The 72,089-nt window shown below is 42.3% G+C and overlaps 2 protein-coding genes across 2 annotated transcripts; both read left to right on the forward strand.

The window, feature by feature from the left end:
* Positions 1–7,194: 7,194 nt before the first annotated feature.
* On the forward strand, positions 7,195–16,390 carry CCNB1 (cyclin B1). The gene is made up of 9 exons (XM_089653445.1): positions 7,195–7,215; positions 9,388–9,525; positions 9,843–9,911; positions 10,417–10,596; positions 11,148–11,306; positions 12,464–12,700; positions 13,018–13,158; positions 14,127–14,237; positions 16,205–16,390. Exons 1-9 carry the CDS (start codon positions 7,195–7,197, stop codon positions 16,301–16,303), a joined length of 1,155 nt encoding a protein of 384 aa, XP_089509571.1. The 3' UTR covers positions 16,304–16,390.
* Positions 16,391–20,147: 3,757 nt separating this feature from the next.
* LOC149445744 (uncharacterized) lies at positions 20,148–38,640 on the forward strand. The gene is made up of 5 exons (XM_089653446.1): positions 20,148–20,333; positions 30,874–31,022; positions 32,247–32,415; positions 34,160–34,295; positions 38,159–38,640. Exons 1-5 carry the CDS (start codon positions 20,285–20,287, stop codon positions 38,439–38,441), a joined length of 786 nt encoding a protein of 261 aa, XP_089509572.1. The 5' UTR covers positions 20,148–20,284; the 3' UTR covers positions 38,442–38,640.
* The last annotated feature ends 33,449 nt before the right edge of the window (positions 38,641–72,089 follow it).

Here is a 72,089-nt window from a genome sequence, read left to right on the forward strand (position 1 = left end):
TCCCAACTGCTGAAATTTAGGCATCAAGGGATTGGGAGAAGGGAGAGAATGATTAAGGGGGGCCAACCACTCTTTTGAAAGGTATATATCTTTCAGTTGGAACTCACAATGGTGGATTGTGCCACCTCTGGGGTATAACACCCCTAGAAGGTAAGTTCCCTGATCTCCCGGACTCTCTATGGTCAGAGTAAGGGGGGTGGCTACAGTGAATTGCTTGTTCATTTTTGTAGATCACCTATCTACCTTAGGGGTGGTAAGTGAGTGTCATTCGGGAAATTAGAGATTTTCCATACCGGTCTTTCCGCTCTACTGCACTTTGTGGCTTATACCCCCAAACCGGTCTGGTGTTCCATCCCACTGATTCCCAGTAGCCACAATCTGCTCCCCAATAATTATCTGTAACACATATATATATTGTGGAGGCAATGGGGACAGGTGTGTTCTTGCATAGGCTATGATTGAAGAAAAATGTTGCTACTTGTGTGTTGGATGAATTATACCAAAACTGGGTGGAGTCACCCTTGTGAGTGATGGCCACCTGTTGGCCCCCTCCCATTTCCACCAAAAAAGGATATGCAACACAATCATTGTGGTGTGGGTGACACGGACAGGGCCTCGTCCTCTGGAGCTGGAACCTTCTTGCAATGTGAGGCGTGTATCCAGGTGGACTTTCCCTCCAACTTCACTGAAGTGGCAGTCACCAGGAGCACCTGGAAAGGACCGTCATATCTGGGTTCCAATGTATGTTTTCGCAGAAACTTTTTGACCAAGACCCAGTCTCCAGGTTGTAAACTATGTGTTCCTATGTCCGCTTCAGGATCTGGAATGGAGGAGAATACTTGCACATGGATATTAATCAACACACGTGTCAAAGATATCACATACTTTGTCAATGAGTCAGACTGCAATTGTAACTGTTGAGGATAGTAGGTACCCAGTCTAGGGGCGGACCCAAACAAAATCTCATAGGGAGACAACCCATGACTTCCCCTTGGTGTGTATCTAATGCTGAAAAGAGCAATAGGCAAGCTGTCCGGCCATCTCATGCCTACCTCTTGGGCCATTTTTAACATTCTTGACTTCAGGACCCCATTTAGGCGCTCTACCTTCCCACTACTCTGTGGATGATAGGGTGTGTGAAACGCAAGTGTGACCCCCAGAGCCCCCCAGATCTCTTTTGTGACATTGGCAGTAAAAGCCGGTCCTTGATCGCTTTCAACCACCTCGGGCACTCCATATCTGCAGACTATCTTCGTGAGCAGCTTCTTGGCAGTGGTTCTTGCCGTCTGGTTGGTTACTGCAAACGCCTCTGGCCATCCTGAGAACATATCCACCACCACTAGGGCATATTCAAATCGTCCACTTTTTGGCATCTGGATATGATCTATCTGGATCCTCTGAAATGGATATAGTGCCCTGGCCAGATGTTTGCTTGGAGGCTTCTCAGGTCTTCCAGGATTGCACTTGGCACATACAACACAAGACTTACAGAATCTGTCTGTGTAAGCTGTAATTCCGGGTACCACATAGTATTTACTGATCAAAGAGTTCATTAGCATCTTGGACAGGTGTGACGCTCCATGTGCCCACTGCACTGTTGCCGGATATAAGGATCTGGGAAGCAAAACCTTCTTCCCCACCACCCACAATCCTTTGTCCTCAACTGCTCCTTTCTGTATCCATTCCTTCCTTTCTTCTTCTGAAGCGTTATCCTGGGCTTCCTGGAGTTGGTTGTGCTTGGGCTGATGAATTAACACAGGTATCACCTCACTGCATATCTCTTCATCCTCTTCCTGCTCCCTGACCTCAGCTTGCTTAGCAGCCATGTCTGCCAGATGATTTCCTTTTGCTTCCATAGTGGTAAATTTACCGTGGGCCTTCACCTTCAGTATGGCCACTTGGGCTGGTAGTAAGAGTGCTTCCATAAGGTGGTTGATCGCCTTTCCATGCTTTACAGGAGTCCCAGCTGCCGTGAGAAAGCCCCTCATTTTCCAGATTAGGCCAAAATCAAATGCAACTCCCAGTGCATATCTGGAGTCCGTGTAAATGTTAGCTGTCTTTCCTTTTGTTAATTCACAGGCTTTGGTGAGAGCCCTTAGTTCAGCCTCTTGTGCAGACATAAAAGGTGGAAGAGGTCTAGCTTGCAGTACCATTGTGTCGGTAGTCAAAGCATATCCAGGTTTTTTTTTTTGTTGTTCTTGGGAGAGTGCATGTGATCAGCACAGTGCCAATCTGCACTGTCCAGACAGACGGTCAGGATTCCTGCATCCTCCTAGAGCAGAAAGAAAACTTCTCCTACAAGCTTCAACCAGTGCTCTGCTGAAGTCACAAGACTACTGAAACTGCTAATGAGAAAAGGTATTTAGCAGCTTATATTTACTAAAATAATTTCCCTTCCATGTTCTGTGTACTGTGGGAGACCAGATATAGTGAATGCAGGGTCCTGGGTTTAGTAACACTGTAAACTTGGTGCAATATAAAATACAGCAAAATGAAGGGTAATCGGTCCAAGGCAGTAAGAGCGGAACTGACCCACCCAGCCCAAACCTTTTGAATCTTTTAGGGTACAACTCTGTTGCACCCTATTCACCAATGCCTTCCAGGCTGCTACAGTGAGTGCCAAAGCTTTTTTTCAGGTTTTCTAGCATTGCAGAACAATAGCGTAGGCAAAATGCGGATGGCACGTGTAGATGCTATAGCATCAACCAGGTTGAACAGACAATTTTCAAGTTGCGTGTGGCCAGTTTAAATAGCTATCATGTTGAGAGGGGCCCATGCTTTCTGATGACATTTTTTGTGTTTTTCTTTGGCCCATCCTAGTTGGTCATTGCTAGTTACATTTCATAAGTGTGTTGACATGAGGTGAGTGAGGAATACAGATAATTGTTTTAAAATGCTTACCAAAATTTTCCTTTCCTGGCTCTCCCCTTGTCAGAATGCTGGCAGGGGCCTACAAATATGCTGCTGTTAGAGAGATTCTGGGCTGCCAGGGTGGGCAAGCGTTAACATTAAGTTTATGCCTTTTCTGGGTACTGCCCTCTACCCTGTGATATAAATAGGGGGGAAGGTACTGCTCATGGGGGACCGCATGGGAAAAGGATCAATAGTCTACCAAAAGATGCAACTACAAGCAACCTGCTAGCACCCCACATTGGGAAACAGGACTTCCTTCCTTACTACCTGCGAAGGTATACTCGGGCAGCCTAGAACTAGTTAGTCAGAGTTGGGACTGATGTGCACTGTGGACTGTACTGTTGCAGCGTTGCAAGTAAAGTTTTTAAATAGTCAAGGCCCAGTCTAAAGTTACTGTGAAGCAGGTGCATGTTGATACATGGCATATTGGAGAACAGGGCCTGTAAGCATATACGGGATGAAGAGGAAGGTACAGAAGGCCATCAAAAAAGGGTTAACTCAGCAACGGAATTGGTAAAAGGAATGTAGTTCCTATGGGTAACCATAAACTGGTGGGAATGTAATAGCAGCCAGAGAGCGAAGAACAGTGCCAGGTATGGGTGATGAGTCCTCCGGTAGCAAGGGGGTTAGTACTCTGACTTCCTCCCTAGTGGTTGGTTACCCAAAAGCAATCGGGACTGAAGTCAGGGTACAGAGACCTCATGAACCTATCCACTGCTATGGGTGAACAAGGAGTTAATCAAGTACATGCATGAGGTCCGTGCTTAGTGCACAGCGGGACCCCATTCTGTCACTGGGAGTTACAGGTGGCTGTACAGCTGCACATGCTGAGCAGCTCACCTCTAAGCTGGGGTCCTGCCTTAGTGCTGACTTTCACATGAACATGGCCCCGCCTGGTCCTGGGCATTGGTGAATTCGATCACGAAAAGAGGTACCCACACATGCAGGGTGAGTAAGCCCTGTCCACAAGTATGGATACTTTCCCTGGTGTTTTGTCACCTATTTCATGGAATACTTGGGTATATCAAATTAAAAATCTCTCAAGAGAGACATATGGAGGCGCCCACTAACATCCATCAAAGAAATACTGGCTGTAAATACGCATATACGCATGTAAAATGTAAGTTTGAAAAAGTTAAAATTCCATTCTGAAAGCTAGAAGTTTGATTACTTGCATATGTGCAAATACACGCAAAATAAATGCAAGACATTTTGACCAGGAATACTGATCTTCAAACATCAGTACCGCGTGCAAGTACTCTAAAGATACTTTCTTTTTTAAACTCAAATCCAATGAGAAAATATGAAGGCTGCTTATATACTGGTATAACATGTTGCAAAAGGTGGAGTTAGCCTATAAGACTTTCTTTGCACTGATGTATTGTGGTAACTTGCACTAATGCATTTTATATACACTGCTCAAAAAAATCAAGGAACACTTTGAAAACACATCAGATCTCAACGGGGAAAAATATCATGCTTGATATCTATACTGATGTGGACTGGGTAATGTGTTAGGAACGTAAGGATGCCCCATCATTTGATGGAAATGAAAATTATCAACCTACAGAGGACTGATTTCCAAGACACCTCAAAAATCAAAGTGAAAAAATGATGCAGGAGGCTAGTCCATTTTGCTGAAATTTCATTGCAGCAACTCAAAATGGTATTCAGTAGTTTGTATGGCCCCCACGTGCTTGTATGCATGCCTGACGACATAGGGGCATGCTCCCAATGAGACGACGTTACCACTGGTCACCAGATGTGGCCCTTTGCTTTCTTTTATCTGGCCCTTGGGGCACTATTCCACCAACTGACACCAATGATGGATCACCATTCCCCCTACTGATAACATCAATGGGGCACTATTTTTCTCATTGATATTAACAATGGGGCACTATTCTTCCCAGTACAACCAATGATGGGGCACTGATTTCAGGGCATTTTCTACCCCCACAGGCCACAGTGCAGCCCTCCAAAAGCCTAAAGGACAGTAAACTGGCCCTTTGCTTGGAAACTTTGGAGACCCCTGGTCTATACTGTTTAAAATACAGTAACACACTGTGTCACCCTGCTCTCCAATTGCTCAGTTGCTCTCTGTTTTTCAGTACTGTGACAAAAAGATAGAGGCTGATCTGATGACAGCCTAAAGATTTACTGCTGCTGGGGGTTCTGGGCTTCAGCAAAATGGCAGCCTCCAGCAAGAAGAAACAGGAACAATGCTGGAGGCAACTTACAGCACACACCAATTTTGATAGCAGAATTATTAATGTGAAATGTATGTTCCTTGCTAAAGAACATTATTTTTTAGCAAGTTATTATGGGTAAAATTCCAAATTCCAGACTCCATGGACTGATTTAAAAAAACACTGCTCCTAGAGGAGTTTCGTGTTTTTTGCCTGTAGAAGCAACTAATGTTATCGTATGTGTCCATACACAATAGGTAGTCTAGAGATGTTTTTTAAGCTCAGCGTTTAGCCTTGGTTCACATATATGCAGTATATCGCATATGATTCGCACAGGAACTGCACCACATTTCTGTGCAAATCACATGCGATTTGTATGCGGTGCGACTGGAGCCATATATTTTGTATGGCTCTAATCGCATCGCACCTGCACCAAAAACGTGCAGGACCCTTTTTTTGGTCCGCACTAGAATAAGATCGCATGGGTATTCACACCTATGCGATCTGATTTTGCACATCCCACCGCATTTTGCGGACCGCTTTCGGGGTGTTGTTAACATACACACCCGCAGTGGTTTGCATGAACGGGGGTGAGATTCTGATGTGGTGCAGAATTCAGACAGAAAACTGCAAATTCTGCACCGTATCAGTGTGAACCAGGGCTTAGAGGCAGAAAAAAACCCTTCTGTTTTGCATTTTTTAGATCATTTTTCTGGCAGAAAAAAACTATAAATGCTCCTAAACACTAGTTAAAAAAAACCGCTCAAAATTAGCATTTTGTTTCCTGCCCTTTTTTTTGGAGCCAATAAGGAACGCATTACTGTACCCCTGGATTAAATGAGCATTTAACGCTTGCAGTGCAGGTAGGCCCTGCTGCAAGGGCAGATTTTGTGTATTTCAGCTTCAATGTGCATGGCCAGCCTTAGTGTGAATGGGTCCGTACAGTTTGTATAAACCCAGTCCTATCTTAAAGGAAAAGTTCACCTTTGACACATTACACCTGTATTTAGGGTGGAACATGTAATATGTTCCAACTCCTGTCCCTTCTACCCCTCAGTTCTCCCTCCCCTATAACAAATGGTAGGGGTTCGTATCCCTGCAGCTCTTGTCAATGCTTTCCAGATTCCTGCAGGAAAAATTAATAAAAGCACATTTTATCTACAAAATATATATATTCATTCATAAAGATGAACATGGCCTTTAAAGTCATTCTAAAACTAATTTTCAATATTTTTATGTCTGCTGCTATTAAAATACTTGGAAATGTTGCCATAAAGGACAAAGCTTTTTCATTTTGCACTTTTTGTTATAGAGTCACAAATCAGTCTCCTTGTCTTTGAATGGTTCTTCTATGTTGTCACCCTGTCACAAACTCTCCCAATGGGGACAAACAGACATGTCAATGCTCATTACATGGGCATGTTCTGCTGTTGCCATCATCAGGAAACCCACCCTGAGAAAACCCTCAGCAGTCACTGGAGTGCATAAAAACAGGAAGATCCACAGTGATGATATGCAATGGTTACAAATATTTTATTAAAACAAAAGGCAATTGTTTATAATACACTGTGCTATAGCACACTCATTGTGATTCAGGTTCACATCCTTATACACTTGCAAGACATGGGGGTTGATTTACTAAAACTGGAGCTTGTGAAATCTGGTGAGCTGTGCATGGTAGCCAATCAGCTTCTAACTTCAGCTTTTTCAATTAAGCTTTGACAAAAAACTGGATGCTGAATTCAACTGAATGCATTGTCATTTAGGAGTTTGTTTATCCACTAAAATAATCTCCAGTTGCTGACACTGCAGCCAGAAAGACAGACAGAAGACAACCATGCAACAGCCTATTACTTTGCACAGATTTATAACTTATTAATAAACCTGATTCAGCACTAAATGTACAATGTGAAGACTGGGGAGCCTCAGATCTGTAATCAGCTGATCAATAAGCAGAGCTTAGCACACTCAGCTGTTTGACATCAGTGCTCCATCTCCAGCCAATTAGCAGGCAGTCTTGGAGGATTTAACCTTGACAGATGCTAGCACAGCTCAGATTTTCGGAGGCTTTTGGACTGTGAATCTTGGAGGAAGCATGGCAGCTGTGGTGACAAGGGTAGTACTGGAGCCATGTGGAGGGATGTTTGTGAAGTAGCTGGCATATTTAAACCTTAGTGTTTGGCTCATCCACATGTGTAGTATCAGCTGGTGTTGGGACATGGCCCTTAATTTTCTATTTATTAAAATTTTAAGAAATGTAGTTACTTGCTGCACATAATGCGATCTGTACATGGGTCATCAGTTCTCTAACTCATAAAGCTCATTTAAGAAATGCAGAAAGCTAGTATAGTTGCTTGTTATGTGTCAACCTGCCTCCATTTATATAGGTTTACCAAGAACTATGTGATATCATGGCTTGTCTGGCTATAAACTAAATTGGCTCTTTAGAAATACTACTTGCATTTGACTTAAAACTGTGAGTGTTCCATCCTAAATGAAATATATGCTTTTATATACTGTCCAGCATGAGTACCTCCAGCTGACGGGAAAATCAGAATGGTTGGCCACACAAACAGCAATGTAGTAGATGAAATCCTTTTACATGCAATATAGCAACAGGACAGAGGAGCAGTAGATGTGTTTCACATGAACATGTGCCTAGTCATATGGCATGTAAAGGATTTCATCCACCACATTGCTGTTTGTGTGGCCAACCAATGTGGTGGATGAAATCCTTTATTGGAATCCTTAACATGCAATATGACTAGCCACGTGTTCATATGACGCTCATGCTCCTCTGTCTGTCTTGGAGCTGTCATGTTCTTATCATATTGCATGTAAAGGATTTCATCCACCACACTGCTGTTTGTAGTCAACTATTCTGGTTTTTCCATTGCATCTGTAATCCTGTATTGGGCCAGCACCTGTGTCTGTGAAGGGGTTATGCAGATTTGGCACTCACCTGGAGCGGCTCTTTTGCTCCTTGAGTTGGTCTTTCCTCCAGCTGGTAGACCAGCACTTATTTCTTCCCTGTCATCTATATCTATATCTCTCTTACCTGGGGTAGATTAGAGGCCAGTGAATAATGGCAACCTGTTTTCTGGAGTTGATCATGAGAATCTAATAGTTTGATAACCTACTGGCATCTAGTCCTCTTTTCTGGCACTTTTTTTTTTTTTTTTTTTTCTTTTGGAATTCTGCATCAACTGTCTTTAAAATGGGCTAGTCTTATTTATTACAGGTACTTGTATAGTGCTGTCATTATGCAGTGATCTAGAGTACCTTCATGTCAGTCCCTGCCCTCAAGGTGCTTATAATATTAGGTCCTTAACCCTTTGAGGACCAAGTGATGTATTTGTTCCATATTTTTAATTGCCTGTATCATCTGTGTGGGGTGTTTTTTTTTTTTTTTTTTTTTTTTTATCAACAAATGGATCTAGCTTTTTGCCAATTTCATGAAATGGCTTAGTTACAGCAACTGAAGTGTACAAACTTTAAAAACTGATTCTTTTGGCATTCTGTAAACTTATGGTCTTCAAAGGGTTAACACATTCATACATACTAGGTCCAATTTAGACAGGAGCCAATTAACCTACCAGCATGTCTTTTGTAGTGTTGGAGGAAACCCACACGGGGACAGGGAGAACATGCAAACTCCAGGCAGGTAGTGCCATGGTTGGGATTCAAAATGGTGATCCTAGTGCTACTAGGGAAGCTATTTCTGCTTTCAGACTACCAAAAAGTACTAGAAGCTACTGCTGGGCTTCTGAATATTTGTTTCCTGGTTTACCTCTGATTCACTGTAGGTGTTCAGAAAATGAAAACTCTACATCTGCATATCTGTTCTAGGTCAATTCGACATGCAAAAGAACTGATATTCCCTAGAATATTAAACTATCAAATGGGTTCTCTAAATGGTTAAAATGTATTAATAGCAAAGCTTTCATTTTGGCTAGCATTAGGCTGCATTCACACTTGCATTTTGTAGCTCGAAGCTCTAAAAACAAAATTCACACCTGATCATGCAAACGGGCAGCTTTTCTGAACAGAAAGTGAATCTCTACAATGGGCAGACAGCAAAAACTGACATGTTCTAATATTCATTCTAGCTAAAAGGCTTTGGTTTTAGTTGCACTTAATAGCCAATTGCATGCCTTTGTATGGTGGGGCAGATGAAAATGAATTTGGAGGTAGGGGATCTGGGGCAGATGAAAATTTAGATTTGGGGGGGTGGGGAGTCTGGCTTTGTCAATCTTTCATCTGATCCCTGAAATATTGCTATTTTCAGAGTATGCGACTCAATGGAGAGAATAAAATGGAGACCACAGCAGCTGCAAAGAAGGTTGTACTGTTGAAGCCACGGCAAAGAAATGCCCTGGGGGATATCGGGAACTGCCTTAACAGAGCCAAACCAGCCTTAAAAAAGGTAAGACCTTGCCTCCATATACCTTCAACCTAATTGCTCTTGGCATTTAGTTTCCTGTTCATGTTTGTATTCCAACCCTGATGGAAATAAATGTTGAGGGAATCTTTATACAATAGAAGGCTGGATACACCCTTGCATTACCATCAATGACATTAAGCCTGTGTCACTGCATCAAACACTGACCTGTATGTCTGTTTAAAACCTCACTGGTGTGAATGGGTCCCTAAACATGTTTCTTTTGACACAAATGTTCCTAATTGCATTCATCTATACAGTCATGGTTTTGAAATCTTGGCATAATTGTATGTCTATTGCAGGAAAGCAAAGCTATAAGAACTGATGTGGTGGAAAAGGTTGCCAAGCCAGTTCCTGCAGAGGAGGAAAAGGTGATCTACAGAATCATGTAGCTACAACTGTTAAAGCCAGACTGCCCAAAACTGATGCTGCCCTAGCATTTTAACAGACATTTGACATTACTAGGAATATTTAATTCAATACACCTCCTGTGGCTGTTGGTTTCCCACTGTTGGTGTTTGTTAAGAAGGTAGCAAATGCCCAGACATCACAAGGATGTAGCAGTGTCCAATGCTAGAGGGCTTGGTTTATCTAAACCAAGTCCTTTGGGTTACCTATTGGTACATTCTGAAACTAGAAGCTGGGCATATTATCTAGACTGCTTGCAGTAAAAGCAAAGCCTGCCACTTCCAATCCCTATTGGTCATTGCAGCTCTTCACATTAACGAAATGTCAATAGGAAAGGTAACATTTTGCACGTATCTATATAATTTTGGCAGGCTTTGCAGGAACAATCATCACCAATCAGTCATTGGTTTCAGTCTGTTAAAATGAAATGGCATCTCTAATGTATTCTAAAGTAGCTTGTCTTCTTAGCCTGTTCCAGTGCCTGTGAGCCCAATGAGCACATCCTGTCTTTCTCCAATGGAAGAGCAGAGTGAGGCCTTCTCAGATGCTCTGCTGCAGATTAAGGATGTGGATGAAGATGATGCTGACAATCCCATGCTGTGTAGCGATTATGTGAAGGATATCTACTGTTACCTGAGAGACCTGGAGGTGAGCACATCTGCTGCAGCAAATGGGCAGCATATTTACATGCAGTTCTTCTGGCATTGAAGTCTTTTGAGCTAGTATTTTCCAGGAAATGTAGGCTCTGACTAGCTGCAGTCTCTAATGCACATACGGTGTGCGGAGCAAGCAACTTCATTGTCCTGTAAAACAAAGGCTGCAGAGTTCAGTGCATGTACATGCAGTCAGAACCTTTCAAGCTTTAAGGTTCTATCTGTCACCCTTTTTGCTGGGGATTCCATTGTTTGTCCTTGTGACTTGTCAGTGATGGCAAATGCAAAACTGTAGCTTTTGCAGCACAGAATAGGTGTGGGATGGTAGTCTAAAATGGAACCTTTCTACAAGTTGCAATAATGGCTCCAATGTAATGTACCCCCCCCCCCCTCTTGATTTATCCAATTGCACCTATTTAGACAGCGCAACATTTCTACTTGTTATGAAGCTATGTCTTGCCAAATGGCTATTAAATACTTAATACTCAGAGTTAGATTGCATCAACTTTTTACACCAGTTAATTTAATCTAAAACTTGTTTTGTAGGCTGAACGTGCAGTCAGGCCAGACTACCTCAAAGGTCAAGAGATAACTGGGAATATGAGGGCAATTCTTGTTGACTGGCTGGTGCAAGTTCACATGCGGTTCAAACTGCTTCAGGAGACTATGTTCATGACAGTCTCCATTTTGGACAGATTTTTACAGGTGAGCTTTTAACGCTTGTCACCAAAGCAACTACTGGGGCCTTCAGCGTATGCATTCTTCTAGAGAAGGGGTTTTCAAACTATGGTCTTCCAGCTGTTGAACTCCCATGTCGCTGTACCTGTCAGGTTTGCAGTGGCTCAGGACTTCCAGCTCCCAACAGCTGGAGGGCTGTGGTTTGGGGAAACAGAGCCACAAGTCTCTATAGATGCAAATCACTCAACTTCTGGGCAGTGGGAGTAAACACAGGCTTGGCAGGAGCTCCTACCATGTGGGGTGTTTTGTTTTTTTGTTTTTTTTTTTGTTTTTTTTTTTCTCTCCAGTCTCTACCCCTGTTGGAAGATCCCTCCTATTGTGCTTTCTATTTATCACTGAAGTTAAAAAAAAAAAAAAAAAAAAAAAAATTGGTATGTCCCCAGAACAGTAATGGCAGATTCACAATGTCCTGATATGCTTTGGGTGTAGTATAACCAGTTTTAGTGCAGGAATAGACTTCTATTTCACTGTTTGAGCATTTCAGAAAATGCACCAAAACAAATTGCCATAATGGCTTATGGTAAAGCACTGCTAACCCACAAAGGCCAAAGCGCAGCAGTTTAGTATAAAGCCACTATTACAGCATTTATTCACACAAATGTGACAACTTCTTGTATTGGCTAGAGGGCTGCTTTAGTAGCTTTCATAAACTAATTCAGTACTGATGGCTGGGTCCCAGGAATACACAAGACGGGCATGGCTTCAGTGCATGCATTTGTCATTCTTGACTAGAGGCGGATCTCCCGGTATAGGCCAGGGTTTGTCAGCTGTCATGCACAATGCAGGAGATCACCTGATGTGGAGGCAGAATAGGTTTCTGAAAGGGGGTCAAGATGACAGGTCAGCTGCGAATAACCTACAATAGCTGCTCATCTGTGTGCCTGAACTACTAACCCCAGTTGGAATGGGGGGGTTAGCTCTTGGGCATTCACAAGTGTAGTCTGCTTGCGCTGGGGGTCTGGGTGGGCACAAGTAAACTGAATTGTTGGCTTGTATCTGCTTGGAAGGCAAGACTACCTGCAAACTGTACCCCCAATTTCATTACAGCAACTTGGTGGAAATTTTATGAATTTGCAAAATGAACTTTTTTCATGATATGCTAAATTGACCTTTGTTCAATATAGGTAAACCCTGTGCCAAAGAAGCTACTGCAGCTTGCTGGTGTGACTGCTATGTTCATTGCATCTAAATATGAAGAGATCTATTGTCCCACAATTGGAGATTTCTCATTTGTTACTGATCACACCTATACAAAATCGCAGATCAGAAACATGGAAATGCAGATTCTAAGTGTTCTGAATTTTGATATTGGAAAGCCTTTACCACTTCACTTTCTAAGGAGGGCATCAAAGATTGGAGAGGTGAGGCTTTAGTCTTTTATTTTGGGGGTTTAATGTCTGTCTTGCTACCCTAGACTAATGTAGGTCTCCACCCATATAGGTTTAGGACACTGGACAAACTTGCCCTACAGTGTCAGTGGAATATCCACTTCTGTCTTGCACCCTAGCTGTATGGCCATTAATTGATCAGTGTTTTGTATAACTACTTTAAGAGCTATAGGTTTTGTTAAACTTGGGACACTAATTTATTACAAGCATGTGTATTATGCACAGATGGGAAATGCCATCCTAAGGACAATCTGGGTTGCTGAATCTTTAAAAAAAATTTTTTCTCATAGGTAGAAGCTGCTTTGCATACCCTGGCAAAGTATCTAATAGAACTGGCTATGTTGGACTATGACATGGTGCATTTCCCACCTTCACAAGTAGCAGCTGCAGCCTTTTGCTTGTCCCAGAAGGCTTTAGATGGAGGAGAATGGGTAAGTTCATGCTGTACAGTTTGTGAAACTAGTTCAGTAATTTGGGAGACGTTTGTGCCCCTAGTCCAGTGATGGTGAACCTTTTTGAGCCCAAGTGCCCAAACTGCAACCCAAAACCAACTTATTTCTTTCAAAGTGCCAACACTGCAATGAAACCTGAATATCGAGCTTTTGGTTTAGAAAAAACAACTCGTACAGTAGTGCAAACTAATTAACAGCACAGGGATGACCAGAGACTGCGGACACAGCACAGGGATGACCAGAGACTGCGGACACAGCACAGGGATGACCAGAGACTGCGGACACAGCACAGGGATGACTGCTGACCTTTGGGGAGGGGGAGCGGGTACCTGAATTTGACAGGTACCCGCTCTTGCTTCCGCAGAGTTTTTTTTTTTTTTTTTTTTTTTCTTACCTGTTCCTTTATCCAGCCGCACGCTGTCTTCCCGGCTTCTGTAGTGTGGGCGCTCGTCGGACAGCCGGATGCCCAGTGCGCATGTGCGAGAAGCGCTGCGCTTTGTGATTGGTCCGGCGGCTTCTGGGATCTGGCATGTGTCCCAGGTACCGCCTTACCATTCACAAAGAGCACTGCTTCTTGTGCATGCGCACTTGGGACCCGGCTGTCACGCACACTACAGCCGGGAAGACAGCGCGCCGCTGGATTCTCCTGGCGTGCCCACAGATAAGGCTCGGCGTGCCGGCTGTGGCACGCGTGCCACAGGTTCGCCATCACTGCCCTAGTCTATATAAACTCCTTAACGACATCCTATAGTCTCCTTATCTTCCCTCATGGCATATAGTGGACAGCATTATATCTGATCAGGAAAACCTTACTAATGTTCTAAACCAGGGGGCTTCAGTGGGGTTCTCTATAGTATAGGAGGGGCATGACAAGTGCTCGCCCCAAGCATGATACCGGTCTTTCAAAAACTGCAATGTATGTCAATGGTTTTTTTTTTTTTTTTCAGACTCCAACTCTACAGCACTATATGACCTACAGTGAGGGCAGTCTCATCCCAGCCATGCAGCACTTGGCAAAGAATGTCCTGAAGGTCAACAAAGGGCTCACAAAGTTTATGGTAAACATGTACTCCACACAGTAGATTTGGTAGGTGATGGAAGCTGGCTTCAGGGTAATACTGGCCAACCTGCAGACTGTTGGCAAGAAATTTATAGTGTTTCTGAATTGGCACTCATATCTGGCTGACACTATTGATGGCTGTAAAGCATTGTGAGATGGCCAGTAGAGAAATGCATATAGTAAGATACATGGTCTAGAGAGGGACTGCTTGTTTGGTACAATCACTGATGAAGGGTGTTGGGGTCCCACAGGGCAGGAGTGGTAAGGCTCTTCAACGATCTGTCCTTTCTACTGTTCCTGTAATTCAGAGCAAGATTTCAGCTGTGCTGACACAATGAATCCCATTGCTTATAGTTGACATGTCAAAGGAACCATTCCATATCTATACTGACAGGAAAGGATGGCTAGGAAATATGCCATCAGCAAAAGGCTGCTACTAGAAGTTCACACAATAAAAGGGTGAATATTCAGCTTAAATATCTTGCTGATGCCCAATTTTTAAAGGCTTACAATTTGTGCATGCATAAAGGGCCAACTAACTTGGCTTCCTGTCTTGTCATGCTGCATTCCTACTTCAAAGCATTTGTCTCATGTAGGCTGAGCCTGCTTGTCCTACAGTAGGATAAAAAGTTGCAGGAGTTGTGGTGGTCAGAATTTTACTGCTGACTTGCCCCCTTTACACCTCAGTAACCCATATGTGCAGTGGCAAAAGGCTGGACTTTAATGCCTACAGGCCCAACACTTGCATTGTTGGGTGGACTGAGTTTGTGCTGGAAGCACACTCCCAGTACAAAAACCAAGCTGCCAAAAATGGATCTCGCGTAAACACTGGTAGCCAGTGGGACTGACTTCATTTTGTGACCACTGACAGCAAGTCGGTCTCATGATCTCTAATCCTTCCCACCATCAAGCATTAATAACGTTAACCTCCTTGGCGGTATTCCCGAGTGTAGCTCGGGGTAACATTTCAGTACCAAGAGCGGTAACCCTGACCTACACTCGGGAATACCATGCGGCACTGCTCTGGCATTTGTTCACTTACCTTACCCTGCGCTCCCATGATGTGTCCCCTGCAGCGTCCCCGGCCATCTCCTTCGGCCGATGCCGGCTTCTGTGTCCTGTCCCTGTGACGTCAACGTACGGGCGGCGGGAAATTTAAAAATTTTAAATGGTTGGTTTTTTGTTTGTTTCATAGTAAAACATTGCTTTCTCAACCAATTTCACATACATTTTGTCCCTAGTGCTTTGTCCTGCGCCCCGCCTGAATTTTGTCTTCTTTCTGCCTGGAAACTGAGAAACCTCCATGGCGTCCAAAAAGTGTCCCTTTAGGTCAAAAGTGGGTTTAGATCAGCTAGAGAACAGCGATAGTAAATCGGAACCACTTGCAGAATTGAGTGATAATGATTCGTGGGCAAATTCGTCAGACACGGAAAACAATTCTGTGACTTTGCTCAGCAATGTGTGAACTTGGCGCTCTATTTCAAATTTCAGTGTTTTCGGTTTGATTATATTGAATTAAATGTAGTAGTTTATTTTTTTTATGATTTATTAAATTATAATTTATGATTGTTTCAAATTTGATCATACCCGGGATGTTTAATAGACTCTTGTTCGGACAGATTTCAGTGAGTTATTCCTAAAAATTACAGCCTACAAAAAAACTACATATTTCCATGCAAAATAATGGTACCGCTTTCAGCACCAAAAATATGAAATAAGACCGCTAGGGAGGTTAAGGATGTCCAGGTGGGAAGGGGTTGTAGCTTGTCAGTTGGCACAGACTACCATTAAGTGGGTGCACTGTCTGTAGCTGAAACCTCCCACTTTGAGCTGTAGTGTCTGGGATAGAAGATGCAACACGCATGACTAAGCCAAATTCCTTCATCTTAACTGGATTTGGTTCTTTGACAGGTTTGAACTGACTATGCTACAGAACTTGTGGTGGTAACCTTTTGTTTCTTGCAGGCGGTCAGAGACAAATATGCCAGGAGCCAGCAAATGAGGATCAGCTGTCTACCCCAACTCAATTCAGAATTTATGGTGAAACTTGCCAAAAATGTATGAAATAGTGACTGAATTGTACTCCTATAAACATGATGCACTTAACTTTTTAACCTTTTTTAAATTTTTAATAAACACTCTAGATCTAAACATGTGGCTACAGCTTTTTATAGTATTTATTATATTTCAGGTATTTACATAACACTGTCAATTTACACAGCACTTTACATATATAGTACATTCACATCAGTCCCATACACTCCTTGGCTTGGATCATACAATCTAAGGTCCCTAAACTCACATTCATACATACACATACTAGGGACAATTTAGACAGGAGCCAATTAACCTACCAGCATGTCTTGTGAGTGTGAGAGGAAACCCAGTCACATGGAGAACATGCAAACTCCAGGCAGGTGGAGCCATGGCTGGGATTTGAACCAATGACCCGAGTACTGCCAGGCAGAAGTGCTAACCATTTGGCCACTGTGAGATCAAACTATAGACTATCAATACATGACAGCTCCCGCCAATGCAGCAAGTGCTCAATTTCTCCATGGCGGAAAAGAAAATCCCAAAGTGCAAATTGACTTTTGTGACGTCATAGCATTTACAAAGGGCATCATAGAGTGAGTGTCAACTTACAGCAGGACTGCAGCAGGCATTCTGACACGGGGGGGGGGGGGGGGGGACGACGCTGATTTGGTGTTACTGACATCTCCAGTGACGGTGATTAGAGCTACTAAGCAGGAAGGGGTCAACATGTGGGGCAGTCAAAGGGTTAACTGTAAGCACTGCTTTGTATTTCTATGCAGAGGCATATAAACCAGTGTTCAGGAGCTGACAGGGGTGGTGTCAGTGTCACTGCCATTCACAGCTATCAATCACTGGGTCCTGGCCAGTAATCGCCAAGCATCTCCAGGAGAACTATTTGCATGAGCTGCAGGAAGAACTGGTTTACACACTGATTTGGATGGCTGTGCACAGCCATACAAAGCAGTGTGATAACTGTGCTGGGTGTGTTTTTTTAGCTTCACTGTAAACTGCCCTTCAGTTTAACCCATTCCTGTCCAGTGCATTTGGGGTTTTTCCCATAGTGCAAAAAATGCACAGGTGATGAAATGCCACCAAAAGCTAAATTTATGGGGAAAACTCCATAAATTTAGGTACAGCATTGCATGATCATGCAATTTGTCAAAGTAACAGTGCCACAATGCAAAAGTGGCCTGGTCAGGAGGGAGGGGGGGGATCCTCAGGAGGGCAAGTGGTTTACACGCATGACATGCATTTTGCCAAACTATCTTGGGTGTGTGGGTTTTTGGCACATTAGTAGCATAATTAACAAATGATAACCTTAGCAAAAGGTGCACTGCTGATGTGAATGGATCCTTAAAGAGAACACCAACAATACTGTGTATACAGTTAGTTATTTATATTCTAATCTAACTTTAATTTAACATCAATATGACCCCCCCCCCCTTCCCATAAAGTAGTCATCTCTGTAAAGTGACAGCAGGGTGTATCATGTGAAGAACATGTTCTCCACATCTCAGCTTCATAAACTGGCACACCTGAGATCATCTAGGATCTCAACTTTTCTTTCTCAAACACCCACCATAGTGGATTGAAAGGGCAGGCATAGCTAGTGCTATGTTCAAACTTCAGGCTGAACTCAGTGGAACAGTGTGGCTGGCTGTAGTTCTAGAAGCACAGCAGGCTTAGTCATACTAAACCCAAAGCAAACACTTATTATTTAGCTTGCCATTTCTTAGACATAATGGCTGGCGTGTGTGGTTTTATTGTGAACCAGTCTCATTCAAAAGAACAAGGGTGCTTGCAAATGTATCAGGTCCTGAGACATACTAACAAAGTATTTAGCTGGAGTGGGCTTGAATTTGCACGTACATCTAACAGCTGTGACCTTTCACCCCCCCCCCCTTCCCTTCTGCTTTGTGACCAGAAACTGCAATCCACCAGCCCTACATACATAATTTGTCATATTTAAACAATTTGCTGTGTGGGGGGGGGGGGGGGGGGTTTCCCTACATCAGTCATGCTAGTTTTGGGTAACTGCTAGCAAGGTACTTACTCAAATTTCATTTCCTAGTGATGAATCTCTACCATATATCACTCTGTTCATCTTGGTCAGCAGGATGTCACATCTTTACACTGTAACTCGGTATGTCTAACTGGATGATTAAGTCATCACCAGATGCATGAGACCAGAATCCCCACCCAGATCTACTCCTTGCCCCATCAACATGCACCTACTGCATGGGTTTTCATGAGTGGGGTCTCCTAGCACCATACTTTCCTTTCATACTACAAAATGAAAGTTAGTAGGCCATTTTTCCCTCCAGGTTAAATACCATGCAAAATCATGAAAATACCACATTATGACCTCCTAGATGGAGCTATCATGGTAAATATTTCCTATGGTCATTGGTTCCATCTATATTGTGGTATCCTCCACCTTATCGCATGGTAAAAATCTAGTGATTCTTATAAAGGCACTTCTTAAATATGGGTGAGGTTTGTGTTTTGGCACGAACATGGCTTAGTGGGAAAGCCCTGGGGTTTGTAAAGCACAAAGTAGTGGCTGAAAATTTTGAAGATTGACTGCATGAAATAAGAAATGGCCATTTCCCTGGGGGGAAAAAAAGAAGCCAATAATTTGAAGTACAGTCTAGCTTGGCCTTAAAAAAAAAGTGTGCTCACAGTAGCCACATTGTCAACATATGTTTGAAGTTGGTAGGAACAGTCCTTTAGCTTCTGTGGGGGGGAATGTAGGTTTGCATTGCACTTAATGTCTTTCTCCCCCCCCCCCCCCATATGGCAGTGTCTGGCTTCCCATGCCTTTTGTGTAATCATTTCTTAGCTCTGCAAATTGACCACCAAAATTCTCCCCATAGACCTCAATAGGTTTCTTTCCAAATTTGGCATACAATTTGTAGATTGACGTGTTTAAAGTTGTCCTAAAGCTGATCATAGATGTGTTGTATGGGGGTTTTTGTTTTTCTTTCAGCCAGCAGGCTCAATGGTAAAACTAACAGATACACTCCAATCGCATTTGTGAAGTAGATGGAGGGATTCCCCACTCAGGACACTGTATTTAGACAGCAGGATCCACTGCCAACAGAATACACTGATCAGAAATTTGTCATCAAACTATCAACTTCTGTTAGAGGAAAGCCACACCCTTATTGAAATCCTGCTGAACACCCACTTCCACCTAGCAGCACTAGAGTCATTGGTTCAAATCCAAACCACAGCACTACCTGCCTGAAGTCTGCATGTTCTCAATGTTGGTAGTTTAATTGGCCCTACTAGGTGTAGGTATCAATGTTGAGGACCTTAGAATGTAAGCTCCTTGTGGGTTAGGGTCTGATGTGAATGTACAATATATCTATAATGTAAAAGTTGCATAAATTGACAGTGCTATATGCATACCCTTCATAATCTATAGCCAGCTTAGCTGAGGAAGGATGTTCATCTTCACTGCTCTAAAAGAATCCCTTACACAGTTTAAAATTGAACAGATTATCCAACTACACTGTAGCTATATGTATTCATCAGAGACCTTAGATTAAACTGGTTTTCCTGATAATACAGTCACTTTTGATTGATTTGTGATTCAGGGACCTTTTTGTTTCCAACTACTTTCCCCCTTTATAAAGTCTCCTTGCTGCTCTTATGAAATACATGCTAATGATACCGCTTACCAGGAAGAAAGATCAAACAAAGGGAGGATTAAACAGTTTGTACAGTTTAAGATAAAACTGCTAGGCAACTTTGTGAAGGCTCTTTACAAGGTGGAGGAGGTACTTACTCCCTCCCTCATAGCAACCAATTCTACTGAAATACAAGACCTCAAACATTGAGCAATGTAGACATCCACTATACATAACATGTATCCACACACTACTGGTTTTGTATCTTACAAAAGAACATTTTAGATAATCAATATCATCTGAAGGTTCTAGCAAGAAATCATGCTCTTCAAACAACCACTGACTATGATCTGCTAATGGACATTTGAACACCATGGGCACCCGGAGGAAGAAAGTCAGCTTTAATGAGAAGCCTGTGTTTTGTAAGTACAATTTACAATGAATGGAACATTATCATTGTTTGTTCTCAAAATAAAATTGAACAAGGTACCTTTTTAATGGCAGCAATGCAATAGGATATTATTTGGACAATGTGCCCTTGTAATCAAGAATGACTGCAAGAAATGGTCTTCCTTTATTTTTTCAGCTTGTGTACATCTTCATAAATATCTACATAGCCTGTCCCTTTCCTGGTCAAACAAATTCCATAGACTCTTTCTGCAGGTCTGTTCATGCACATAAAAAGCTGGCCATACACTATGAAAAATGGTTTGTCAGAGTATTCAACCTTACCTTCATTAAGTTAACTAACTTGAAGGCCCCTACAGATTTTTGCAGATCTGCTACTTGAATAGAATCCCAGATGTATTAAACAGGTTTCTTTTGTTCCTAGAACATATGCATTGCAATATGTACCATTTTTTCCCTAAACAAAATCCCCATTCACAGTTACAGCAAGTTCATCTGTGATGGGCATTACCAGAGAAATCTATAACAAATTATAAGCAGTGACTACTAAATATATATAACATTTCTAAACTAGATACCCCAATTTGAACAGTAATTCATAAACAAACTACATATAACATCAATATTACTGCATAACTAAAGGCAAAACTTTTTTAAGTTTTGGATAGAGTGGAGTGGGATTAGAATACCTGTCAGTTTTTATTGCTGTCTGTGTCCTCATTAAGAAGATTCATCTCTATTTATACTGTTTACCGTTATCATTGAAAGTAAAGAAAATCCCAAATTTTGGGTTGTCCCCAGAAAAGTAATAGCAGGGAAATCTTCCATTAAGGACACTAGTTCTGGTGACCTAGGGGGTCCCCAAGGAATTCCCTTAATTTGCAGAGATTTCCTGTTTTGGCTATGGGTCAGGAAGTAATGGTAAATCTTCCCAATGGGGCACAGATGGCAAAAAAAAAAAAAAAAATCTGACAGGTTATAACCCTCCCTTTCTCTATCCAAAGTGAAAAAGCTTTGGCTATAGTTCTATTTTAACAAAAACAAAGAAAATACACAATTGAAATCTATTACAAATATAGAGTATCATTTTTTTTTAATATGAAAATTACTATAAAAAATTATATTCATAATTCTAAAACTGTAATGCATAATTTATATCCAACTCTACTTCAAGCCCCCATTGTGTATAACTCTTCTTGCGTTTTTGGATCCAAGATTTGGATGTCACATTGTTTTTTTACATTTTATATATTTGTGGGTGATTTGTTGCACCTTAACCCCTTTATGCCCTAGTAACGTGTGGCGGCACTACACCTAAAACACTCAGGTGTGAACTGGGCCTTAGAATTTTGTTTGTTTGAGAAAAGGTTTACATTTTGCATCTTCGAATTTTCTTGGCACTATGATCTAAAATGATAGTAGACTTGACCCCATTAATCATTTGAAAATTTAAAGACTGTTTCAAAAATGTAAAAAGAAATTCCACTGATGTATGGTCCACTTAAAGTGAACCTTCACCCAAATCCGGCAGTTCTGCTTGGCTGCCTCCTTCTCCCCCCCCCCATTTGATGTTTTAGCACTTTAAATTTTTTTGGGGGGAAGCAGGTACCTGGTTTTGACAGGTACCCGCTTCCACTTCTGGTCAGATAATCACGGCAATCCGACCGAATGCTCCCATTTCCCCAACCCCCCCCATTTCCTTCGCAACCTTATGGGACATGTCTCGGGTCCTAGAAAGCTGCAAGACCATTGGCAAAGTTCGTTAGCTTGTGGCCTCACAGCCGGCTTCATGCCTGTCACAGTTGGCTTCCCACACTAAAGACTCTGGCACCCCGCAGAGCTGGCCCAGGTGAGGACCCACAGATGAGTGTCCTATTATTAAAGGTCAGCAGCTACGGTATTTGTACCTGCTAACTTTTATTATTTGCTGCTAGGGTGAAGAACTGCTTTAAGTTGGGTAATTGTGGACTAAGTCAGTCTTCCATGTCAAATGACATTGAAATCCCGCTTGGTGGCCTTAAAGAGGAGCTTCAGGATATATGGCAAATATAGAAAAGACAACAGAACATGTAAAGTAATAATTACACTTCATGTTGTTCTTTCCGTGTCATGACTGTGAAAAGAGTGCAGCAGTACCCTTAATGTGTATCAAAACCAAATATAGAAAATGTAATATATTTCCTATTACATTGGATCAGCAGTTCTCTGAATGGTGAGGATCCAAACATCAAACCCTTACTCTCCTAGATTGTAAGCTCGAAAGAGCAGGGCCCTCGATCCCCTCATGTTTTGCATTGTATTGGTATTGTTCTGTCACATGTTCTGTCCCCCTCTGTAATGTACAGCGCTGAGCGAACTATTGGCGCTTTATAAATACTGTATAATAATAATAATACTTTACACAGATACCTGCAGGGTGTATGTTCTGTACAATCCTCCCTGGAGGAGGTCTTGTATGACAAGTAGGGGTTGTGTTCTACAGGTTGCAGCTACTAATTACTCAGAAATGAAGCCTGTAATTATCTAGCAGCAAGAGAAAACAGGGAAGGGTAAAATTAGTAGTCATAAAAAAAACAATTATGTCTACAGGACAAAACATTGCACAAAAATAATGCTAGGGACAGTATGTATGTGTCTCCATGGTAAATGATTACCACAAAAGGTGTGCTTGTTTTTGAGTATGGCATAGTATACATGACTCTATGGTAAATCACTAAGATTAAGGTGTGCCCGTTTCTTGAATATGGAATTCAGAATAACAGCATTAAAGTAAACCTTTCACAGACCTGGGAAATTCAAACAGAACGTCATTCAAAACAAAATGCTAACAGTAAGGAAAAAGAGAACGTCAATAAAGTAGACACGAAATATAGACAGAAATATAAATATATACATATACACACACACACACAGTTGTGTTCAAAATAATAGTAGTCAGACATCACTAACCTGATCAATCACTGTTTTAGGTAGAAATGATATTTCTACATGGCAAATAATTTACTAGCAGGTGTAGTAGAGTAATAGAAATCCAACAGACCCAACAGTCATGACATGCATGCTGCTGATTCTGTGTAATTGAATCACTAATTGAAAGGGGCATGTTCAAAATAATAGCAGGGTGGAGTACTATTAGTGAGGTCATTCATTCTTTGAAAAACAGGTGGCAATTATTGCCCTTATTTAAGGAAGGAAGGCAGCAAATGTTGTACATGCTGGTTACAGTGCATTTCTCTCTGAAATTCTGAGGAAAATGGGTCGTTCCAGACATTGTTCAGAAGAACAGCGTACCTTGATTAAAAAGTTGATTGGAGAGGGGAAAACATATAAAAAAGTGTAGAAAATGATAGGCTGCTCAGCTAAAATGATCGCAAATGCTTTAAAATGGCAACAAAAAAACAAACGTGGAAGAAAGCGAAAAACTACCATTCAAATGGATAGAAGAATAGCCAAAATGGCAAGGACTCAGCCAACAATCAGTTCCAGGAAGGTCAAAGAAGGTGTAAAGTTACTTGTGAGTACTGTTACAATTAGAAGACGCCTATGTGAAGCCAAGCTATCTGCAAGAAGCCCCCGCAAAGTCCCACTGTTGAAAAAAAGACATGCTGAAGAGGTTACAATTTGCCAAAGAGCACATTGACTGGCCTAAAGAGAAATGGTGCAACATTTTATTGACTGATGAAAGTAAGATTGTTCTTTTTTGGGTCTAGTGGCCGGAGACAGTTTGTCAGACGACCCCCAAACACTGAATTCAAGCCACAGTACACTGTGAAGACAGTGAAGCATGGTTGCACAAGCATCATGATATGGGGATGTTTCTCATACTACGGTGTTGGGCCTATTTATCGCATACCAGGGATCATGGATCAGTTTGAATACATCAGAATACTTGAAGAGGTCATGCTGCCTTATGCTGAAGAGGAAATGCCCTTGAAATGGGTGTTCCAACAAGACAACGACCCCAAACACACCAGTAAATGTGCAACATCTTGGTTCCAGACCAACAAGATTGACGTTATGGAGTGGCCAGCCCAATCCCCGGACTTAATCCAATAGAAAACTTGTGGGGTGACATCAAAAATGCAGTTTCTGAGGCAAAACCAAGAAATAGAGAAGAACTGTGGAATGTAGTCCAATCATCCTGGGCTGGAATACCTGTTCACAGGTGCCAGAAGTTGGTTGACTCCATGCAACACAGATGTACAGCAGTTCTCAGAAACAGTGCTTATACAACTAAATATTCATTAAGTGATTCAAAGGAAAGCAAAATCTTCAAACATTTTTCAGTTTATATAGTGAATGTTTGAGTTTGTAAAGAAAAATACAAACACTGCTATTTTTTGAACAGTCTAATATTCACTTTTCTTAAATTTTTTTTTTAGAGGAACAACACAAATTTGATATATTTTTCACTTTTTTCAACACACTGCTATTATTTTGAACACAACTATATATATATATATATATATATACACATATATAAAATTATTTTTTAAAATCACAGGTATTTCTATAGCGCCATCAATTTACGCAGCGCTTTACATATATTTGTACATTCACATCACTTTCTGCCCTCATGGAACTTACAACCTAAGGTCCCTAACTCACATTCATACATAATTATATTAGGACCAATATGCAAATCTTAACTTATTTGTAAGAGCCATTCACACCACTGTGCTGCAGTAACCATTCATTCTAAATGGTACCCCGACCACCTTTACAATACACTTCTATTACAGTGCACTGAAAAGTGCAATAATGCGCCACCAAATTTTATAAAGTGCTTGCAAAAAAAGTTATCTTTAGATATTTTGATCATTTTTATACACGCTTTCCTCCTAAATAATATGAATCATCATCCATAGATATTACACTGAGAAGTCATCTTAAAGAAAACTGCAAAATCCATCAGTATTAACGGTTGTAATATCCATTACTAACATTTATCACGTGGCATGTTATGACCATTTAGTCACTGGTCACACTGCTGCGATTTAAAATTGTGCGATTTGTGTGTGATTTCAGGTGCGATGTCTGAAGGCTTTATTGCTACTTGTGAAGATTTTCAACGATTTCTTGCAATTTGCAGTGCGATTTCCATTATATTCTATGTATGTGAAATCGCAATAAAACTGCAGAAAAAGTCGAAGTGTCTCCTGAACTTTGGTGGCATGTTGTTTACATTCATCAGCCAGAGAAGGTGATACGCTGGATGGGATTTCTCAATCCTTTGAAGCGCTGCCTGACCTGTTTATACGGGGGTCATTGTGGTTTATTAAAAAGCTGTTGTTTGTGTTCTGGACCGAGTGCATTTTTATCACTGGCCAGAGTTTTTCAATACCATGAACTCTTGGTGGTGTTTTCTTTGCTTTGATCAAGATTCTTTGCACTTTCTTTTGCTTTCCATCATTATTTATGGACTTTCCTTCTGAAAGTCTTTATAACAGTCTTTATAACAGGTTTGGTTTTTTTTCACTTGTTTGATCCTTATCCCATATTAGTATATATATTATTAATAGTAATATTCACAATATTAATGTTAATTTTGTTTTTTGAGTTTATGTATCCTAACTCTTGGTGCTGACAGATTCTATTTTACCTAAGTGCAGTGTTTTTCTTTTTTGTGAGAAATTACTCACTTTTTGGCAAAGTTAGGGTAGCGCTTACCCCTGAAGAAGCCGTTGTTTCTCAGGTCCCCTGTTCCTATGCTCAAGGCTCTGCAAATAGATCTAGCAGGCCAATGCAACAACTAAACTAAGCAACTTATTCACTCCCTGGTTATATCTCGCCTCGACTATTGTAACTCCCTCCTCATTGGCTTAGCTCATCGCAGGCCATCCCCTCTTCAGTCTATCATGAATGCTGCTGCCAGACTCATCCACTTTACATCCACCCCTCTCTGCCAATCCCTCCACTGGCTTCCCATTGCCCAATGGAAAAAATTCAAAACATTAACAATAACATATAAAGCCATTTATAACTCTGCCCCAAATTGCATCACCAATCTTGTCTCCAATTATCACCCAAACCGTCCTCTCCGCTCCTCGTAGGACCTCCTGCTTTCTATCTCCCTTGTCACCTCCTCCCATGCTCGTCTCCAGGACTTCTCCAGAGCTTTACCCATCCTCTGGAACTCTCTACCCCAATTTATCAGACTATCGCCTATTCTGCTCACTTTTAGGCGATCTCTGAAAACCTATCTCTTCAGGGAGGATTATCCTGCCCTCAGCTAATAATGGAATCTTCTACTCCTCCTACCAGTCCATCCCCCTCAGTTACTACTATTTGTACTAGCCCCTCCCTCCTAGATTGTAAGTGCCAAGGAGCAGGGCCCTCCTAACCCTCTTGTATTGAACTGTATTGTTGCTGTATTGTCTCCTGTTATATTGTAAAGCGCTGAGGAAATTGTTGGCGCTATATAAATCTTGTATAATAATAATAAACAGGTATTGGTCCTCCCAGGTGCGGGAGCAGTGTGACCGTATGCAAACGGAGGTGTGTCAGAGTCACAGGATCTAAGGAGCCACTTGGTCTTCACCAAAGCCACTGGAGGTGTGGATGTTGCGCTGCGAGGTATACCCCAGGTTGCAGCTCTCTAACACACCCAAGTGGGTACAGTGCAACCAAATAGCATGCTGAAAGGACACATGGTACACAGAAGAGAGTGGGGGAAGCTGAGCAACAGTACAGAGAGAGACTCAGCAAGCTGGAAAGGGCTGCAGGGCAAAAAAACAACAAGAAACAATGCTGAGAAAGACACACAGCAACAAGAAATGAAGGTATCCACACACAGAAAACACTGAGAACAAAGACAGGATCAAACAACACACAGAATATAGGAATACTCAAGCACTGGCGAACACCACAGGAACCAGAGGGGTTCGACTTCAATGTGAGGACACCTTGCTCAAACACGAACACACAGATGTAGAGGCTCAATAATACCTAGGTTCAGGGTGGATAGGCAGGAACCCGAGCATCTCAGACAGGAGACAAAACCCGGAGCCGGGTCGATGTGCACATAAGCGTGACACAAATTAGTTAATCAGTAGGCAGCAACCCCTCCTAAACTCTATACTAGAGTGACACCACCATAACAGCTCAGCAGTCTGCAATATACCCTCTCTCTTCTGTTGGCCATCCTCCACCCCTCTTCTTCTTTAGGCTGGGAAAAGTAACAGGAAACCATCTATCCTCTGAGGCCCAGTGCCTTGCAGGATCTGTAGTTATCTACTCCCATCATACCATGCCAGCTACTCTCAGTTTTGTAATAGCAGCATCTCCTTGTAGCTGTACCTGTGTATAATCTCTGTCACTGATCAGACACAAAGTCCTGTCCTCAAACATGAACAATGGCATCAGCGTTATAAAACTGACATCCAGGTCCAAGTAGCTGCTCCTCTTCTGCCAGCACTGCAGACCAGGGCTACGCTACACTGCCCAAGTTCTATAGTGAGGAACAGAAGTATTTGAACACCCTGCGATTTTGCAAGTTCTCCCACTTAGAAATCATGGAGGGGTCTGAGGTTCACATTGTAGGTGCATTCCCACTCTGAGAGACAGATTTTTTTAAAAAATTCAGGAAATCACATTGTATGATTTTTAAAGAATTTATTTGTCTTGCACTGCTGAACATAAGTATTTGAACACCTAAGAAACATCAAGAATTCTGGCTCTCAAAGATCTGTTACTGTTCCTTTAAAAAGCCTACCTCTACTCCACTCATTAATCTAACTTAGTAGCACCTGTCTGAGCTCTTTAAAGACACCTGTCCACCCCACAGTCAGTCAGGCGCCAACTACTACCATGGGCAAGACCAAAGAGCTGTCAAAAGACACAAGAGACAAAATTGTGGACCTCCACAATGCTGGAGAGGGCTACGGCGCAATTGCCATGCAGCTTGGTGAAAATAGATCAACTGTTGGAGCAATTGTTAGAAAATGGAAGAGGCTAAAGACGACTGTCAGCCTCCCTCGGACTGGGGCTCCACGCAAGATCTCACCTCGTGGGGTATCACTGATGATAAGAAAGGTGTGGAATCAGCCCAGAACTACAAGGGAGGCGCTGGTCAATGACATGAAGAGAGCTGGGACCACAGTTTCAAAGGTCACTGTCGGTAGAACACTACGCCGTCATGGTTTCAAATTATGCATTGCACGGAAGGTTCCCATGCTCAAGTCATCACATGTCCAGGCCTGTCTGAAGTTTGCCAATGACCATCTAGATGATCCAGAGGAGGCATGGGAGAAAGTCATGTGGTCAGATGAGACCAAAGTAGAACTTTTTGGTCTAAACTTTACTCGCCATGTTTGAAGGAAAAGAAGGATGAGTTGCATCCCAAGAAAACCATCCCTACTGTGAAGCATGAGGGTGGTAACATCATGCTTTGGGGGTGCTTTTCTGCGAAGGGGACAGGACGACTGCACTGTATTGAGAGGATGAATGGGGCCATTTATTGTGAGATTTTGAGCAACAACCTCCTTCCCTCAGTCAGAGCATTGAAGATGGGTCGTGGCTGGGTCTTCCAACATGACAACGACCCGAAGCACACAGCCAGGATAACCAAGGAGTGGCTCCGTAAGAAGCACTCCAGACCCAATTCCAATAGAACATCTTTGGAGGGATCTGAAACTCTGTTTCTCAGCAACAGCCTCGAAACCTGACAGATCTAGAGGAGATCTGTGTGGAGGAGTGGGCCAAAATCCCTGTTGCAGTGTGTGCAAACCTGGTCAAGAACTACAGGAAACGTTTGACCTCTAAAATTGCAAACAAAGGCTTCTGTACCAAATATTAATACTGATTTTCTCAGGTGTTCAAATACTTATGTTCAGCAGTGCAAGACAAATAAATTCTTTAAAAATCATACAATGTGATTTCCTGAATTCTTTTTTAATTCGGTCTCTCAGAGTGGGAATGCAACTACAATGTGAATTTCAGACCACTCCATGATTTCTAAGTGGGAGAACTTGCAAAATCACAGGGTGTTCAAATACTTCTGTTCCTCACTGTATATAGAATATTTCAGTATACAGTGGGTACAGAAAAGAATCACCCCCTTTAAAATAATCACATTTTGTTGCTTTGTAGCCTGAAGTGAAGACAGACATAGTTTTAGTTTTATCCAGCTGTATTTACTCTGACCAGTTTCCTCCTGGCACCTTCACCCAGTTTGGAGCGACGTCCTGATCCAGGGAGGGTCTGTGTTGTACCAAATACCTTCCAATTCTTAGGCTGGCCATACACTATACAATTTTCTGTCCAATTTCCTTTAGATTTACCTTCAACTATGTAGTGCAGGGGTCTGCCTAATTGGATACTAATGAAAGTGGGTTTTTTTAGGTTTGATCTAATATTATATGGTTTTTGGTAAATCTAAAGCAAAATTCTCAAGAAAATTGTATAATGTATGGCCAGCCTTAATAATAGACTTCACTGTGTTTCTAGGCATTGATCAAGCCTTTGACTTTTTTTGTAATCAAATGGTTTTGTGTGCCATTGAGAAAATGATTAGCTACACCTGATTGAGTTTCCAAGTCATTTTTAGGAGGGGTGATCCTTTTTATAACTCGGTGATTCTTTTTGTTAATTTTGTTTCTGACATATTGGTGTTATATCTTTCACTTGGATGTAATAAGTTGCACTGAGTAAATACAGCTGGATAAAACAAAAACTGTCTCTGTCTTCATTTCTGGCTGCAAAGCAACAATTGTGATTATTTCAAAGGGGGATTCTTTCTTATACCCACAGTATTTATTGTTTAACTTCATGTTTTGACCATTTCCTTTTATGCCCGAAAGCTAATTGAATTCAATTAGGTAAATATCAGAATGATTACATTCTTATTGACCACCAGCACTGACATAAGAGTGTACTTTAACCACTTCAAGTCCAGACACTTTCACCCCCTTCCAGTCCAGGCCAATTTTCAGCTTTCAGTGCTATCACACTTTGAATGACAATTGACGGTCATACAACACTGTACCCATATGAATCTTGTAGCATTTTTGGAGACAGATAAAACTTTATTTTGGTGGTATTCATTCACCACTGGGATTTTTTTTTTTTTTGCTATATAAATGAAAAAGTCCAAACATTTTAAAAAAACATTTTGCAAATATATAATCTTTCATAAAACTTGGCCAAAATGTATTCGGCTATCTTTTTAGTTTAAAAAAAAATAACCAAAATTAGTTTATAACCAAAAATTATAATTTTTAAAAACTTTTTTACATATTTATTTTATTTTTTTATATTATGATTTGTTTTTTGTTAACATACTGTCACCCTAGCAGTACAGTGTCACCATAGTGACACTACTACTTGTGGGGAGTGATGAAGATTTTTTTTTTTACACTGATTGCTTTTACACCCATAAAGGCTGTAAAAGCAATCATTTCTCTTTTTCTCTGGCTGCATTCTTGCACTCATTGAGAAATTAAGCAGGCTACTGTGTTTACATCTCTATATAAACCTGCACTTTTTTTATGTTATACTGCTGCACAGTCTACTAGCCCTACTTACTGTATTTTGTGTATGTATATTGAATTTTAGTGGGTTCAGCTGGAAAGAAAGACATCCACAGTGGCATTCTCCAGCATTACCACAAACTCATCGCGAAGCACCTTTCTCTCACCTCTCCTGTCTATAGGAGGCTTAAGGAAAATGGGATCTTGACAACCGATCAGATAGGTTTATTGGAGGTGAGGACATTCAACCATTACATACAAGGCACATTAAAATGTTTGTCTCATGTTTTTGTCACGATTCATACCACTGTTTGTCCTTTCACATATTAGTTCAGCCTTTCTCAACCTTTCTTTTTTACCCCAGAGGAACCCTCAAAATGATTTTCAGGTCTTGGAGAACCCCCGCTAAAACCAAACGCTTGGTGGCCAGTTGGAAGCATGCCCCTTTTACATTGGTGGCCAGTGGGAAGCTTGCCCCTTTTACACTGGTGGCCAGTGGGATGAATGCTTTTAGATTGGTAGTCAGAATGCCACCCTTATGGACAGCTAGAAAGATCATTGATGTCATTTAACTGGCTCTGACAAGTGGCAATGGTTCCAGAACTACGCAGGCATCATAAAATTGAAGGTAAATAATCCACAGCTCAAGGAACCCCTAGTAACCTCTAGAGCAGTGGTTCTCAACCTTCCTAAGGCCATGACCCTTTAATACAGTTCCTCATGTTGTGGTGACCCCCAACCATAAAATTATTTACCCAGTAATTATAATTCATGAGTGTTGTTTTACCTCCAATACTGCTGCTTTCAACACAGTAGCTGCTTTTAACAGAGTAGCTGCTTTCAACACAGCAGCTGCTTTCTACACAGTAGCTGCTCTTTACACATTGGAAATATGTGTTTTCTGATGGTCTTAGGGGACCCCTGTGAAAGGGTCGTTCGACCCCCAGGTTGCGAACCACTGCTCTAGAGGAACCTGGTAAGCAATGGCCATTAGATGACAGAATCCAATTAGGTCCAGGCAATATGTATTATATATTACAATAAGGCATGACTACAGGGGATCAGAAGGTACGGACAGGGACAAAAGTTACAAATGCCCTCAGGTTTTTGTAGTATGGGGGTTCATACATAATTGCTATTACACGTTTAATCAACCATAATACACTCTATGAAGAACAGAGCTCTTGTTTTGTCTATAGTTTTTCTTCTTCAGTTAAAAGCACACTCCCTCACTTGATGAAAAAAGTATGATCCAATCAGGTCATAAAATATTGTTAACCTCAATGTACAGTAAGGTCTGGGATACTTACTTTCCCCTGTATAATGGTGATATCTGGCTTCAGGAGCACTTTAGTTGGAATCAGTTGTATAAGTCCATCTACATTTCTTAAAAGTAAATTTAATTTCATTCTCAGCAATGTTACATGAACTTTAAATAAAATGTTTTTAAAAATGCAGCTAGAAGATGTTCCAGAGCAGAAGATTTCCAAACTAATTGATATACTGAAAAGAGCAGACTACCATGTTTTCACAACATTTTGTGCTATACTGCATGAGACTGATCACCGTCACCTAGCCCAGATCCTTCAAAAGGCAGTAAGCAACAAAACCCATGAGTTACCTGAAGGTGAGATTTTTGCATTCTGCATAGAATGTGTGTCATTACTGGTTCTCTCCAGCAAAAATGTGGTTTTAAAAGCAGTAGATTACATAAAATGTATTTAAAATGTATTTATAGCCACAACCTTTAGTTTTGAATAGATTATACAGTAGGGAATGATTATCTGATGGTTTAACCTGAACAGGGGTGAGAAGAAATCTTCCAATGGGTTTGATGACAACTCTTTAAGAGGGGCTTTCCTTTCACTTTTGAGAAATTTCCTCTCACTTCCCGTTGTGTTCCTCTGCTATATTTCTTGGAATGTATTAAGAACGTTATATAGCAAGATTGCTGTCAGAAAATGTAAAAGTAGGGACTCATGGTGGTAACATTATGCGAACTAACACGTCAGCAGATATCTGATACACTTAAGTGCACTGAACGGAGTCTTTGGTTTTAATCATAATTATCTTTGGTTATAAACCATCACATATACCCAGGGAAGTGAATGGTCTCAGGTGATACACCGAGATTAAACAATTCCTCCTATATAAGTTGTACCTGTTTATTAGCTGTCTTCTCTTACCTATAGCCAAAGTCCAAAATTTATAAAGCTTGTAAGAGTTCAGAAAGAAGAGGGTGGAGAGCTGAAATTACCCACTGCAGAGCTCACTGAGCAAAGTTCTGGGAGCTGATAGGAGGGAAGACACACACCCCCTCCACACAGTTCACAGGAACAGATCTGAGGCTGTCAATCTGCTGGCGGTCCCTCCTCTGTCACCATTTTTCTTTTGGTGTCAGGAAAACTTGCCAGAAGTGATTCATGCTGATAGCAGAGGAACAAAGCAGCAGACAGAAATGCTGTTTAGAGCTCTTAATTGGGACAAGTACACACTATGGTGGGATATGCTTCATATTTCATATCTGAGGTTTACAACCACTATAGTGCAATTAGTGTAAGTATGGCAAGAACAGTGTAGATAGCAACAAGGGTTACAGCAGCAACAAGTGAACATGCAGCTGGTGTTTGAGCATTTTAGTAGCAGACACCTCAGAGGAAGGCATGCTATAATAGCCGCAGTGAGGGATTCATCCATCCTCACAGTGTAACATGTATGAAGGAATCTGTTAAATTTATTTTTCTGAGCCCGCTAGGCTGCACAAAGAAAATGTATATGTGTATGGCCAGCTTTATTCTGGGGGGTAGAGAATGATGAGAAGGGCAGTTTGTCCACTGTCATTAAACCTACATCTGTTGATTAAGCCCCTGATCACATCGTGTGCAACTTGGTATGCAATTTGCATGGCATGCGACTTGCAAATTGTATGCCAAGTTGCACCCTATTGTCCGCTATTAGAGTAGTCATATTGGTTTAACTTGGTCGAAGCCGCACAGATTTCTAAAGTAGTGCATACACTACTTTTGTTGAGATTTGCATAGACATCTGTGTCAGATGTCTTGCAAATCGCAATGAATTCACTGTAAGTCGCACGATTTCAAAATCGACTTTGATGTGGCCAGGGTGTAAAACAACAAACTATTGTCAATGAGGACCCGGATGAGTTGCATATTGCAGAGTACCAGTCTGGGACCTTTTATTATACACAGAGAATGTGTATGAAATGCTCTGCGGGTGGCTGTGCAATTGCAATGGCTTATGTTAATTAGACATAAAAATGGTCCTGCTTTAGTAGGTATACGAATGGTGAGGTTCTTTTAAACCTGTCTTCTATAACATTTATTATTTTGGATTTATGTACTCTCATCCAGTTATGCCCGTTCCTCAAAACAAGCAACTCCTGAACGAAGCAATATTACTACATCATGAATACAACAGAGCAATCAAGCAAGAAAATGAACAGCTCAGAAAGAAGATTAAAAGGATGAAAAACAAATACATGAGCAAGTATGTGGTGGTGGTTATTAGCTATCTTTGCCAGGGCTGTATTTATCATGGGGGGTTTCTTTACCATCACCAAAGGCACCATAAGACATTTCATTTACAAAGGATATTTTCATTTACATTTCTGTTTTAGTCTTTTTCTGGATATTGGTGTGGAAATCCAAAAGAACTGGTTGCACGTCACAATATTCATAGGAGAAAGTGTCCCAAATATGGAAAATAGCTTAAGTGGGGTCCAAGTATTTCCCACCACTTCCATATATACAATTGTACAGAGCAGCCTTTCTCAACCAGGGATCCTCCAGAGGTTGCTAGGTGTTCCTGGAGTAATGGCAGATTGCCCTTCCACCTAATGGCGCTCTCTTAGGGGCTAACAACGCCGAGATGTGAGACTAGTCAAGCCTCCTTTTCTCTCAGGTAAGTAACCACTGGCACCAATGATCTTTTTAGTTGTAAGTGAGACACTCTCTTCACTGACAACAAATGTAAAAGCACGTTCATTCAACTGGCCACCAACGTAAAGGGTAATTTTCTAATTCTCGGCTCTTTTACATTATCTTAAAGATAATGTAAATTATTGGGCACATGGAAATTCAAGACATGATAACATATAGCAATCAGTAAAGCCAGCCATAGACAGTTCAAATCTCAGCCAGTTCAGCAAGGACCGGCTGAGATTCGAACCATGTATGGGCAGACTGATTGTACCCAAGTTGGTTGATCGATCACTTTGGGTACAATAACCAGCCTTTCTGATTTTTCATGCGATTATTGCCAGCAGCTATAGCTGTTAGCAGTAAGCACTGTGTTTTTTTTCCTGGCAGGGAAACCCAATAGCCCCGCGGGAGAGATTCCCCCATGAACACTGACCCCTGTTTGCTGGAAAGAAAATCGCACCATCTATGGCCAGCCTAAGAAATCATTCAAAATTGTTGTGTTTCTATTTGTTATTTTTCCTAAATGTATACTTAGCCAGTCTGAACCACCATGACAAATGCTTATGATTGATGAATTAATTCTGCATGTTGAACCAATATTCATTTCAGCCTAATGATATCAATAATATCTTTTAAAGCTTATTTTAAAACTTGGCATGCATGAAACAAACAATATATCACACCAAAGTCTGCTTTAGGCTCCATGCACAGTAGCTTTTAAAAACACCAGTGATCTTGGCAGAAAAAAATGGTAATTTTGAGCGCTTTTTGTACTAGGGTTTAGGAGTGTTTAGCGTTTTTTTATCTGCCAGAAAAACACTCTCAAAAACACAAAACAGAGAGGTTTTTCTCTGCCTCTAAATGCGGAGCTTAAACTTTTGCCGCCCGGCCAATGGCCGATTGGCGGCCGGAAAAATCACTCAGCGTTCCGGGTGGACGCAATATGGACGCCATGCGCAGTGGCGCGATCTGTCACCGGCCGTGTACCTCGGACGATGACAGATCTGAGTACCAGCCCCCATTGCCGATGCCATGTGACCTGCTGTGACCAATCACAGCAGGTCACATGACAGTTGTATACGATGGATGGCTTCATTCATGCCATCCATTGTATACTAGTGTGCCTAGTTGTGAATGGTCACAGCGATCACATGCACAAGCTGGGCCAATCACAGCCCATCTGTGTCATGTGATTAACCGTGGCCAAATCACAGCTAAGCACAAAAAAAAACCTGAATGAATCAATGTCATTCAGGTAAATGTTTGCTTATAGCAAAGTAATTCTTTACTATAAGCAAATTGTGTAAAAAAAAAAAAAAAAATACTGATCACTTCCCCAAAGTAGTACAATGTTACTATGGTAACATTGTACTACTTTGGTCATAGTGAAATATGAAAAAAAAAGAAAAAAAAAGTAATAAAAAATTTTAAATATACAAAATTAAAAAAATATTATAGTTTTTTTTTCACCAGTCACCAGTCAGTGTTCCTGATCACCGCCATGCCAGTCAGTACTTCAGGATTGATCAATAGTGAGATATATCCCATAGTTTGTGAACTCTATAACTTTCCTACAAACTAAAAAATCCATCCTAATTTGGGTTATTTTCACCAAAGACGTGTAGCAGAATACATCTTGGCCTAAATTTATGAAGAACAATTTATTTGCAAACTTTTATAACAGAAACAAAGAAAAACGCGTTTGTTTTTTTTCTAAATTTTCGGTCTTTTTTTATTAATTTAGCAAAAAATAAAAACCCCAGTGGTGATTAAATACCACCAAAAGAAAGCTCTAGTTGTGTGAAGAAAATGTTAAAATTTTAGTTTGGGTACAATGTTGTATGACCGCGCAATTGTCATTCAAAGTGTGAGAGCGCTGAAACATGAAAAATGGCCTGGGCAGGAAGGGGGTAAAAGTGCCCGGTATGGAAACGGTTAAAGAAAACACCTCTAGACCACCTAATGTGCATGGACACATAGAATAACATTTTTTGCTTCTACAGGCAAAACGCTAAACTCCTCTAGGAGCGGCTTTTTTTTAAGCCAGTGTGCATGGAGCCTTAAAGCGTTATTAAAGGGTAGGTTCACCTCTAGGAGCATGTTACATGATACACCCAGGTCTTGTCTTCCACCACGGCACACTGAATTGTAGTTTCAATGGACCACAAGTGTGCTGATCAGCCCCCTTGTAGACCATTCACACTGCCTACAACTCTGTAACAGATACAGGAGGTATGGGCAACAGAGCTGCAGTTAGTAAGTGCCTGGAATATAACACAGCAGGCAGCTTGTACTTCTCAATAGACTACGATTACGCTGATCAGCAGGCTTGCAGTCCATTGAATCTTTCTCCAGCTTTCTAAATGAAAGCCTTTATGGAAGAACAGACAGAAAGCTGAAGGGGGAGTTTGCAGCAGCCTGGCATTGCACCTGCTATCAACTGATCTTCGGTGCAATGCTCTGCAGGCTCATGTGGAAAAAAATAATGCAATCCTGCAAATATATGTACATTTATTGGTAAACTTAGTCTTTAAAACCAAAACTATAATATATTGCAGCTTACCAGCCCTGCATTAGTTTTATATTTTTAGGTTTATTTCCTTTTTGGTTTCACCTGGTAATCTACCCAGTAACACACCTCCTATATTAGCATGCCTAGTCACTCTGGATGAAGGAGAAAATGAGATTCCTTTGGACAGCAGCATTGTCAGTCTGTGGGAAGAGTAGTTATGGATGCAATTGCAGATTTAAATACACTAACAAATTGAAGCCAAACTCCAAGATGTTATAAGCAGTTACAGAAAACTGTTTTTTTTTGTTCATTTTGGGATAAAGGTTTTACATAAATAAAAGCTGATCATTGTAGGCAACCCTGTCAGTGGTAAATTGTTTCAACCTTCTAACTGCTACAACTGCAGGACACCTTGTTCTGTTGAAAAACAGACTAAAGCTGGCCATAGATTAATCATTTATTTTTTCATTGAACCAACAGAAAAAAAACAACCCAATTCCCACATCCACCCAATTCCTCCATCCACCGTGCTATTGTGTTCTGACGGCGGGGAGCTTTCTCAGCCGTCAGAATACACCGCTCAGTGCTGCCAGCAATAGCCGGCAACACTGATTGTTTTGGAAAAACCCAACAGGCTGGTTTTACAGAAGTCATTCAGTAGATCAATTTCTGTACAGCCAGCCTGCCCATACATGGATACAATGCGCCCATTGTAGGAGGAAGAAGAGGGCAGAGAGGACCCATTATTGAACCTGGCCAAAGTCACTTGGAAATACAAAATAATGTATACTGATTTTTGTTCTTCATTGTAGGGGAGCACCAAAGGGAGACTGCAAATGGGAAGGGTGGGGGTGGCTGTGGGACCCAAGCCTGGACCATACGCTAATTCCATAATGTCTGTATAACTGTCTTGACAGCCTGAAGGAACTTGAAGAGAAAATCACTATAGCCAAATGGGAACGCGACCTTGCCATCAGAGAGAGAAATATCCTATGTAGTGAAAACGAAGCTCTGCAGAACCTAAACACTGAGCTCCAGGCCTTGGTTAGACGGCTACAAGAAACAGTCTTTAAGTCTGACCTAAAGGACAACAGGACTCTCCACTCCCAAGTAATGGACCTTGGCTTCAGCATGGATTACTTACAGGAAAAATCCAGGACATTTTACCCACATACACACTTAGGTCTTGTATACAGGTGAAACCACATACCACGGGGAAGTGTGACATCAAATTCAGTGTTGGATTTACAGAACTGAACCCAGAAGCTACATAATCCTTCAAGAACTATACATCAGCATGTTCATTGAACACAACTCTTTTATGCAGGACATATCATGCTTGTGATATTGTGAAACAGATTATTTATTTTCTAACAAATGAATGATCCCTTATTGTACACATGCCACTTGTTATCTTGCTGCTATCCCTAAAATGACTATATATGCCATTCTGTCAGGTACAAATGTACAACTCAAGGGTGTATAGAAGCCAATGGCTCCTGCTGCTATCAATCTGCCCAGGGAGTAGGGAGACAGCGGCAAGAGCCAATGCTCTCGTGCATATTGCTGGATCAGATCAGCTCAGGTAAGAATAAGGGGGGGCTGGGGGGGGGGGGGGATTCTGCAGCATAGAAGGTTTTTTTACCTTAATGCATAGAATGAATGTATTATGGTGAAAAACCTTAAGGCTTTAGAACCACTTTAAACAATATTTTTATTCTCCATAATCTATACACAGCCACTACTTAATGGCCCTGTAATCTATTTTTCATTAAATCATTTCTTACTGTGTTTTAATGTCCCTCATGTGCTCCCAAACCTCTCCTTCTCCCACTTTCTTCTATTTGTTTGGAATTAGTCCATTTTGTGAGCCATCAAGAGAGGGTGGCTACACTCCATCATACAGTGGGACCACGAAAAACAAACGTAGCCACCCTCTAACAGGAAGAAGGTATTTTTCTTTATTTAGAGCTTAGGGTCACTTTAAGCTTTACCTAGAAGAACATTTTCACAAAGGAAAGCTCAACTGAGAGTAAAATGTAGGCTGCCTTTTTAACCCGTTCCCGCCCAGCCTATAAGAGAATGACAGGCAAGCAGTACTCTCGTTGGTCCGTGTGGACATCATATGACATCCTCCCACACCACAGCCTAGCATGCACCCTCAGGTCCATGCTGCGGCGAGATCTGTGAACACAGCCAATGACTGATTTGTGTACCAGTCCGTTGCCGGCACCATGTGACTGCTGTGACCAATCACAGCAGGTCACAGGACAACTGTAACAGTGGACGGCTTCCTTTCATGTCATCCATTGTATACAATTGTGTTGTTAGCTGTGATTTGTCACAGTGATCACATGTACAAACTGGGCCAATCACAGCTCATCTGTATCAAGTTATTAGCTGTGATGCCAGTGTTTTATTAAAGAAAAAAAATAAAAATATATACACACACACACACACTGTATATAAATTTTCCCCGCACAGTCACCATTCAGTGTCCTTGATCGCCACCGCTGTACTGCACTGGTGATATTATGTGAAAAAGAAAAGTAAAGTGTAATTCTAAATTTTCCAAAAAATTACAACCAGGGGCGGACTGACCATTTGGAAACTCGGGCGCTGCCCGAGGTCAGTAGGGGGCCCCATGAGATGCCCCTGGTACCTTTTTCATAGGCTTTTTTGAGTTTGGGCAAGGACACAGGGGCCCCATGATTCTCTATTGCCCAGGGGCCCCATGAGTTGTCAGTCCGCCCCTGATTACAACTTCAAAAAAACTCACCATGCCTTTTACTAAATAGTGCACATAATTGACTTTCCAAAAAGGGGTCATTTGGGGGATATGTGTACTTTCCTGACATTTTTGGGCCTCAAGAAATACGATGGGCCATCAGTACATCAGGACTGATCATTTTTCAGATATATACCATAGTTTGTGGACTCTATAACTTTCCTACAGATTAAATAATATACACTAATTTGGGTTATTTGCACCAAAGAAATGTATTAGAATACACTTTGGCCTATTTTTATCACAGAAAGAAAAATCCAATGGTGATTAAATACCACCAAAAGAAAGCTATATTTGTGTGGACAAAATGCTAAAAAAAAATTTAGTTTGGGTACAATGTTACATGACTGCGCAATTGTCATTCAAAGTGCGAGTGCCAAAAGCTGAAAATTGGCCTGGGCAGTAAGGAGGTAAAAGTGCCCGGTATTGAAGTGGTTAGTCAACAACTTTTGATTGGACCAAAGACATTCGGTGGGCTGGGACTCCCGGACAAGGCGAAGCATATGGCTGTATCCTGAGTTGGTGCCAGTCTAACTCAGACAAGCTGTTGACACAACTAGAACAGTCCTTTTCGAGCTGACATGCACTGTGGCGCGTCATAGTACTTCATTGAAGCTTCCTGTCAGTATATCTGCTTGCCCGTATGGGATGTACTGACAGATCTGCAGGAGACCTGCATGGTAATCGGCTGATCGCTGGTGCAATGCTTTACAGACTCCTGCAACAAAAAATAATAAATTCACATTTTTTTTAACCTGCAAAAAAATGTGCATTTATTATTTTTTGTGAAATGGTGAACTTATCCTTTAAATGAGACTAGTTTACACCATTGTGGTGCATTAAAAAAAAACCCAGAATGCTGCATTTGTTCACATGTAAAATTCACTGGACCACATAACTGCACAAGAATGCACCGCAAACACAGAAACTAAGTGAAAAAAATATAATGCCTCAAAAATGTACTACTAATGCACTGCAAATGCAACAAAAATGCACCAAATTACCATTTTTGTTAAAGCTGAATATCAATATTTTCATTAGAAATTAATGGAATTATCAATTCCAGCATAGATCACACCTCTGTACCATGCTGCTCAGTTGTTTGCACATCCCCTGACATTTTATCACATTTGATAGGCGTGAGGTGGTGTTGTCCCACTGCCTTCTCATCTTCTCATTTAAACCACCTAAATGCCAGACTACTGCTTTGCAAGCATATACATTGTTTTTCGTTGCGGTGTGGTTGCAGCATGGCTCTGTTCACTAGAATGGGTTGTGTTTGGGAGATAAAATTGCCTGCCGAGCACAACAGAAGGTATTGTTCCTGCCGCAGCCATGAAGCAGACCATTGTAGTTACAGCATGAGTATACCCCCAGCCTCTGCCTCTTCAGCTAAAAAGAGGGAGTGGTTGGGGGAAGGTAAAAACACTGAGCAACCACAAGATTTTACCAACCCCCAGCCACTAGTGTAAACACGTCCTCAAACTTTAATGATTCTAGCATGGTAGTGATCCCTAGCATCTAAGGCCCCATTCAGTTTGTGTAGCAGGAATGCCCGCTCACAGGTTTTATTTTAGCGCATATCATACGTTTCCATGTGTTGTGGATAGGGCAGCCCATTCACTTGAATGGGCTGCCCTATGCGTGTTAGTCATGCCAAAGAAGCTTCTACAGTTTTTTGGACTACAAGCTTTGTGCAATTCTTTCGTGTGCATTTTTCCACAATTGCTGCATGTTGTCATTCAACAATCGCAGTAAAATAGCACCACGTTAAAGGTTAAGAGTGAATGGCACTCAAACACGCGGTGCACGTTTTGCTGCACAATTTGGAAACACCCACAATTCCAAATTCCTATGTATGAATGCAGCATTATATCTACTGCAAAAAATGATAGATCTTGTTACGTTTTCACATTTTTTTTGCTCTGATGCACTACATACTAGCCCAGTTTTGCTTCAGTGAAAAAGGACATGTTCTCCTCTGTGTGGGGTAAACAAGCAGACCCAAAAGTGGACTGTATACGCTTGCCTCCCACAAGGGAAAAGTGCAAGTTTTCCACTGTGTGGGGTAAATGTATGCAGACCCAAAAGGGGGATGTATACGCTTGCCTCACGTAGAAGAAAGGGACACTGGAAAAACCGTCTTTACCTCCGATGTAATGCGTATGTGGATAGCAGTAAGAGCTACAAGAGGAATAAAAAAAAAAAAAGACAAAAAGGTACCTTTGAAAAAAAAAATGTATTCAAAGAAAAAAACTATTTTGTTAACTGCAGTAAGCAGAAATAATGCAAAAACAACAAAATACATTACACATATTGATCCTGCCATGATGCTTCTCTTTATGGTGATACAAGAAAATCTGATTGCGGATAGTCAAGGCTCATACATTTGTCCATAAACAGCACACAATGACTTGGATTTTGTGGCTGTGGTTCAACAGTGACTCTCTCCTTGTCCTGCAGAAAGTAATGAAGCACACAGCAGGCCAGGACCACTTTGATGGCATTTTCAGCATGTATTGCTGGGCCGATAATTGAAGAATTTTTGCTTCTGGTTGAGACTGTAGCCACTGTATGACCTCATTAGATTTTCTGCCAGTCCAAAGGCCTCATCCGCTACCATGACCAAGGGTAGACTGGGTTCTTCTGTACAAGGTGGAGGCCTGCTGGGTGGAATGCGACGTCCAAAGGCTGACTGGTGAAAGATACAGGCATTACACTGGCTGCCGTACGCTCCAACATCCACAGCTATGAAGCGTAGGTTGGCATTAGCCAATGCCAGGAGGACCTCAGAGAAATATTTCTTATAACTGAAGTATAGCAATCCAGACTGAGGAGCCTTCTATACCCTGACGTGCTTGCCATCAAGGGCACCGATGCAAATGGGGAACTGGGTCTTCTCCCAAAACTTATTTGCTATAGCTTTCCAGATGTCCTCATTAGGCTCAGATATGACCACTTCCCTAAGCTCCTCCCATAGTGCCAAGCAGGTTTCCCTGGTTACCTTGGACATTGTGGAGACACCCAGTAGAAAATAGTGGTGTAAGGACACAAATGTTTGTCCTGTAGCAAGAAACCTAAAAAATAAATATTTAAAAAAATAGAAAACAAAAAAGGGTACTACCCTTATACATGTAAACAAAAAAAGTTGAAAATCAAAAACTAAAATAAACAATTTTAACAAAAAATATATTATCTGTACATTGTTCAATATAACAAAATGTAACATACCCGATTGTCACAAGCAGCTGTTCCTCCAGTGACACACTTGTTCCCCATAAAATACCTAAAGTACCCCATAGAGAGACGTTGGAATATATAGGGATGCTTCCAGAAATGACAAAGGCTGCTTCTCTCCTCCTCCAGCGGTCTCCTTCTCCTCAACCTTCTTAACGCAATCAGCAGGATGGCCTCATCCATTTTCACAACAAGTTCCATTACAGTTATCAGATACTTGCAGATGCTCTCAATTGCTCTCTCTCCAACCAAAATCGCACCGAGAAATGATCATTATATGCATTGTGGGAAATTTGAGAGTAGAAAATAGAAGAGGGCAGTGTTTTTGTTTAAAAACAACGCTTTTAAATGCTAGCGTGGTTAACGCACATTGACGCTTGTACGAAACGCGGCTAAAAGCGCATTTTTATACAGCTTTATCCTGGTGGCAGTACTGACATTCCAGCTTGTTTTTTTAAATGTCCTGTTTGCATGAAAGCTTATGATTAAGAAAAAAATGACATATATCAAACTGTGGGGTTGATTTAAAAAAACTGGAGAGTGCAAAATCTGTTGCAACTGTACATGGTAGCCAATCTGCTTCTAACTTCAGCTTGTTCAATTACACTTTCACAATAAAACCTGGAAGCTGATTGGCATCTATGCAGACTTCACCAATTTTAGTAAATCAACCCCAGTATGTCAGGGAGGTCAGATCATCATTCATGAGATATAACTGCCTCCAGTGGGAACACCAGTAAAGGAACACCTAAAATTAATCCTGTAGTTTGATTATCCTATTGTAAGACAGTCAACAGTTAGTGTGGATGGACATAGCAGACAATGGGCCCAAACACTAGAAAAGCAGAGCAAAATTGAAAAACAAAAACACTAAAATGTTTGCTTACCCGAGAGAGGAACCCTCTTTGATGACAACTGCTATTATTAATTACTTGCATACTTCAGAATGTTATCTCTGGGAAGTGATGAAATCTGTGATAAAGTGTCATTATAAACTTTTCTTTATTCCAAAATCCTTGCTAGAATTTCCTAACCGGTGATTTCATTGAGATATATTGCTGGGTATTGTGCATGGCTAAATCTATCATGTATCTTTATATATATTTTTGATTTCCTGAAATTGATCTGTGTATGGTGAGATAGTCTGCTAATCTGTTGTGAAGTTGAGGGTTGTTGTTGTCGGTAGAAACTAGAGGGTTATTTTCTCTATTAATATGCTGTAAGCCTATCATCTTTAAGGATGCATTTAAATTGTATTTTATTATTGCCATTTATATCCGAAGTAGTCTCCTCCCTCCCTTCCTTCGGCCGCAGAAGGTAGGGAAACTGCGCTGAGTATTTTGCAAAGCTTTGATTAATCACAGTTTATACATATTTATGGCTTTTCTTGTGTTTAGATTTGGAGTTTGATTTTACTTGCATTTAATTGTTGCCAATTCCTTTGATTGTGTGTATGAACTACAAATCACCAGTCAATTATTATTTATATATATATATATATATATATATATACACACACACCCATATATATATACATACACACACATACATACATACATACACACACATTTATATATATACACACACACACACACATATATACATACATACATACATACAATGAATGGTCTGGTATATAAATTATATTTATTTACTAATCATATTTGGAGATATTTGTATATCTGGTAAGAAATCTGAATGATTGAATATTATTCCTGAAGTAGTTTTGCCATAACGGCTGGAGGTAATGTGCTGTAGTTCTATATATAAGTCAGACCCCGCCCCTTATATTCATCATTCATATTGCTGGTCACTGTTGTGTTAATCACTATCACTACACCAAATCAATACCGGTCATGAAGGGGTTAAAATCTCCCAGAGGTGACCTCACTGTGAGGGTTGCCATGGTGGGTTGCCATGGTAACGTGCTCTGGCAGTTTGGAAAGGTCACAGCTGTGAGTCCAGTGGTCAGTGTACAGTTGGGAGGAGACAGAGGAGCACACACCCCTGAGAAGCTCGCGAGATTTCAGATTTGAAAACAAATATCTACGTGAAAATGATCTTTTTGGCATTTTTGCCAATTCTTTGGGCCCTTTGGGTCTCTGGAGGACTGATTACAACATATGTCCTCACCATGGAAAATCATCATTATGATACCGGCATAATATACATAAGGTAAACGTCCATTACAGTTTTATTAGGGAGGAGAGGGGATTTTAGGAACATGTGAATGTAAAGTCTGAGCTCCACACACAGTACAAGACTTTAGGAGGATCAGTAAGGTTTAGGGAATGATACGAGATGCCTGGCTGCCTCTGGCTGTACAATTATGGGGAAGAAGACATGATATATGAGGCTGTGGGGTTGATTTACAAAAACTGGGGGGTGCAAAATCTGTTGCAGCTGTGCATGGTAGCCAATCAGCTTCTAACTTCAGCTTGTTCAATTACGCTTTGACAATAAAACCTGGAAGTTGATTGGCTCCTATGCAGAGCTGCACCAATTTTAGTAAATCAACCCCAGTTAGACAAACAAACACTGCTATGGAAATGATTTTGACAGAGAGTCCTCTGCAACACTTTCATTACCTGTTGATCCTGCCAGTAGATTTGTTATATTCCCACTCCCTGTAACAGATCGCACTGTCCAGTGAGCTATAAGAAGCTTCTGTCTCAGCTGCTAAATGTTCAGAACAATTCGTGTTTTAATCAGATTGGATGAACTATTCTAGTTTACAGAGGAGGGTTACAGCCATGACACTGGGACCTGGGGTCACACTAATGCCGGCCATAGACGGTTCGTTTATCGGCCGATTTTCTGTCCGAAAAACAAAATATCTTTCGTTCTGTAAACTGATGTTGCCACCAATGATTGCAAAAATCGTCCGTTTTTCACACATTTTCAAACATAACCGATAAACTAAATGAGGAGGAACCGTGAAAAATCGGCCGATTGTTCTTTCGGACGAAAAATTGGCCGATAAATGAACCATCTATGGCCTGCATTAGTCTAGGTTCACACCTATGCATTTTCCACTGCATTTTGCAGAAACGCACAGTAGTCCATTTAACATGATTTCCTATGGGACAAGTTCACATCTGTGTGGTTTTTTTTGAAAGGGTCAGGGACAAAATGTTGTGTTTTCGGTTCTATAGACTTCAATGGAGAAGCTGCAGAAAAGCATGTAGTGCATTTGTGATGCGTTTTGCGTTTTATTCCGCCCAGCAACAACTTGAAAAAACAAAAGAAAAAAAACACAAACAGCATCAAAAACGCATGTGCAAAACCGCAAAACACACCGCAAAAAGAAAAACTGCATAGGTGTGAACCTAGCAGGATCAACAGACATTTATTAAACATTTATTAACCAGTAAAAAAATAACTTCCACTACCACATTTTCAAGGCTAAAAGGTAATTTTTAAAAATATAACTTCATGATTTGGGATTAGATACACTTTATTACTCTAAATACTTCCCCTGAACAAGCATGTAGTCACCAACAAAAGATGAAGTCAGAATGATCGGAATACTCCTTATCAGAGGCTCTGATATTATTCAAGCCATTGGATTAGTATGGCAGACATACAACTAACATTTTCATCCAAAAAGGTCAACGCACAGAATTCTCTGCGTTTCCCGCAATGCATATATATGAACCTAGGCTTAAAGTTTACTGTAATATATAGATATTACTAGGAATATTAGGTAACAAAGAACAGAAAGGTACTACTAGAGGAAACAATATCATACTGTACTAATATACTAGACTTTGTGTAACATTAACTCACACCTGTTCCCTTTTATTTTACAGCTACACCGGATGCTACGAACCCGAGAAAACCTTGTTCACCCTCATTCTGGCAGTGGCCTGTGCGCTAGGTAAGTGATCATATACAGACTGACCTTCTTTATGAGAGTAGGGTACTTTTCCTGAGTGTAAGTGTAGTATCCACGGGCTTTAGGTGCAAATGTAGCAAGCTTTTTACTTCAGTTCTAAGATCATTTAGGCTCCGTTCACACCTATGCAGGTGCGAGTGTGTTTTAGAGTGTTCTGCTTAGGGCAGCCTGTTCATTTCAATGGGTTGCCCTACATGTGAAAACAATCACACAAACATAGGTGCATGAGTCCTTTCTGATGAAACGGTGCTGTACCACAACACTTGGTCCTTTCTTACCATGCATTCTAGTGTGCAAAAACATGCCGCTAGCAAGGTGCATTCAGGTGTCATTAAGCATTAATGGCAAAACTGATGGCCTGAAGAAAGGGATGCACATTTCTGTGTGCGGCAGGACAGTACACGATTTTGGGCAAATTCCCTCAATGCACAAATGTGAACCTAGTCTTGGAATTCTCTATAGGCACATTTGAGCTGCAGTTGACCTCCTAATAACCTGCATTTGACCCGCTTCAAGCTGTTTTAGCATTAACATTTTCATCCAGCATAGGTCTGAATGTCATGTTTGTGCTATGACTCGAAGCCTTCGTATCACAGCCCCACCCCCTTACATTATGGTTTCCCCTTTACATCAGTGTCATCAGTTCTCCCTTTTACATTACAGAACCCCCTCTTTACATGACAGCACCCCCCTTTACAATACATTGCCCCCCCTTACAATACAGCCCACTCTTTACAATACAGTGCCTGCTTTACATCACAGACCCCATTGCATTCAAGTCCCTCCATTTACATCAAAGCACCCCTTTACATCAATGCCTTTTGTCCCGCCTTCACATCACAGCCCCCCTTCTTACATCACAGACCTTCCCCCTCAGGGGCGGACTGACAACTCACGGGGCCCCCGGGCAATAGGGGATCATGGGGCCCCTGTGTCCTTGCCCAAACTCAAAAAAGCCTATGAAAAAAGGTACCAGGGGCATCTCATGGGGCCCCCTACTGACCCCAGGCCCTCGGGCAGTGCCCAAATTTCCAGATGGTCAGTCCGCCCCTGTTCCCCCTTTAAATCAGTATCCACAGCCGTCTTCCTTGTAGCCCAGCCCCATTCACAGCCCCCCTCCTTGTATCTCAGACCCTTTCACAGCCACCTCCCTTGCATCCTAGTCCCCATCAAAGACCCCCTTCTGTGTATTCCAATCCCCTCCAATGCCTTCCTTAATTGCACCCAGTCTTCTTCACAACCCCCCTTCATTGCACCCCAGTCTCCTTAACATCCCCCCTTCCTTGCACCCCAGTCTCCTTAACAGCCCCCCTTCCTTGCACCCCAGTCTCCTTAACAGCCCCCCTTCCTTGCACCCTAGTGTCCTTCACAGCCCCCCTCATTGCACCCCAGTCCCTTTCCTAGTCCGCCCTCCATGCAACCCCAGTCCCTTTCACAGCCCCCCTCCTTCTATTTCAGTCTGCTTCACAGCCCCCCTCCTTGTATCCCAAGCTCCTTCACATCCTCCCTCCTTGCACCCCAGTTCCCTTCACAGCCCCCCTCCTTGTATCCCAGTCTGCTTCACAGCCCCCCCTCCTTGTATCCCAGGCTCCTTCACAGCCCCCCCCCCTTGTATCCCAGGCTCCTTCACAGCCCTCCTCCTTGCACCCTAGTCCCCTTCATAGCCCCCCTTATATCCCAGTCTGATTCACAGCCCCCCTCCTTGTATCCCAGACTCCTTTACAGTCCCCCGCCTTGTATCCCAGGCTCCTTCACACCTCCCCCCCCCCTTGTATCCCAGGCTCCTTCACAGCCCTCCTCCTTGCACCCTAGTCCCCTTCATAGCCCCCCTTATATCCCAGTCTGATTCACAGCCCCCCTCCTTGTATCCCAGACTCCTTTACAGTCCCCCTCCTTGTATCCCAGCCTCCTTCACAACCCCCTTCCTTGTATCCCAGTCTCCTTCACAGCCCCTCTCCTTGTATCCCAGACTCCATCACAGCCCCCCTCCTTGTATCCCAGTCCCCATCACACCCCCCTTCTGTCCCTTTTGTGTATCCCAGTCTCCTTCCCGGCCCCCCTTACTTGCACCCCAGTCTCCTTCAAAGCCCCACTTTCTTGCACCCCAGTCTCCTTCACAGCCCCTCTTCCTGGCACTCCAGTCTACTTTACAGCACCCCTTCCTTGCACCCCAGTCTCCTTCACAACACCCCCTCCTTGCACCCCAGTCTCCTTCACAGCCCCTCTTCCTTGTACCACAGTCTCCTTCACAGCCCCTCTTCCTTGCACCCGTCCCCTTCACAGCCCCCCTCCTTGCACCCCAGTCACCTTCAAAGCCCCCCTCACAGGAGAAGGATTCATCCGGAAGAGGACACCCAGGCTGCTAAGTGGCAAAGCCGCAGTCTGGATAGGTCTGTCATGCGGTTTGTTTTCGGACTGCAGTCTGCCATTTCAGGATAGCTGCTCTAGACCTATATGGCAGTTCTGATGCTAAAAAATCCAACTGATACTGGCCCAATGATTTCTGTTAGGAATGTCACATTATAGGTAGAATTCACAAGGATCTTTATTTCCAGCCATGCAGTGAGCTTGATAGGTGGAAATTGTCACTCACTTTTGTAATGATCTTACATTGGAGAAGATAGTTAAGTGCTGACTTGTTACATCCTATGCACCTGCTAACCTAACAAGAGCTGTTGCCATGCACCGTGGAGTCAACACTCTTCTTTTAAAGCCCAACTCCATGTGAAGTTTTTGTTTGCTTTTTTCCCCATTTTGCTGTAATAGTAGCACACAATTAGCAAAAATATTTAGAATAAGTTAAGCTGTTTAGCCTCAATTGTGCTTCCAAATTTCATGTAAATTCTTTTGTGTTTTGTTTTAGATGCCATCGTCATGTACTGTATGTACGAATACGTCTCCATGCGCTCAGGGAATCGCCATTCCAGGGTGCAGAACAGCATCTTGGCGATCGGATGGATCAGCTGCCTTGGAACACTTTTGGTTGGAAGAAATCCAGTAAGTAAACATAACAAAATTTAAATCACAATAATGCTGATGTATTAGCCACTTCAATACCAGGTGCTTTCACTCCCTTCCTGCCCAGGTCAATTTTCAGCTTTCAGCGCTGTCACACTTTGAATGAAAATTGTGCAGTCATGCAACACTGTACCCAAATGAAATTTTTATCTTTTTTGAGACAGATAGAGCTTTCTCTTGGTGGTATTTAATCACCACTGTGTTCTTTTCTTTTTTTGCTAAGCAAAGGAAAAAAGAACAAAACATTTTTCTTCTTCAACGATGTGCACTGATGCAGCTGCACTGATCATCTGAGCACTGATGATCAGTGCCCTGATTATCAATGTAAACAATGTACTCAGTGTGCCCTGTCAAACTTGTCGGCTATCGACTCTGCTTTCCTCACACAGAGACAGCGTGTCAGAAACGAAATACAGATAACCGGCAAGTCTGTTTACATGTGACCAGCTGTGATTGAACACAGCTGATCACAACTAAAGGACTGGTGTGATTGGTCCTTTACTGCAATCTGTGATCATTTGTGTCCAAAGGACACAGCGGTCACAGAGTGTGCCCGTGACCATGGATGTGCTTCTACAACTGGAGAGTCGCACTGTAGCCATCTCCCGGCTATAGCGCGGTCGGGAAGAATTTATAGTGATTATACTGCAAAATACCTGTGATCACCTTTAGATGGAAGCTGCCATGCTTGGATTGTGTCTCTACATAACCAGAAAAGTGGAGATTCAGTGGACCAACACATTGAGCGAGGTTACTGCTTTGGAGCGATTATGCATCCCTATAGTCAGAAAACAGTTGCTTCCCTCAGAGGCTTTTCTCATAGGCATTTTGCCTTGTGACAGATTCCCTTTAAAATGTCAACATGCAGATTATTTTTGGCTGAACATCATTTTGACATAAAACCTGTGAAATAACCTACATTCTGACACACAATAGCTTATTTATTAAAGTGGTAGTAAACTCTCATTTATAACGCGGACCTACCAGGAAGCTTACAAGTCTTCCCTGTAGGTACAATGAACATCTCCTAAACTTGCACTGTTTAGGAGATATTCATCATTTCAGCAGCCAGTGAAGTCACGCACACTGCACTCTACATTGAGGGCACACTGGGCGTGCTGTCAATTCAGAGCACTGTGCCAGGATTGTGACTCCTGTGTGCATGAGCAGGAGTGAACCTTGTGTGCATGGCAGCAGTGACAGCACGCCACTGAAGGGCTTTGTTTAAAAGATAAATCTGCCATAATGTGCTAGTATGCATACTAGCACATTATGGCATTAACCTGCAGGGGATCGGCTGATTTTATATTTTTTTTTGGTTTTATGACTTTACTTCCACTTTAAGAGAGTTGAGAGAGCAATGATTACATGTAGAGTGCAGCATTTGGTAATAACCAATCAGAATCCAGCTTACATTAGCCTTAACCAGTCATAGCTCTGATAGCTGCAAACCTATAAAATGATGAAATCTGACCCAGCAATGAAAGACATTTGAGCAGAGCTTCCAGGTTATTGCCTTTATTATGCTTACTTTATGGTGCAACTCCAGCTAAAACAAATGTCTCCATTGTTTAGATCCCTCCTTTTCACCCCATTGGGTACACAGACATGTATAGTATTCTCTGTAGTGAAGCTGGAATTTGTGATCTTCTGAATGTTGTCAGGGTTCCTGTTTGGTAAAACTACTTACTACCTGTGCAAACATGGGGAGAGGATGTAAGGAAATCACCAATGTGGGATATAGACAGCAGTATAAACACCACAGAGGTTCTAACACATCCATCCCCACTCCACACCACAAAAAAAAAAAAAAGTTCAAGTCCATCCCAACCTGAAACATCAGCTTTTTGAATAGTTATTGGAATTTCAACTGTTTCTTCATTTTATAATATTTATGATTATTGCATGAGCTGGAATGTAATTTGCGTATTTTTTGTTATTCTAGGTGAATGCCAGACCTGTACTACATTGTATCGGAACGGTCATGGCGTTTGTAGGAGCACTGATATACAACATCTGGATGGCTAAAGATCAGTTTAAGCTCAAGATCAGCAGCCGACGCATGTTCTACACAAGGATTGCTAACGCCATCATAACAACTATCTGTATATCAATCCTTTTTATTTGTCATTTACATTTTATCTGCTCCTCCAGTCAATGTCAACAGGTATGTAACATTTGGTGTATACTTCAGAACGGTTTACTCCCTATACAAATCAATGGGATCACAAAAGCAGAAAGCAGAATGAGGGTTCATTCACACAGCCCATACAATAAAATGTTCCATTTTCTCATGCGTTCAGCTACCAGTGTTGCCCTGCACTTAGCTGCAGGAAAATGCAGCAAAGTAGACTGGTTGTCTCAGTCAGGTTTCAGATGACTTCTCCTAATGGAAGGCAGAATGTAAAATCTGACAACTTTCACTTTTCACTAGTTCTCCTTTTCTAAAACCCATTTCAGTGGCATTTAATGGGCTATGGGCCTCTAGTAGAGCAAATTCTAAGCACTTAGGTTCTGGGACTTCGTACAAAGAAAGTCAATGCAGGTGTGATTTGAGCAGTATTATTGGCCAAGTTATGCTGCAGTAAGGGTTGAAAAACTGGCTGTGTAGTTTAACAGGAGCGCTTGAATCACAAAACTGGCTTTGTAGGTAAAACAGTAGTAGTGCTTTAAGTAGCATTGGTATGGAGTCCACTGACTGTTTATCATGAGTAAAGAAGAAGCATTAACCTGTGCGGTGCGATTCCTGTCCAAATCGCATGCGGTTTCCTCACTGCTCCTGTGTGAACCCAGGCTTGTCATAGTGATTTCTGCCTAGGTTCACACAGGAGAGGTGAGGGAAACCACATGCAATTCGGACAGGAATCGCACCGCATTCATGTTCAAACTGCATGCCATTCTTTGCAGTGCAATTTGCTCACAGTCCTTTTGTATGGATGCAAATCACACCGCAAAGTATCAGTTTCAGGTATTGGAAGCATTTTCACGAGTACAAGCACTCTTGAAAAATACTCGGCATCGGTGCATCCCTAATTGTCAGTTTGGTAAAAACAGAACCTCTTGCACATACTACCATTCTGTAAATAATGGACCCTCATCATTTCTTAAAGTTCTGAAAGGCTTTCATTTCATATGATTCAACAACAAAAAAAACTGAATTTATAACACTTTTTGTATTGTTTTTAGATTTTGCACAACACTGCTGTCATTGCAGAGTGGATTGGAGCCTTCACCCTCGTCATCAACAATCTCAGCTACTGTAAGGATCTTAAGGTCAGTATTTTCCATCCATATATGTCCATTGCATTGCAGATGCTTATTTTAAACACCTAATGTTTAGCACAGAGGCATCAGTAAATGTAAAATATTACAACACGTTTTAACACATTGTATTTTCTCATACAGGATTTTCAACCTACAAGCCAACATAGTATTACGGTATACTGGGGTATAGAGGTTTCTGACACAGACTGTGTGAACATGAGGGTTCAAACGTATAGACTCAGGGATGATCCAAGTCAATAATTGGATCATGCCCGTCCTCATTATTAGCAGAGAGAAGAAAGGCCACCTGCCCTGACCTATGCCTGGATAATGGATCTCACCACGGATTGCTGTCTACCTCGACCTTTGCCTGGATAATGGATCACGTCACAGATTGCCGCCTGGATAATGGATCACACCACAGATTGATGCCTGCCTTGACCTTTGCCTGGATAATGGATCGCACCACGGCTTACCTCGACCTTTGCCTGGATAATGGATCACGCTACAAATTGCTGCCTGCCTCGACCTTTGCCTGGACAATGGATTGCACCACAGATTGCTGCCTACCTCAACCTTTGCCTGGATAATAGATCACGCCACAGATCGATTCCTGCCTTGACCTTTGCCTGGATAATAGATCACACCACAGATTGCGGTCTACCTTGACCTTTGCCTGGATAACAGATCACGTCACGAATTGCCGCCTGGAAAATGGATCACACCACAGATTGATGCCTGCCTTGAACCTTGCCTGGATAATGGATCATGCCACAGATTGATGCCTGCCTTGACCTTTGCCTGGATAATGGATCACACCATGGATTGCTGCCTACCTCGACCTTTGCCTGGCTAATGGATCACGCCACAGATTGCCGCCTAGATAATGGATCACGCCACAGATTGATGCCTGCCTTGACCTTTCGCTGGATAACAGATCACACCTCTCCCTTTCCTCCCCCTCTCTACCCCCCTGTCATCTTTCCCTTCCCCCTCTTTCACCCCCTCCCTACCCCCCTTTCCTCTTCCCCTCCCCCCTCTCTCAACAGGAGGAGGGAGGGAAAAATAGAGGGGGAAGGTAGAGATCACCCCCTTCTTAACCCCCCTCCCTCTCTTCTTCTCCTTCCCACTTCTTCCCCTCCTTTCTCTCTCTTCCCTTGCTCTGCCTTCTCTCTCCCACCCCTTCCCTTCCTCTTCTCTGTCTCTCCCCCATCTTCTCTTTTCCTCACCCTCTCTCCCCCTCAGCAGGAGGAGGGAGTGGGAGGGGTAGAGATGGGGGAGGTGGGACAGCAAGGGGGTGGGAAAAAAAAAGAGGATGTCTCAGTGTTTGCTGATGATACAAAGCTAAGCAGGGCAATAGCTGCGTAACAAAATACAGAAACTTTACAAAGACTCCTTGATAAAAAAGGGAAGTCAGCAGCTATGTGGCAGACAAGAGTTAATACTGAAAAATGTAAGGTAATGTACTTGGGAGCAAAACATGAATGCTCATGAATACTCACTAGTGGGCAAATGTATAGGAGGAAAAATGTGCACAGGGGTGCTGTGAGGCTGGGGGACCTAACCAATGGTGTGAGAGAGAGAGAGAGAGAGAGAGAGAGAGAGAGAGAGAGAGAGGGAGAGAAGGAGGAGGAGAGCGAGGAGGAGGTAGATAAAGAGGGAAAAGGGGGTAAACAAGGGAATTCTCTCTCCCTCCCCTTCTGTCTCTCTGCCTCCACTTCTTACCTTCTCTCCCTCCCCCATCTCCTCCCTTCTCTGTGCCCATCTCCCTCCTCCTCTCTCTCTCTTTCCCATCCACTCCCCCACCGCCCTACTCCCCCCCTCTTTCTTCCCCCCAGAGGGTGGGGTTTTGGAAATGGGCAGGGATAATGGAGGAAGAGGGGGGAGAGCAGAACAAGGGGAAAGAGGTAAATAGGGAAACTCTCTCCCCTCCGCCTCTAGTCTCCTTTTTGAGGGAGGAGGAGGGAAAGAGAGGGAAGGGGAGAGGGAGAAAAAGAGAGGGAAAGAGAGAGGGGGGGGAGAGAGAGGGGGGAAGAGAGAGAGGAGGGAGAGAGAGGGGGGGAAGAGAGAGGGGGGGGGGAGAGAGGGGGGAAGAGAGAGGGGGGAAGAGAGAGGGGGGAAGAGAGAGGGGGGAAGAGAGAGGGGGGAAGAGAGAGGGGGGGAGGGGAAGAGAGAGGGGTGGGGGAGAGAGAGGGGGGGGAAAGGAGAGAGGGGGGGGGAAGAGAGAGGGGGGAAGAGAGAGAGGGGGGGGAGGGAAAGGGGGAGAAGGAGGGAAAGGGGGGGGAGAGGAGGTAGAAGGAGGAGTAGAGATGGGGAAGGTAGGGAGCGAGGAGGAGGGACAGTAAGGGGGTGGGAGAGAAGAGGAGAGCAAGAGGAGGGAAAGAGTGAGAGGAGGGGGAAGAAGCAAGAATAGAATAAGGGGGAGGAGGAGAGAGGGGTTGGGGGGAGAAAGAGAGGGAAGAGGGGGAGAAAGAGAGTAGGGAGGTGAAGGAGTGGATGAGAAAGAGGGAGAGAGAGGAGAAGGGAGATGGGCACAGAGAAGGGAGGCGATGAGGGAGAGAGAAGGGGAGGGAGAGGAGGTAAGAACTGGAAGCGGAGAGAGAGAGAAGGGGAGGGAGAGAGAACTCCCTTGTTTACCCCCTTTCCTCTCTTTATCTCCCTCCTCCTCGCTCTTCCCCTCCTCTCCCTAGCTCCTTCCCCTTCACTCTTCTCCTCTCTCTAATACACTTTTGGTTAGGTCCCCCAGCCTCACAGCACCCCTGTGCACATCCTTCCTGAAGATTGGTGATCAAAACTGATTGGCATGTAAATTGGTAGAATTATATTATGGCATTGCATGCTATAGCGGAGTCTGTGGTCGACTGGGATCCCCAGACCCTTTTCCATCTTTGATTCCCCTATAGATTCTCCGCCAAGTCAGTAATGTGGATTTATTTTTTTTACTCCCAAGCACATTACTTTTCATTGTCAGTAATAAGGCTCATTTACACTTGCTTTTTCTCATGTGTTTTTGATGATTCTTAAAAGTATGCTATATTGCATAAAGTTGCTATACTTTGTTCTGAAGTTATTTCCCTGCCTAACTTTGAAAACTCAGCAAACTCTGAGACTGAACTATTTATGGGCAGCACAGTGGCTAAGTGGTTAATGTGACGAACGCAAGATCGCTTCCACCAATATGCGACGATCCCACGATCGCGGTCACCAATATGTGACGGGCGCGGCGTCAGACCCTAGCCCCTCTCACCAAACTCGTGACCGAAGCACTAGCCAATCTAAAACCGCGCTGTCACGTGCGTAACAATGCCACACCCAGCTGCACCCTGCACAACGATTTTACAGCTAATTGGACCACAATCGATGTACCGATGTGCCTGAATGCGATTGTTACTGGGTCAGGTTAATTATGCAATTAACCCTTCACACTGACACCACCACCTTTTGTACAGAGAAAGAGGAAACTCGGCGATATCAGCTATAACACTATAATGATTGAAATAATCATCTGCAAAACGCGGTCACCGCAGGCTGGTTATACAGAGGGTTAAACAAACACGGTAGCGCTCTTTTAGAGGCAGGAATTCGTAAATTGCAATAAAGAGCTATGGAAACAGTTCAACAATTTCAGAAGGAAAGATTTATTACTAAAAGGTCAAACGGGTGCAATAAAAATATTTACAGAAAAAGATGTAACTAATTATATATTTATAAATACACAGTTGTGTTCAAAATAATAGCAGTCAGACATCACTAACCTGATCAATCACTGTTTTTGGTAGAAATGATATTTCTACATGGCAAATAATTTACTAGCAGGTGTAGTAGAGTAATAGAAATCCAACAGACCCAACAGTCATGACATGCATGCTGCTGATTCTGTGTAATTGAATCACTAATTGAAAGGGGCATGTTCAAAATAATAGCAGTGTGGAGTTCTATTAGTGAGGTCATTCATTCTTTGAAAAACAGGTGGCAATTATTGCCCTTATTTAAGGAAGGAAGGCAGCAAATGTTGTACATGCTGGTTACAGTGCATTTCTCTCTGAAATTCTGAGGAAAATGGGTGGTTCCAGACATTGTTCAGAAGAACAGCGTACCTTGATTAAAAAGTTGATTGGAGAGGGGAAAACATATAAAGAAGTGCAGAAAATGATACGCTGCTCAGCTAAAATGATCGCAAATGCTTTAAAATGGCAACCAAAACCTGAAAGACGTGGAAGAAAGCGAAAAACTACCATTCGAATGGATAGAAGAATAGCCAAAATGGCAAGGACTCTGCCAACAATCAGCTCCAGGAAGATCAAAGAAGGTCTAAAGTTACCTGTGAGGACTGTTACAATTAGAAGACGCCTATGTGAAGCCAAGCTATCTGCAAGAAGCCCCCGCAAAGTCCCACTGTTGAAAAAAAGACATGCTGCAGAGGTTACAATTTGCCAAAGAGCACATTGACTGGCCTAAAGAGAAATGGCGCAACATTTTGTGGACTGATGAAAGTAAGATTGTTCTTTTTGGGTCTAGTGGCCGGAGACAGTTTGTCAGACGACCCCCAAACACTGAATTCAAACCACAGTACACTGTGAAGACAGTGAAGCATGGTTGCGCAAACATCATGATATGGGGATGTTTCTCATACTACGGTGTTGGGCCTATTTATCGCATACCAGGGATCATGGATCAGTTTGAATACATCAGAATACTTGAAGAGGTCATGCTGCCTTATGCTGAAGAGGAAGTGCCCTTGAAATGGGTGTTCCAACAAGACAACGACCCCAAACACACCAGTAAACGTGCAACATCTTGCTTCCAGACCAACAAGATTGACGTTATGGAGTGGCCAGCCTAATCCCTGGATCTTAATCCAATAGAAAACTTGTGGGGTGACATAAAAAATGAACAGTCTAATATTCACTTTTCTTCACTTTTTTTAGAGGAACAACACAAATTTGATATATTTTTCATCATGTTTTGATTTGGAATAGAATGTGTAGTGTTCCCAATGCATTTGTGTGTATGGAAATAAAAGCTATTAGAAGGATTTTGAGCTTTATTCACTTTTTTCAACACACTGCTATTATTTTGAACACAACTGTATATATATGTATGTATGTATGTATGTATAATAATAATAATATATATAAATATACAGAGAACAACAGCACAGCAAAGAGATAACAGAGGGAGGTGAAAGGGTTAAGGTACTTGCCAAAGTCCTGGGTTAGCAGATCAAGTTTCCGAGCGAAAGGGCACGAATCTCCCCGGGTGGTGCTGATGTTAAAATGGGAGACGTCTTCAACTTACTTTCTTAGCCCTGACAGCCCATTTTGTAGTCCCCCAGCAGGGGGTGTCTCTAAAGTCAAGGACCAATACCCTGTTTAGGGCGTGGAGGTCTGGGCGTAGCCCTAAACTAGAACCAAAATCTTGTGTAGTTCATATTTTGGCTCATAACTTTTCCTATGCACAAGTGACACTCCACCCGCGGGTAGATTATGATGCAGACACGTCTGAGGATTGATTAGATATGAATTATAAATTATACACTGAATGGTTCCCGAGATCTACTTTTCTGCTTTCCTATCTATTAGAGACTAGGAGAGTGAACCATCAAATTGTTCGTCTCCTCTTAGCCAATCTGACGATATGTCTGGTTTTTATGTAAGTCTCTCATATTCTAAGATATGAGACATAGGGGAAAAATGGATTTTGAAAACTGTTTATCTGATTCGTGCTTCGTTGGAATGCCTTGAACTCCTGGGAAAGCTTGCCTTATCTTATACGAGGTGTTATATGGTACACCTCACCCAGACAGCCAGGCACCTAGCTCAAAAATGTTTTATAGCTCTGGGGTTCCCTGCTGTGCTAGCCTGCCAGTGACACACAACCAGCACACACACACTGGCCAAATGTCTCTGTGCCTCTCAGAGAGGGAGGGGGAGGGAGTGAGGGGAGAAAATAGAGATTCTTAACAAAATGGAGGCTGCGTCCTGCCTCTGGTGCGCACCTTCGCGACAGTTAGCACTTCCGCCTGGCAGTACTAGCGTTGTCGGTTCGAATCCCAACCACGGCGCCACCTGCCTGGAGTTTGCATGTTCTCCCTCTGCCTGCATGGGTTTCCTTCGGGTACTCCAGTTTCCTCTCACACTCCAAAGACATGCTGGTAGGTTAATTAGATCTTGTCTAAATTGGCCCTAGTATGTGTATGAATGAATGGGAGTTTGGGACTGATGTGAATGTACACAGGGATGTTGAATTCCTACCACCCGACGCCCGGGACTTTTAGTTCCGGGCAGGTAGTTTTTTTCTACCTTTAGCCCTGGTGCGGGCAAGCAGCGGGCTGACCTGTCAGGTGGAAATATTCGGCAGCAGCGCTGACGCCGATTGCTTCCACACAGTGCCAGTCTCTCCGCGCCCCTTGAGGGTTAGGCACTGATGTGAATGTACACAGGGATGTTGAATTCCTACCACCCGACGCCTGGGACATGTAGTTCCAGGCAGGTCGTTTTTTTCTACCTTTAGCCCTGCTGCGGGCAAGCAGTGGGCTGACCTGTCAGGTGGAAGCATTCGGTGGCAGCGTTGACACCAATTGCTTCCACGCAATGCCAGTCTCTCTGCGCTGTAGGCATCATCCTGGTATAACCAAAGTCCAGTGATGTACCAGTACGTTGCTGGTCCTTGATGGGTATATATGCTATGTTTTTTTTTTTTTTTTTGTATGCAGCCTGTGGGCTGAATGAAAAAAAAAGAAGAAATCTCTGCCAGAAAAAGTGGGTGGTATGCCATTAGAATATACCGCCCTGCATCCACCCACTTTTAATGGTGAGCACACATTAGGTCGCACAGTGCCAGTTGCGCCAATTCCAAGATTGTACAAATGTCTAAATAGTGACACGCTTGAATAAAAATTGTACACATATAATTGGTACGCCATATGGAAAAAGGATGACACCAAGTCCCAAACTATCTTGCCACTGCTCCTCATGTAGTCTAAGCATCCGGTGGGCTCCACGTGAGTAAATTTTCCCTCGTAATTTCGAAACTTATATGTATAGCCTGTTGCCCTCTCGCAGGTCTTATACATCTTGACCCCATATCTGGCACGCTTGGTGGGGAGAAATTGTTTGAATGCAAGACGGCCAGAAAAATTAATGAGGGACTCATCAACGCAGATTTTTTTTGCTGGGGAGAATAGAATAGACATCTGCAAATTTTTGGTTAAGATGATTTACAAGGGGACGAATTTTGTGGAGCTGGTCAAATTCAGGGTCACCCCGAGGACGATAGACTGTGTTGTCGTTGAAATGCCTAAAACACATTATACTCTTATATCTATGCCTGGCCATGGCGGCAGCAGAGAACACGAGCATATGATGAATCGGGTCTGTGGACCAATACAACCGCAATTAATTTTTTTTTAGTAATGCCCATGTTGAGGGTTAGGCTCCGAAAAAATTTAAATTTGGAAACCGTAATGGGTTTCCATGCAGATGGTCTGGCAAGGTTTGAATTTGGGTTTGCGGCGATAAATTGTTGTGCGTATAAATTGCTTTGATCCACAATCCATGCATACAGATCTTCCGTGAAAAACAGCTCCAAAAAATCAAGGGGAGTTAACTTTGCTGTTTCCACCTGAATTCTGGGTTGGGCAGTGAATGGGGAAAGTACAGGTGCTGATTTTGTGAACACTGCAGTTTTGTGTGCAATGTATCAAGTGACAGTGACCTACTGACACTGCACTTGCTGGGTGCGAAGGGGGGGGGGGGAGGGGTGTAAGCATAGTGGCTAAACGCAGGTGCCAGGACTGATCCCGCTAACACTGTGTTTTTGGGGACACTATATTAATGTGAACACTGTTATAGTGCTGATCTGATCAAAGATATTTATCCGTTCAGACACTATAATAGCAGCGGAAGTGTATTGTGCATGAGCGTGTTCCTGGCAATCAAGGGGTTAAATGTGATTACTGGTGTACTGACGGGCAATCTGACACTATCTGAGAGGCGCATGAAAACCACGGGAGCGTGAATCACGTATATATACACATTATTTTGTGCACCGTGCCTCCCTGTAGCAGTATTTCTGCTATAGGGCGGTCAGGAAGCGGTTACAGACGCGGCTGTAAACAATGCAGCCCTCCTCCATGTCGGTGTTTGCCGGTAATCACCGGCCAGAACCCAGTGATTGACACCCGTGACCGGCGCACCCCCTACCTGGAAATGCATAATCACGTATATATATGTGCGCTAGCCACCGCACCAGCTTGCACTACACTTATGGGACTCGCCACGTCACCAAGTGATACTGCAGTGCTGGTATGTGAAAGATCAGGATGTACTAGGCTACTGGTGCTCGCCATTTCACCAAAAGGTAGCGTGGCACTAGTACTGTAACTCTGCTGCATATGAGAGTCATCAAAATTTACCGGCAAGTGATAATAGAGATCAGGCCTGACTCTGTGAACAGTGCGGTTTTGTGTGGAATGTATCAAGTGACAGTGACCTACTGATACTGCACTTGCTGGGGGAGAAGGGGGGGGGGTAAGCGTAGGGGCTAAACACAGGTACTGGGTTTGATCCCGTAACGCTGCATTTTTAGGGATACTATACTAATGAGAACACAGGTATAGTGCTAATCTGATCAAAGATATTGATCCCTTCAGACACTATACTAGCAATGGAGGTTTATTGTGTATGAGCATTTCCCTGGCAATCAAGGGGTTAAAAGTGATTACCGGTGTACTGACGGGCAATCTGACGCTATCTGGAAGGGGCGTAAAAACCACGGGAGAGCGAATCACATGTATATGTGATTTTTCGCAGCCGTGCTGCCCTGGTGCTGCGTTACCTTAACTGACAATTGCGCGGTCATGCAACACTGCACCCAAATGAAATTTACATCCTTATTTCCCCACAAATTGAGATTTCTTTCAGTGGTATTTGATCGCCTGTGCGGTTTTTACTTTTTGACCGACAATTTTGAGAGAAAAACAGTATTTTGGACTTTTTGCTATAAAACGTGTCCAGTAAATTTAAAAATCAAATTTCGTCATAAATTTCGGCCAAAATGTATTCTGCGACATGTCTTTGCTAAAAAAAATCCCAATACATGCAAATTAATTGGTTTACGTGAAAGTTATAGCGTTTACAAATGGCGGTATAGATACTGGATTTTATTCTTTGATACTAATAATAGCGGTAATCAGCAACTTATGGCAGGACTGCGGCGGACATTCTGACACTGGGGGGGAACTGACTTGGGATCACTGACATCCCCAGTGACACCAATACAGTGATCAGTGCAAATAAAAGCACTGACACTGTACTAATGGCACTGGGGAGGAAGGGGTTAATGTTAGAAGGCAAAGGGTTAACTATGTGAGGGGAGTGTTTTACTAGGGGGCGGAGGGTGTGTCCTTCACAGTAACACACTGATCCTGAAAGCTGAGCTCAGCAATCCGGAACAGTGTGCTGAAAACTAACAGGGAGGAGATCTCTATTTAAAACAATGCAACTGTGCTCACTGTCAGTGTTTGCCGGCAATTGCCGGGCTCTGGTGGGTAATCATCAGCCGGGACCGGGCGATTGACATCCGCGGCCACGATCGGTACCGCTGGTAGGATGACATTTATAAACGTGATCCTGCGCACAGGGGCCGCCTTGCTGCGGTATATGTACTGTGGGCGGTCCCCTAGTGGTTAATATATTTATAAAGGAAATAGGGTCTGGGATTAAAAATACCATTTCTGTCTTTGCAGATGACACCAAGCTGTGCAGTGCAATAAAGTCTTAAAAGGTTGTCTCCAATTTACAAGACGACCTCAATGCACTGTTTAACTGGGCAACTATGTGGAAAATGAGGTTTAATATTGATAAATGTAAGGTTATGCACTTGGGGGCTAAGAATATGCATGCATCATACAAACTAGGGGGGTACAACTGGGGGAATCAATGGGGGGGGGGGGGATCTGGGAGTTCTGGTAGATCACAAGCTTAATAATGGCATGTAATGCCAAGCTGTGGTTTCTAAAGCGAGCAAAATCCTCTCTTGTATTAAAAGAGGTATAGACTCCAGAGAGAGCGATATCATATTACCCTTGTACAAATCATTAGTAAGACCTCATCTGGAATATGTAGTTCAGTTTTGGGCACCAATTCACAAAAAGAACATTGGGGAACTGGAGAAAGTGAAGGGAAGGGCAACCAAACTGATAAGAGGCATGGAGGAGCTCAGCTATGAGGAAAGATTAGAGGAACTGGATTTATTCTCTCTTGAGAAGAGGAGATTAAGGGGGAATATGATCAACATGTATAAATACATCAATGGTTCATATAGTGAACCACCATGACAAATGCTTATGATTGATGAATTAATTGTGCATGTTGAACCAATATTCATTTCAGCCTAATGATATCAATAATATCTTTTAAAGCTTATTTTAAAACTTGGCATGCATGAAACAAACAATATATCACACCAAAGTCTGCTTTAGGCTCCATGCACAGTAGCTTTTAAAAACACCAGTGATCTTGGCAGAAAAAAATGGTAATTTTGAGCGCTTTTTGTACTAGGGTTTAGGAGTGTTTAGCGTTTTTTTTTTCTGCCAGAAAAACACTCTCAAAAACACAAAACAGAGAGGTTTTTCTCTGCCTCTAAATGCGGAGCTTAAACTTTTGCCGCCCGGCCAATGGCCGATTGGCGGCCGGAAAAATCACTCAGCGTTCCGGGTGGACGCAATATGGACGCCATGCGCAGTGGCGCGATCTGTCACCGGCCGTGTACCTCGGACACGGCCGATGACAGATCTGAGTACCAGCCCCCGTTGCCGATACCATGTGACCTGCTGTGACCAATCACAGCAGGTCACATGACAGTTGCATACGATGGATGGCTTCATTCATGCCATCCATTGTATACTAGTGTGCCTAGTTGTGAATGGTCACAGCGATCACATGCACAAGCTGGGCCAATCACAGCCCAGCTGTGTCATGTGATTAGCCGTGGCCAAATCACAGCTAAGCACAAAAAAAAAAAAAACCCTGAATGAATCAATGTCATTCAGGTAAATGTTTGCTTATAGCAAAGTAATTCTTTGCTATAAGCAAATTGTGTAAAAAAAAAAAAAAAATACTGATCACTTCCCCAAAGTAGTACAATGTTACTATGGTAACATTGTACTACTTTGGTCATAGTGAAATATGAAAAAAAAAGTAATAAAAAATTTAAAATAAACAAAATTAAAAAAATATTATAGTTCTTTTTTCACCAGTCACCAGTCAGTGTTCCTGATCACCGCCATGCCAGTCAGTACTTCAGGATTGATCAATAGTGAGATATATCCCATAGTTTGTGAACTCTATAACTTTCCTACAAACTAAAAAATCCATCCTAATTTGGGTTATTTTCACCAAAGACGTGTAGCAGAATACATCTTGGCCTAAATTTATGAAGAACAATTTATTTGCAAACTTTTATAACAGAAACAAAGAAAAACGCGTTTGTTTTTTTTCTAAATTTTCGGTCTTTTTTTTATTAATTTAGCAAAAAATAAAAACCCCAGTGGTGATTAAATACCACCAAAAGAAAGCTCTAGTTGTGTGAAGAAAATGATAAAATTTTAGTTTGGGTACAATGTTGTATGACCGCGCAATTGTCATTCAAAGTGTGAGAGCGCTGAAACATGAAAAATGGCCTGGGCAGGAAGGGGGTAAAAGTGCCCGGTATGGAAACGGTTAAAGAAAACCCCTCTAGACCACCTAATGTGCATGGACACATAGAATAACATTTTTTGCTTCTACAGGCAAAACGCTAAACTCCTCTAGGAGCGGCTTTTTTTTAAGCCAGTGTGCATGGAGCCTTAAAGCGTTATTAAAGGGTAGGTTCACCTCTAGGAGCATGTTACATGATACACCCAGGTCTTGTCTTCCACCACGGCACACTGAATTGTAGTTTCAATGGACCACAAGTGTGCTGATCAGCCCCCTTGTAGACCATTCACACTGCCTACAACTCTGTAACAGATACAGGAGGTATGGGCAACAGAGCTGCAGGTAGTAAGTGCCTGGAATATATAACACAGCAGGCAGCTTGTACTTCTCAATAGACTACGATTACGCTGATCAGCAGGCTTGCAGTCCATTGAATCTTTCTCCAGCTTTCTAAATGAAAGCCTTTATGGAAGAACAGACAGAAAGCTGAAGGGGGAGTTTGCAGCAGCCTGGCATTGCACCTGCTATCAACTGATCTTCTGTGCAATGCTCTGCAGGCTCATGTGGAAAAAAATAATGCAATCCTGCAAATATATGTACATTTATTGGTAAACGTAGTCTTTAAAACCAAAACTATAATATATTGCAGCTTACCAGCCCTGCATTAGTTTTATATTTTTAGGTTTATTTCCTTTTTGGTTTCACCTGGTAATCTACCCAGTAACACACCTCCTATATTAGCATGCCTAGTCACTCTGGATGAAGGAGAAAATGAGATTCCTTTGGACAGCAGCATTGTCAGTCTGTGGGAAGAGTAGTTATGGATGCAATTGCAGATTTAAATACACTAACAAATTGAAGCCAAACTCCAAGGTGTTATAAGCAGTTACAGAAAACAGTTTTTTTTTGTTCATTTTGGGATAAAGGTTTTACATAAATAAAAGCTGATCATTGTAGGCAACCCTGTCAGTGGTAAATTGTTTGTTTCAACCCTCTAACTGCTACAACTGCAGGACACCTTGTTCTGTTGAAAAACAGACTAAAGCTGGCCATAGATTAATCATTTATTTTTTCATTCACCCAACAGAAAAAAAAAACAACCCAATTCCCACATCCACCCAATTCCTCCATCCACCGTGCTATTGTGTTCTGACGGCGGGGAGCTTTCTCAGCCGTCAGAATACACCGCTCAGTGCTGCCAGCAATAGCCGGCAACACTGATTGTTTTGGAAAAACCCAACAGGCTGGTTTTACAGAAGTCATTCAGTAGATCAATTTCTGTACAACCAGCCTGCCCATACATGGATACAATGCGCCCATTGTAGGAGGAAGAAGAGGGCAGAGAGGACCCATTATTGAACCTGGCCAAAGTCACTTGGAAATACAAAATAATGTATACTGATTTTTGTTCTTCATTGTAGGGGAGCACCAAAGGGAGACTGCAAATGGGAAGGGTGGGGGTGGCTGTGGGACCCAAGCCTGGACCATACGCTAATTTCATAATGTCTGTATAACTGTCTTGACAGCCTGAAGGAACTTGAAGAGAAAATCACTATAGCCAAATGGGAACGCGACCTTGCCATCAGAGAGAGAAATATCCTATGTAGTGAAAACGAAGCTCTGCAGAACCTAAACACTGAGCTCCAGGCCTTGGTTAGACGGCTACAAGAAACAGTCTTTAAGTCTGACCTAAAGGACAACAGGACTCTCCACTCCCAAGTAATGGACCTTGGCTTCAGCATGGATTACTTACAGGAAAAATCCAGGACATTTTACCCACATACACACTTAGGTCTTGTATACAGGTGAAACCACGTACCACGGGGAAGTGTGACATCAAATTCAGTGTTGGATTTACAGAACTGAACCCAGAAGCTACATAATCCTTCAAGAACTATACATCAGCATGTTCATTAAACACAACTCTTTTATGCAGGACATATCATGCTTGTGATATTGTGAAACAGATTATTTTCTAACAAATGAATGATTCCTTATTGTACACATGCCACTTGTTATCTTGCTGCTATCAAGAAAAATGACTATATATGCCATTCTGTCAGGTACAAATGTACAACTCAAGGGTGTATAGAAGCCAATGGCTCCTGCTGCTATCAATCTGCCCAGGGAGTAGGGAGACAGCGGCAAGAGCCAATGCTCTCGTGCATATTGCTGGATCAGATCAGCTCAGGTAAGAATAAGGGGGGGCTGGGGGGGGGGGGAATTCTGCAGCACAGAAGGTTTTTTTACCTTAATGCATAGAATGAATGTATTATGGTGAAAAACCTTAAGGCTTTAGAACCACTTTAAACAATATCCTTATTCTCCATAATCTATACACAGCCACTACTTAATGGCCCTGTAATCTATTTTTCATTAAATCATTTCTTACTGTGTTTTAATGTCCCTCATGTGCTCCCAAACCTCTCCTTCTCCCACTTTCTTCTATTTGTTTGGAATTAGTCCATTTTGTGAGCCATCAAGAGAGGGTGGCTACACTCCATCATACAGTGGGACCACGAAAAACAAACGTAGCCACCCTCTAACAGGAAGAAGGTATTTTTCTTTATTTAGAGCTTAGGGTCACTTTAAGCTTTACCTAGAAGAACATTTTCACAAAGGAAAGCTCAACTGAGAGTAAAATGTAGGCTGCCTTTTTAACCCGTTCCCGCCCAGCCTATAAGAGAATGACAGGCAAGCAGTACTCTCGTTGGTCCGTGTGGACATCATATGACATCCTCCCACACCACAGCCTAGCATGCACCCTCAGGTCCATGCTGCGGCGAGATCTGTGAACACAGCCAATGACTGATTTGTGTACCAGTCCGTTGCCGGCACCATGTGACTGCTGTGACCAATCACAGCAGGTCACAGGACAACTGTAACAGTGGACGGCTTCCTTTCATGTCATCCATTGTATACAATTGTGTTGTTAGCTGTGATTTGTCACAGTGATCACATGTACAAACTGGGCCAATCACAGCTCATCTGTATCAAGTTATTAGCTGTGATGCCAGTGTTTTATTAAAGAAAAAAATAAAAATATATACACACACACTGTATATAAATTTTCCCCGCACAGTCACCATTCAGTGTCCTTGATCGCCACCGCTGTACTGCACTGGTGATATTATGTGAAAAAGAAAAGTAAAGTGTAATTCTTCATTTTCCAAAAAATTACAACCAGGGGCGGACTGACCATTTGGAAACTCGGGCGCTGCCCGAGGTCAGTAGGGGGCCCCATGAGATGCCCCTGGTACCTTTTTCATAGGCTTTTTTGAGTTTGGGCAAGGACACAGGGGCCCCATGATTCCCTATTGCCCAGGGGCCCCATGAGTTGTCAGTCCGCCCCTGATTACAACTTCAAAAAAACTCACCATGCCTTTTACTAAATAGTGCACATAATTGACTTTCCAAAAAGGGGTCATTTGGGGGATATGTGTACTTTCCTGACATTTTTGGGCCTCAAGAAATACGATGGGCCATCAGTACATCAGGACTGATCATTTTTCAGATATATACCATAGTTTGTGGACTCTATAACTTTCCTACAGATTAAATAATATACACTAATTTGGGTTATTTGCACCAAAGAAATGTATTAGAATACACTTTGGCCTATTTTTATAACACAAAGAAAAATCCAATGGTGATTAAATACCACCAAAAGAAAGCTATATTTGTGTGGACAAAATGCTAAAAAAAATTTAGTTTGGGTACAATGTTACATGACTGCGCAATTGTCATTCAAAGTGCGAGTGCCAAAAGCTGAAAATTGGCCTGGGCAGTAAGGAGGTAAAAGTGCCCGGTATTGAAGTGGTTAGTCAACAACTTTTGATTGGACCAAAGACATTCGGTGGGCTGGGACTCCCGGACAAGGCGAAGCATATGGCTGTATCCTGAGTTGGTGCCAGTCTAACTCAGACAAGCTGTTGACACAACTAGAACAGTCCTTTTCGAGCTGACATGCACTGTGGCGCGTCATAGTACTTCATTGAAGCTTCCTGTCAGTATATCTGCTTGCCCGTATGGGATGTACTGACAGATCTGCAGGAGACCTGCATGGTAATCTGCTGATCGCTGGTGCAATGCTTTACAGACTCCTGCAACAAAAAATAATAAATTCACATTTTTTTTTACCTGCAAAAAAATGTGCATTTATTATTTTTTGTGAAAAGGTGAACTTATCCTTTAAATGAGACTAGTTTACACCATTGTGGTGCATTAAAAAAAAAACCCAGAATGCTGCATTTGTTCACATGTAAAATTCACTGGACCACATAACTGCACAAGAATGCACCGCAAACACAGAAACTAAGTGAAAAAAATATAATGCCTCAAAAATGTACTACTAATGCACTGCAAATGCAACAAAAATGCACCAAATTACCATTTTTGTTAAAGCTGAATATCAATATTTTCATTAGAAATTAATGGAATTATCAATTCCAGCATAGATCACACCTCTGTACCATGCTGCTCAGTTGTTTGCACATCCCCTGACATTTTATCACATTTGATAGGCGTGAGGTGGTGTTGTCCCACTGCCTTCTCATCTTCTCATTTAAACCACCTAAATGCCAGACTACTGCTTTGCAAGCATATACATTGTTTTTCGTTGCGGTGTGGTTGCAGCATGGCTCTGTTCACTAGAATGGGTTGTGTTTGGGAGATAAAATTGCCTGCCGAGCACAACAGAAGGTATTGTTCCTGCCGCAGCCATGAAGCAGACCATTGTAGTTACAGCATGAGTATACCCCCAGCCTCTGCCTCTTCAGCTAAAAAGAGGGAGTGGTTGGGGGAAGGTAAAAACACTGAGCAACCACAAGATTTTACCAACCCCCAGCCACTAGTGTAAACACGTCCTCAAACTTTAATGATTCTAGCATGGTAGTGATCCCTAGCATCTAAGGCCCCATTCAGTTTGTGTAGCAGGAATGCCCGCTCACAGGTTTTATTTTAGCGCATATCATACGTTTCCATGTGTTGTGGATAGGGCAGCCCATTCACTTGAATGGGCTGCCCTATGCGTGTTAGTCATGCCAAAGAAGCTCCTACAGTTTTTTGGACTACAAGCTTTGTGCAATTCTTTCGTGTGCATTTTTCCACAATTGCTGCATGTTGTCATTCAACAATCGCAGTAAAATAGCACCACGTTAAAGGTTAAGAGTGAATGGCACTCAAACACGCGGTGCACGTTTTGCTGCACAATTTGGAAACACCCACAATTCCAAATTCCTATGTATGAATGCAGCATTATATCTACTGCAAAAAATGATAGATCTTGTTACGTTTTCACATTTTTTTTGCTCTGATGCACTACATACTAGCCCAGTTTTGCTTCAGTGAAAAAGGACATGTTCTCCTCTGTGTGGGGTAAACAAGCAGACCCAAAAGTGGACTGTATACGCTTGCCTCCCACAAGGGAAAAGTGCAAGTTTTCCACTGTGTGGGGTAAATGTATGCAGACCCAAAAGGGGGATGTATACGCTTGCCTCACGTAGAAGAAAGGGACACTGGAAAAACCGTCTTTACCTCCGATGTAATGCGTATGTGGATAGCAGTAAGAGCTACAAGAGGAATAAAAAAAAAAAAAAGACAAAAAGGTACCTTTGAAAAAAAAAATGTATTCAAAGAAAAAAACTATTTTGTTAACTGCAGTAAGCAGAAATAATGCAAAAACAACAAAATACATTACACATATTGATCCTGCCATGATGCTTCTCTTTATGGTGATACAAGAAAATCTGATTGCGGATAGTCAAGGCTCATACATTTGTCCATAAACAGCACACAATGACTTGGATTTTGTGGCTGTGGTTCAACAGTGACTCTCTCCTTGTCCTGCAGAAAGTAATGAAGCACACAGCAGGCCAGGACCACTTTGATGGCATTTTCAGCATGTATTGCTGGGCCGATAATTGAAGAATTTTTGCTTCTGGTTGAGACTGTAGCCACTGTATGACCTCATTAGATTTTCTGCCAGTCCAAAGGCCTCATCCGCTACCATGACCAAGGGTAGACTGGGTTCTTCTGTACAAGGTGGAGGCCTGCTGGGTGGAATGCGACGTCCAAAGGCTGACTGGTGAAAGATACAGGCATTACACTGGCTGCCGTACGCTCCAACATCCACAGCTATGAAGCGTAGGTTGGCATTAGCCAATGCCAGGAGGACCTCAGAGAAATATTTCTTATAACTGAAGTATAGCAATCCAGACTGAGGAGCCTTCTATACCCTGACGTGCTTGCCATCAAGGGCACCGATGCAAATGGGGAACTGGGTCTTCTCCCAAAACTTATTTGCTATAGCTTTCCAGATGTCCTCATTAGGCTCAGATATGACCACTTCCCTAAGCTCCTCCCATAGTGCCAAGCAGGTTTCCCTGGTTACCTTGGACATTGTGGAGACACCCAGTAGAAAATAGTGGTGTAAGGACACAAATGTTTGTCCTGTAGCAAGAAACCTAAAAAATAAATATTTAAAAAAATAGAAAACAAAAAAGGGTACTACCCTTATACATGTAAACAAAAAAAGTTGAAAATCAAAAACTAAAATAAACAATTTTAACAAAAAATATATTATCTGTACATTGTTCAATATAACAAAATGTAACATACCCGATTGTCACAAGCAGCTGTTCCTCCAGTGACACACTTGTTCCCCATAAAATACCTAAAGTACCCCATAGAGAGACGTTGGAATATATAGGGATGCTTCCAGAAATGACAAAGGCTGCTTCTCTCCTCCTCCAGCGGTCTCCTTCTCCTCAACCTTCTTAACGCAATCAGCAGGATGGCCTCATCCATTTTCACAACAAGTTCCATTACAGTTATCAGATACTTGCAGATGCTCTCAATTGCTCTCTCTCCAACCAAAATCTCACCGAGAAATGATCATTATATGCATTGTGGGAAATTTGAGAGTAGAAAATAGAAGAGGGCAG

Source organism: Staurois parvus, unplaced genomic scaffold (assembly GCF_062004578.1).
Source record: "Staurois parvus isolate SC_StPar_1 unplaced genomic scaffold, SC_StPar_1.0 ptg000714l, whole genome shotgun sequence".
Classification (NCBI taxonomy): Eukaryota; Metazoa; Chordata; class Amphibia; order Anura; family Ranidae; genus Staurois; species Staurois parvus.

Bases quoted from the DNA above. Each gene is read 5' to 3' on its own strand.
- CCNB1 (XM_089653445.1), top strand. From the start codon at position 7,195: ATGGCAGCTGTGGTGACAAGG. The intron at 9,912-10,416 runs GTGATCTACAGA...TTGTCTTCTTAG, and splicing joins TTCCTGCAGAGGAGGAAAAG to CCTGTTCCAGTGCCTGTGAG. The intron at 14,238-16,204 runs GTAAACATGTAC...TGTTTCTTGCAG, and splicing joins AAGGGCTCACAAAGTTTATG to GCGGTCAGAGACAAATATGC.
- LOC149445744 (XM_089653446.1), top strand. From the start codon at position 20,285: ATGGGCACCCGGAGGAAGAAAGTCAGCTTTAATGAGAAGCCTGTGTTT. The intron at 32,416-34,159 runs GTGAGATTTTTG...ACTCTCATCCAG, and splicing joins AACCCATGAGTTACCTGAAG to TTATGCCCGTTCCTCAAAAC. The intron at 34,296-38,158 runs GTATGTGGTGGT...CTGTCTTGACAG, and splicing joins AAAAACAAATACATGAGCAA to CCTGAAGGAACTTGAAGAGA.